Source organism: Jatropha curcas, chromosome 8 (genome assembly GCF_041381405.1).
Source record: "Jatropha curcas cultivar XTBG-Jc1 chromosome 8, XTBG_Jcur_1.0, whole genome shotgun sequence".
NCBI lineage: Eukaryota > Viridiplantae > Streptophyta > Magnoliopsida > Malpighiales > Euphorbiaceae > Jatropha > Jatropha curcas.
Window position 1 is genome coordinate 18438135 of NC_143158.1, and position 65903 is coordinate 18504037.

Sequence of the window (65903 nt, forward strand, 5' to 3'; positions counted from 1 at the left end):
AACTTTAATTTAGCTGGGAGCATGCTCGGAGCCTACTTCTACTACAAGTAAATGCATTTTCATTCCATTTTCTTTTAGCTTTCTTATTCCTTTTCTTTTTTATATGCTCTAACTTTTGCTTAAGCCGCCCTTGCAGGTTTTTGACTTAAAGAGCTTCTCTATTATTATTATTATTATTATTATTATTATTATTATTATTATTATTATTTCATTTATTTATTTTTTTTTAAATGCTCTAACTTTTGAAGCCGCCCTTGTGGGTTTCGACTTAATGAGCTTTTCCATTTTCTTCTCTTTTCTTTTTCCTTTTTTTTTTATATGAATGCATTTGCATTTGCAGTTGTGGGCCTTTGAGAACTTAAATAATGGATCCACCATTGGACCATCTGATATTCGATTATAGACCGTAAGTCTATGTTTGATGCCACCGTCGTTTGACCAGCGAAACTGTTAAAAGACTAGACTGCTATCTTTCAAGATCTCTCTACCGAGGGTGTCAAATGGACTTGCCCCTGGTGGTATATGGAGCGAGCCACAGTTTCTTTCTACATGCTCTGTGTGCCCTTATGTGGACTGACCATGGCAGTGGCTTATTATCTCAGCCGTGTGGCTAGGCAGTACGGTCGTCATTGTGGGTGATACGGATCCATCATCACTCGTCGCTGGATCGCAAGGAGGCATGGTGAACGACGAAGGAGATCCATTGGTGCTTCCTATCGGACCGATTATAAGGAGCCGTGCCAAGCGATATGGGGCAGCCATATCATTATTTGTTCAAGCCCAAATAACACAAGAACTTCATGATGTCGCATTCAACAAGTGTTGTGAAGAACTTGAAGGCATTCCTAGGCTTCTAATGTTGTTGGTGGCATGTGAAGTTGAAGCACTCCAATAAATTAGCTTGACTGCTACAGTGGAGGGAAGCACGCCTGCTACAGTGGAGGAAAGCACGCCTGCTATAGTGCCCGCGCCAACTAGCTTGACTGCTACAGTATAGACCGTACTAGCCCGTACTGGCCTTCACTTGTCTGCTTCTGCATTATGAGTCAGTACTTACTACTCAGTGGTATTAACGGCTATAGTAGCCTTAGGCTGGTACCTATAGTTGAGCAGATAGTTAGGCGCCGCACGCCTTTTCCACTTATTCTGGCTAAAACTTTAATTTAGCTGGGAGCATGCTCGGAGCCTACTTCTACTACAAGTAAATGCATTTTCATTCCATTTTCTTTTAGCTTTCTTATTCCTTTTCTTTTTTATATGCTCTAACTTTTGCTTAAGCCGCCCTTGCAGGTTTTTGACTTAAAGAGCTTCTCTATTATTATTATTATTATTATTATTATTATTATTATTATTATTATTATTTCATTTATTTATTTTTTTTTAAATGCTCTAACTTTTGAAGCCGCCCTTGTGGGTTTCGACTTAATGAGCTTTTCCATTTTCTTCTCTTTTCTTTTTCCTTTTTTTTTTATATGAATGCATTTGCATTTGCAGTTGTGGGCCTTTGAGAACTTAAATAATGGATCCACCATTGGACCATCTGATATTCGATTATAGACCGTAAGTCTATGTTTGATGCCACCGTCGTTTGACCAGCGAAACTGTTAAAAGACTAGACTGCTATCTTTCAAGATCTCTCTACCGAGGGTGTCAAATGGACTTGCCCCTGGTGGTATATGGAGCGAGCCACAGTTTCTTTCTACATGCTCTGTGTGCCCTTATGTGGACTGACCATGGCAGTGGCTTATTATCTCAGCCGTGTGGCTAGGCAGTACGGTCGTCATTGTGGGTGATACGGATCCATCATCACTCGTCGCTGGATCGCAAGGAGGCATGGTGAACGACGAAGGAGATCCATTGGTGCTTCCTATCGGACCGATTATAAGGAGCCGTGCCAAGCGATATGGGGCAGCCATATCATTATTTGTTCAAGCCCAAATAACACAAGAACTTCATGATGTCGCATTCAACAAGTGTTGTGAAGAACTTGAAGGCATTCCTAGGCTTCTAATGTTGTTGGTGGCATGTGAAGTTGAAGCACTCCAGTAAATTTGTTTGGATTGCTACAGTGGAGGAAAGCACGCCTGCTACAGTGGAGGAAAGCATGCTGCTACAGTGCCGTGCCAATTAGTTTGACTTGCTACAGTAAATTTGAACAGTAACTTTGACTTGCTACAGTGACATCGACTTGAAGGCTTGGAGTGACTTAGGCGTGTTTTGTGTGTTTTATGCTTTGTTAAACCTAGTTTCCTTATTTAGTATAAATAACTTGTCTTCCATGTAAGGACAGAACTTTTGATATATTGATAAACTTCATTTGTTCAAGCTTTGCTTGTTCTCCTTTGCTTAGAGTGATAGTGAGAGATTGCTTCCTCTAATTGCATCAAGAATTAAGGTAAACTTATCAACTCTTTTGTGGCGTTTATCTTGTTCTTTGCTTGATTATTGGTATTACCGTTTCCTTATAAACGTGGGGTGCCATAGAGCGATTAATCTCGATTATTGGTGTTTCCGTTTCATTATAAACGAGGGGTGCCATAGAGGCGAACTTATATCTCATTCTTTGATTCGATCCGTATCAGTGGGTCCCGTATATGTTTGGCACAACCCAAGAGGGGGGGTGAATTGGGTTTTCTAAAAATATAAATTTTAGCTTTAAAAATAAAATACGGAATTCTAAGTGCAGCGGAAAAATTAATGAACTTGTGAAAATAAGTTATGGATTAGAACTTCCTCACAATGTTCTATTCAGGAAAAATAGAAAGACTATGCAAAGTGCAGCTATCAATTAGAACTGCTTCACAATGTCTTATTCAACATCAGAACTGCTTTATGACGGAAAGCTATTGTAATTAGAACTTCCTCATAAAGTTTAGAAAATCATATATAACTATGTGAGAGACAGTTATTGAAATTAGAACTGCTTCACAAAGCTTTAATCAAGTTTAGAAAACTGATTAGAAAACCAAGTCGAGAAATATACTGTAAATAGAAGAACAGTTTAGAACTTGGTGTATTCACTTATCAGAATTCTAGAGTTCTAATATTAAGAGAAGATAAGGCTTATTCCAGTTTTAGAACATCAGAACCATTAACAACTTTAGCATTTCTAGAGTATAAACAAAGGTGTGAGTAAAATAGTATCAAGCAAAACTTCAAAAATTAAAAAGATCAACACAGTGATTTATAGTGGTTCGGCACTAACTCGCCTACATCCACTCCCCAAGACTCATCTTGAGATCCTCAACTATGCTATCTCTTTTCAAGGGTAAGAGACAAACTAACAATACAAGGCAATAGATCTACCCTTTATCCCACTAGATTTTCCAAAGGTTCTAGTTAACCTCAACCCTTTCTGTTTTTGGCAGAGTACAGAGACTCATTCAAGACATTAGAATCTCTCTCACGGAGAAGGTCGCTTGATAACCTCTTTCACAATAGCTTCTCACCTAAGCTATTACACAATTGTTTATCAAATAAAAACCAGTCTATTAAAGATTACAGAATCTATATAGACAGACAGAAATGCAAATATAAGCACAGGAAAAACAGTTTTTCAGATTAGAAAATCGTTTAGAAAACAGAACTGTTTTTCAAAAGAAGTTGTTATAAAAATTCTTTTCTCTTTTAAAGATAAAAACGTCAAGTATAAAGATGAAAAGAAATAAGGGGGTAGAGAGTAAGTTTTCAGAGATAAAAGATATGATCAATAGGTGAATACTCTTAAAATGAAAACTCTTTCTTCCACCCTTTTCAAAGACTGAAAACATCTTTTTATAGAGAGGTCTGTTACTCTCATTTTTAGAAAGTGGATATTTCTTTTTCAAATCAGAATATTTTCTTTCCTTATTTAGAAGATACGGAAATCTTAGTTACCAAAAAATCGTTTTATCCTTTTGGTAAGAAAATAGGAGACGATCTTTCTTTCCTTAAAACATAAAGATTTTCGAAAGCAATTATTTGAAAAATATTTTTCGAAAAGATTCTACTTACTAAAACGAAAAAATAAGATCTTCCTTCGTTTTAGGTAAGAAGATAAATTAAAATTCTTAGATCTTCAAAGAGGATTTTGTTTCCGAAAAAGAAGTACATAAGATTTATTATTATTTTTATTACCAAAATCGTTAGAGACATAGTCTCTTTAATTTTAGGTAATTTGAACATTTCGATTTCTTTTAAAGGAATTTCGAAAACAACTTTTTTGACGAAAAGATTTGTTTTGAAGAATCTATTTTTCGAAAAATTTTGATGAGAGAAGAATTAGTTTTTTTTCTTATAATTGAATTTCATCTCTATCCTACAATGAATCCTAAAGATCTAACTGCTAGGGTCTTCGGATGTCTTCATACACTTTGGATTTGTAGGACTTGCCTTGTTCGTTTATTACTTTCCATATGTATTTTGCATAAAATATTATTAGCACAAATAATATAATTTAAATTTATTTGTTTTGTTTTAATCATAAAAATTCTGAGATTAGAATTTGACCCTTGAGCCAACAATCTCCCCCTTTTTGATGATGACAAACTAATAAATTTAGCAAACATAAAACATGTGCTCCCCCTAAATTTTATGCATAAAAGAATATAAGTTCTAAGTATGCCAAATGATCTTAATATGAAGCGAATTTAGAACACATATTATGCTCCCCCTAAATAGATGCAATAAAACTATTTATGAAATTTAGAGCTAGGGAAACATTTTAGAAACTGATTTAGAACTAGCAAAGATAGACAAGATATTCTAAGTTCTAATAATCAGAGCATATGGTCAGAGCAAAAGAATAGAATAGAAACTGATATTAGGAATAGAACAGAAGATCTTAAGTCTAACCTGTAGAGCAGACGTTAGAATAAGGATCTAAGTCTAAAACACTCAGTTCATCATGTAAAATATATAGCTCGCCAAAATAGAACATATAGATAGATAACACAGATTAGAAAATAGTAAGCACTCAGATATAAGTACTACGGTTACCACACATCAGCAAAGCACGTACCAAAATATCACCAAAATATCCTGTGTTCTCCCCCTTTTTGTCATCATACAAAAGGATTAAAAGAGATCAGAGCATAATAAAAAGAAATATAAACAGAATTGAAACGATATAACCTACAAAAAAAAAAAAAAAAAATTGTTCACAACACAAAAATCAGAGAGGCTTGGGATCAGTTCTAAGTCTCTTAGAACTTCTTAGATTCTAAGCAAGAGCAGTTTCAGAACAGCTTTCTGGTCGTTTAGAAGAAGGGTGCAATGGAGGCTTTCTTCCATGAGTCTTATGTTTACCCGCAGTGTGCTTGACTTTCTTTGGTTGCTCTGAGGCAGGAGTGTAGGGTGTTCACTTAACTTTCAGAGTAGCTAGCTTCCTTTCATTAACATCTTTCATTCTTTCCAAGGTCTCAATGAGAGACTGATTATGGTCAATCACAGTCTTGCATTTATTGCCTCATCAAGCTCCTTATTATGTTCTTCTATAAGCTCTTTTTCCATTCTTCCTAGCATAACTTCTCTACTCCTTTGAGCTGATAAAAACTCAGATTCCTTTTCAGTTTTGAAATCAGTTGACTTGTCTTCATCACTTAATTCCAATTTTTCTATCTCAGCATCACTGATTTCTTCTATTTTCTTTCCTTTTTCAACCTTTTCAGACTCCTTTTTCTCTTCTGTTTCTTCCCCTTTTTCTGATTCTGCTTCCTTCTCAGCTATTTTCTCTTTTTCTGTCTCTTCCTTCTTTTCCTCTTCTAATTTCTTTTCTTCTTCTTTCATTTTCTCTTTCTTTTCTTCCTTCTCTGTTTCTCCCAATTTAGCTTTTCCTTTCTCTTCTTTCTTCTTCTTTTTCTCAGCCTCTTCTTTTCCTTTGTTTTCTTTCTCAGCTTCTTCTTTTTCTTTCTTTTCTTTCTCAGCCTTTTCTTTTTCTTTCTTTTCTTTCTCAGCTTCTTCTTTTTCTTCCTCACCTTCTTCATCTTTCATTTTTAACGACCCACTGTCTAGCTTTGAAACATTATAGCCATCACTTTCATTTAAATCAACATCCAGAAATTCAAACACTGGTGTAAGTACCATTCCATAGGGCAGTTTCTTAGGGTTATTCTGCATTTTGTCAAAGATGGTATGACATACGTTGAAAGGTTTCTGCTTAACTATGTGCCACATAATGCACAATTCAACCTAATTCACATATGTAAGTGAAGCACTTTTGGGAAAAATATAATGCACAATCAGTGTATAGGCATTTCATGCTATCCGTCAAATTTGAGCATTCAATAGTTCCCTATTTGTCTGCAGAACCCCTTTTAACAATTTTCTTCACAAACTCTTCCTTTTTGTACTCACTAACCCTAGAAATATCCTTAATCTTCATTACCCTAGACCCAGTATTTGGCAAATTAAAAATCTTGCTCAAGTCAGCGTAAGAAAACGCTTTGATTTCACCCTTAAGCTTTACAGAAATCGACTCTGTTCCACTAACCTTAAGAGAACCGTAAAACTCTTTGACTAAACTCTCAAAACACAGTCTATTTAATGACAGAAAATCCATCCATCCTTGAAACTCAAAGAGTTCCTTGAAATTAAACTTATCACTACCAAAAAATTTCCAGTCCATGACATATGAACGCATGAGAGGATATGGTGAAAGGACAGATTTACCTTTGTCGAGAGCCCTAGCTACTTGTTTCTTTGAAGTAGCAGTTTTCGCTTTTTCTTCCTTTGGTTCCTCATCTGGCTTTTTCTGTTTTGACTCCTTTTGCTCATATTTCTTTGATAGTCTTTTTAGGAGTTGGAGTTCTTGTTCAGTTAAAGAGTCAGATGAGGAGGAGAAACTTGATTCGGCCATTGTTGAGGTTTTTGATGCAAAGAACAAACTTAGGGTTTTGTTAGCAAGAGAGCAAGAGAGAAATATAGAGTAGTTAATAGAGAGACAAGAGCGTTTAAGTAGCGAAAAGATTTTAGAAAAAAAAAATAAAATGAAAATAAAAGATAGTTTTTAGAGAAATTCAAATTGACAAATAAAATAAAAATAAAACCGCCAAAACTAAGGATACAAAACATAATAAAACAAACACACACAATAAATTAACTGTTTTTGGATTTGGTCTAAAGCAAGATTCTGATAGTGACATTAGAAAATCATATCAGAGCAATATGCATTTCTTTTTAGACAAAAACATTTTTCACACATGTATAAAATAATATTAGAACATAGCAGGTCTTTCATTTTCGAATATAGAAAGTAGTTTAGAACATACTTACAGAGTTCTAAAGTTAAGAGTTTAGAACTAACATACCGAGTTCTCTTCTAATTAAGCATAATTGACTTTCATTCAAAGGTTTAGTAAAGATATCTGCCAATTGCTTTTCTGTAGGAATGAATTCAATTACTATGTCACCTTTTTGTACATGATCACGTATGAAGTGATGTCTGAGTTCTATGTGCTTGGTTCTAAAATGCTGAACTGGATTTTTAGATAAATTGATGGCGCTTATGTTGTCACACTTAATTGGCACTGTTTCTAATTTCAGTCTATAGTCTGCCAACTGTTGTTTGATCCATAGAACTTGTGCAACACAGCTTCCAGCAGCAACATATTCTGCTTCTGCAGTAGAAAGAGCAACAGATGTCTGTTTCTTGCTAAACCATGATACAAGGGCGCTACTTAGAAATTGGCAAGTTCCAGACATGCTTTTTCTATCTATTCTACTTCCTGCAAAATCAGAATCACTATACCCAACAAGATCAAATGTATCACCTTTAGAATACCACAGACCCAGATTAGAAGTTCCACAAAGATATCTTAAAATTCTTTTTACAGCAATTAAATGAGATTCTTTGGGACACGATTGAAATCTAGCACATAGACAAACACTAAAGTGTATCTCTGGTCTGCTTGTCGTTAGATATAGTAAAGAACCAATCATACTTCTAAACAATTTAATATCCACATCCTTACCTTTTTCATCTTTTTCTAATTTTGAGGATGGACTCATTAGTGTACTACATACCTTGGCATTTTCCATTTTGAATCGTTTCAACAATTCTCTAGTATATTTTTCTTGACTTATGAAAATTCCATTTTCACATTGTTTGATTTGAAGTCCAAGGAAGAAGTTTAATTCTCCAATCATACTCATTTCGAACTCACCCTGCATAATCTTAGAAAATTCCTTACAAAGAAGATTATTAGTAGATCCAAAGATTATGTCATCAACACAAATTTGTACAACTAGAATGTCATGTGCTTTATTTTTGATAAATAGTGTTGTATCAACTTTTCCTCTTGAAAAACCATTTTCTAATAGAAACTTACTTAATCTTTCATACCAAGCTCTAGGAGCTTGCTTCAAACCATAAAGAGCTTTAGTAAGTTTGTAAACAGGATTAGGTTTATCAAAAATTTTAAAACCAGGAGGTTGTTCTACATACACTTCTTCATTTAGAAAACCATGTAGAAAAGCACTCTTCACATCCATTTGATACAACATGAAGTTTTTAAAACATGCAAACGCACAAAGCATTCTAATGGCCTCAAGTCTAGCAACCGGGGCAAAGGTCTCATCAAAATCGATGCCTTCCTCTTGGTTGTACCCTTGAGCCACTAATCTTGCTTTATTTCTCACAACATTACCTTATTCATCAAGCTTATTTCTAAACACCCATTTTGTTCCAATAACAGAATGATTTTTAGGTCTAGAAACAAGTTTCCAAACTTAGTTTATCTCAAATTGATTTAGCTCTTCTTGCATAGAAAGAATCCAACTTTCATCATTTTCAGCATCTTCTAAATTTTTAGGTTCTAATTGAGAAACGAAAGCAACATTACCAAAATATCTTTTATATTGAGCTCTAGTCATCATCCTTTCTAAGGGATTATCCATAATGTCTTCTTGGGGATGATACTTATGAAATCGCCATTCTTTTGGTAATTGAGAATCTTCATTTTCTATTTCTGGCATTTGACTTTCAACTATATTCTGATCTTCATGTTCAACTTCTGGTTCAGCCTGATTATCAGTGTTCTGCTCACTTTCTGGCTGTTCTAGTTGTCCTGATTGTTCATTCTGCTTTTTATGATTAGAATCTACAACATCATCACTTTCTAATGTTCTAGATGTAGAGTCAGATTCATCAAACACAACATGAATAGATTCTTCTACAATTAGAGTCTTTTTATTAAATACTCTATATGCTTTACTATTACTAGAATATCCCAGAAAAATACCTTCATAAGATTTAGCATCAAATTTAGCAAGATGATTTTTCTTGTTATCTAGAATAAAGCATTTGCACCCAAAAATGTGAAAATAACCAATATTTGGTTTTCTACCTTTGTATAGCTCATATGGAGTCTTTTTGAGTTTAGATCTTACCAAAGCCCTGTTTAGAATGTAACAGGCAGTGTTAACTGCTTCTGCCCAGAAATACTTTGGTAGTTTAGAATCACTTAGCATGGTTCTGGCCATTTCTTGAAGTGTTCTATTCTTGCATTCCACTACTCCATTTTGTTGAGGTGTTCTAGGTGGTGAGAAGTTATGGAAGATTCCTGACTCATTGCAAAAAGCATCGAATTTTTGATTTTCAAATTCTCCTCCATGATCACTTCTAATTGCCGAGATGTTGTATCCTTTCTCAATTTTTATTCTCTTGCAAAGGTGAACAAACATGTCATATGATTCATCCTTATTTCTAAGGAAGAGTGTCTAGGTGAATCTAGAGTAATCATCTACAATAACAAATGCATAGAATTTTCCTTCAAGACTAGAAGGAGTAATTGGACCGAATAGATCAAGGTGTAGCAATTCTAAAGGTCCAGAAGTAGAAACCATGCCCTTGGATTTAAAAGATGTTCTGGTTTGTTTGCCCATTTGACAAGCATCACAAATATGATCTTTTTCGAATTTCAACTTTGACAAACCTCGAACCAAATCTTTCTTAGACAGTTTAGAAATAAGGTGTATGCTTGCATGTCCAAGTCTTCTATGCCATAACTAACTAGAATTATTAACAGAAACTAAACATATATCCTGGTTATGCATATCAGAGAGATCTACCAGGTATATATTTCCAAACCTTTTTCCAACAAATAAGGTTTTATTATCATGCATGTTCTGAACTTCACAATAAGAAGGTTCAAAGATCACTCTTCTATTTTTATCATAAATCTGACTAACACTTAATAAGTTATAATGTAATCCTTCTACTAAGCATACATCTTCTATTGAAGGATTAGAACCTACCACACCAATATCAACAATTTTACCTTTTGCTTTGTCTCCAAAGCTTACTGTACCTCCCTTTTTCTTTTCTAATCTGGTGAACTTCTTTCTATCACCAGTCATATGCCTAGAGCCAGCGCTGTCCATGTACCACATTTCTGTTTTCAGATCACTCCTTAGGCACGCCTGAAAAGATCAAGTAGATTTAGGTGCCCAACTCATATTGGGTCCTGGAGGGTTAGTGGTAACAGGTGCATTTAGCTTACTATGATTTTTCTTTCTGTTGAAACTTTGATATTCTAAAGTCACAACATTAGAAACTGCATTTTTCTTATTAGAAACATGATTCAGTTTAGAAATGCTATCATAGCTAGAACTTGTCTTTTCTTTAGAAAACGAATCTGAAATTTATTTTAGAATTCTAATCTCAGTTTTTAAAGATTCATTTTCAGAATTCAGATTTTCACATTTTTCTTCAAGATTTGTCAGATTTTCAGAAAATCTATTATTACAATATTTCAGATCTTTGATTTCTATGATAAGATCTTTGCATGTAACTTCTTGATAAAAAGCATCTTTTAAATTATTACTTTCAGATTTTAATTTTCTAAAATCTTTCTTTAGAACTTTATGCTTTCTAACAAGCTTTTCAAACTCATTGCACAGATTATTTTAAGTATCTAGAAGATCATTTTTTGATTCAGGTTCAGAAATACTTACAGTGCTTTCTTCATGCTTCTAGACCATTGCATTTGTTTCATTGATTTCAGCTTTCTGTGTTGAAGTCAGAGTGCTGATTTCTTTGGAGTCAGAATCAATAGTAGCCATTAAACAAATATTAGCTATTTCTTCTTGATCATTGTGGCTTTCAGAATTAGAATTATCTGAATCACTCCAAGCAGCTACGAATGCCTGCTTCAGCTTCTCTTTCGTTGACTTCTTTTTCAATTTAGGACAATTAGGCTTGATATGTCCGGGTCTGTTGCATTCATAACAAACCACTTCAGAAGGTTCTTTCTTAGGTAAGTTACCATTTTTGAGTGGAAAGTTCTTTTTGATAAACTTTTTCTATGGCCTTCCACTCTTTCTATAGAACTTCTTGAAGCTTTTAGCAACAAGTGCTAAATCATCACTATGAAGATCGGAAGAACTTTCTTCACTAGAAACTACTTTCAAAGCCAGTCCTTTCTTTTTCTTATCTTCTACAGTCAAAGAAGATTTCATTTCTTCTGAAACAAGAGCTCCTATAAGATAATCATAAGTGACGGGAGTCTCTTTGTAATTCATGACAGTTCCTATAGAATCCCATTTTTTAGGTAGAATTTTAAGGATTTTCTTAACAAGCTCATCTTCTGAAATTTCCTTACCAAGAGTTCTCAAAGGATTAACTATATTAGTAAATCTAGAATTTAACTCTGCAATAGCTTCTCCCTCCTCCATATTAAACATTTCATATGCTCTCCAAAGGATATTTATTATGGATTCCTTTACTCTATCTGTACCCTCATAGGTAACTTTAACTTTTTCCCAAACTTCTATCGCAGATTTACATCTAAACACTTTGTTGTATTCTGTTGCGTCTAAAGCACAATGAAGAATATTGATAGCTTTTGCATTTATAGCAATATCATTCCAATCAGCATCTGTATATTCTTCTTCTGTTTTTCTAATACTCTCATTTTCTACAATTTTCATGGGAATATGAGGATCAGTAATAACATTCCTCCAGCAGTTTATATCAACTGATTTCATGAAATTTTCCATTCTAGTTTTCCAATAAGAGTAATTAGAACCATTGAACAAAGGAGGTCTAGAAACAGATTGACCTTCTAACGAAGTAAGAGGAAGTGAGGTTGCCATGGGATCTTATCTCTTAAGCAGTTAAGCTTCGGTAAGTCAAGAGCCAAAGCTCTGATACCAGATTGTGGGTCCCGTATATGTATGGCACAACCCAAGAGGGGAGTGAATTGAGTTTTCTAAAAATATATTTTAGCTTTAAAAATAAAATACAGAATTCTAAGTGCAGCGGAAAAATTAATGAACTTGTGAAAATAAGTTATGGATTAGAACTTCCTCACAATGTTCTATTCAAGAAAAATAGAAAGACTATGCAAAGTGCAGCTATTAATTAGAACTACTTCACAATGTCTTATTCAATATCAAAACTGCTTTATGACGGAAAGCTATTGTAATTAGAACTTCCTCATAAAGTTTAGAAAATCATATAAGACTATGTGAGAGACAGTTATTGAAATTAGAACTGCTTCACAAAGCTTTAATCAAGTTTAGAAAACTGATTAGAAACCCAAGTAGAGAAATATACTGTAAATAGAAGAATGGTTTAGAACTTGGTATATTCACTTATCAGAATTCCAGAGTTCTAATATTCAGAGAAGATAAGACTTATTCCAGTTTTTGAACTTCAGAACCATTAACAATTTTAGCATTTCTAGAGTATAAACAGAGGTATGAGTAAAATAGTATCAAGCAAAACTTCAGAAATTAAAAAGATCAACACAGTGATTTATAACTTTAGCATTTCTAGAGTATTAACAGAGGTATGAGTAAAATAGTATCAAGCAAAACTTTAGAAATTAAAAAGATCAACACAATGATTTATAGTGGTTCGGCACTAACTCGCCTACATCCACTCCCCAAGACTCATCTTGAGATCCTCAACTATGTTATCTCTTTTCAAGGGTAAGAGACAAACCAACAGTACAAGGTAATAGATCTACCCTTTATCCCACTAGATTTTCCAAAGGTTCTAGTTAACCTCACCTTTCTGTTTTTGGCAGAGTACAGAGACTCATTCAAGACATTAGAATCTCTCTCACAGAGAAGGTCGCTTGATAACCTCTTTCACAATAGCTTCTCACCTAAGCTATTACACAATTGTTTATCAAATAAAAACCTATCTGTTAAAGATTATAGAATCTAAATAGACAGACAGAAATGCAAATATAAGCACAGGAAAAACAATTTTTCAGATTAGAAAATCGTTTAGAAAACAGAATTGTTTTTCAAAAGAAGTTGTTCTAAAAATTCTTTTCTCTTTTAAAGATAAAAACGTAAAGTATAAAGATGAAAAGAAATAAGGGGGTAGAGAGTAAGTTTTGAGAGATAAAAGATATGATCAATAGGTGAATACTCTTAAAACGAAAACTCTTTCTTCCACCCTTTTCAAAGACTGAAAACATCTTTGTATAGAGAGGTCTGTGACTCTCGTTTTTAGAAAGTAGATTTTTTTTTTCAAATCAGAATATTTGCTTTCCTTATTTAGAAGATACGGAAATCTTAGTTACCAAAAAATCATTATATCCTTTTGGTAAGAAAATAGGAGACGTCTTTCTTTCCTTAAAACATAAAGATTTTCAAAAGCAATTATTTGAAAAATATTTTTCGAAAAGATTCTACTTACTAAAACGAAAAAATAAGATCTTCCTTCATTTTAGGTAAGAAGATAAATTAAAATTCTTAGATCTTCAAAGAGGATTTTGTTTCCAAAAAAGAAGTACATAAGATTTATTATTATTTTTATTACCAAAATCGTTAGAGACATAATCTCTTTAATTTTAGGTAATTTGAACATTTCAATTTCTTTTAAAGGAATTTCGAAAACAACTTTTTTGACGAAAAGATTTATTTTGAAGAATCTATTTTTTGAAAAATTTTGATGAGAGAAGAATTAGTTTTTGTGCTTATAATTGAATTTCCTCTCTATCCTACAATGAATTCTAAAGATCTAACCGCTAGGGTCTTCGGATGTCTTCATACACTTTGGATTTGTAGGACTTGCCTTGTTCGTTTATTACTTTCCATATGTATTCTGCATAAAATATTATTAGCACAAATAATATAATTTAAATTTATTTGTTTTGTTTTAATCATCAAAATTTCGAGATTAGAATTTGACCCTTGAGCCAACGGTCATCAGGCTGTCCCTGATTACACTCGGTCTGAGGCTGGCCTTATTACACATCAATTTCTCTCTCGCTTTATTTCCACCTGGCATAGTCGCATGATAGGACCCATTTCTAATGTGGCTAATACCTCTTCTTCAGATTTGTACCGCTCGTGGCTGCAGGCTTATTCTTGAGTCGGTGCTGATTCAGAGTAGGTTGATCTGTTAACTGCTAGATTTCTGTTAGGACCTAACATGTAGATGCTCTTATCCTGCTTTCTAATGAAATGTACTAGACAATTATTGATAATGCAATTATATGAATATATGCACTTATTATGAATGAAACTTCCTTTTGCTTAAAAATGCTTGATATGTTTCCTGCTATTCTATGTCATCATTGTAAATTCTCATCATTTGTATGTCAACATAAACTTATCATAGCAAGCTATAAAGTTAATAAGAACACAAAAGGTGAATTTATTAATTGGGCTTTACCATAAACGTTTCAAGTCATATACAAAATTTCTTCAATCTTTCTACATTGACTGGTTTAGTAAATTCATTGCCTTCCATATCTAATAGCTTCACTGCACCCTTGGCAAACATTTTCTTAATGTGAAAAGCACCTCCCAATTAGGCTTGAACTTTCCCCTCGGGCCATAAATTTTTGGCCACATCTATTTTAGAACCAAACCGCCTACTCTAAGTAGCTTTTGATGAACTCTCTTATTGAAGTGCTTAGCTATCGTCCTTTTATATAATTGATCCATGAATCGGGCATTAAGCCTCTTTCCATCTAAGATTGCTAATTCTTGATATTGATTCTCTACCCATTGACATACTGGAATCTTGGATTCCATCATTATATGCAAGGACTGCACTTCTATTTTCTTTGGTAACACAACTTTCATTTCGTAGACTAGAGAATAAGGAGTTGCCCTATTCACAGATTTGGCGGTGGTCCTGTAGCCCCACAAAGCATGTTGTAGCTTGCTTGCCCAATCATGATGATTTTCTGCCATTTTCGTCAGTATCTTCTTGATGTTTTTGTTTGCAGCTTCCACTAACCCATTAGCTTGCGGTCAATACAGTGAAGTTTTATAATGCTCAATTCCATATTTTTCTAACACTGTCTTTACTTCTGCTTGGAACTGAACTCCAGCATCTGTCACTATATAATGAGGGATCCCATATCTGCTGGTCAGGTTCTTTTCAATGAATTTGGCCATTAGCTTGGTGCCAATGTTTTTAAAAGATTCTCCTTCAACCCATCTTAAGAAATAGTCCACTGCCACCACTATGAATTTGTGTCCATAGGAAGCAGGTGTTGAAATTTTGCCAGTGATATCTTTTCCCCAAGCTGCAAATGGCCATGGCGAAATAGAATGATGTAATTTCAAAGGTGCAATGTCCACAGGTCTCCATAAATCTGGCATTCGAAGCACCTTTTCACAAAAGAAATACAATCCTTTTCTATTGTTGTCCAAATGAATCCTTGTCTAAGAATCTTCTTGGCTAATGCTTGTTGGTTCATGTGGGTACTGCAAACCCCTGCGTGAATCTGTTCCATAATCTCTTCAACTTCTTTCCTTGATATGCATCTTAACAATACCCCGTCTAACATTCTTTTATACAACTGACCGTCTAAGACTGCAAATTGTAACGCTAATCGTTGTATAGCTCTTTTGTCATCTCTAGTAGCTGAATCAGAATAAACCCTTTTAGTCATCCATTGCAGGACATAATGAAACCACGACTGATCTTCTTCCTCTATATTCATTATCCTTTCTCCATCATAACACGAGATGCTACTCGAAGACATCATAAATGGTTTCTTAGGCATAACTAAAATCTCTTCCCAGGCTGATGCTAAATTAGCCAAAGCATTTGGTACTAGGTTGTTCACTTTTCTTATGTGTATGAAGGTCACTCTTTTGAAGTTTTGAATAACAATCTGCAGATAGTCAATATAGGGTTCCAACCTGTCTTCCTTGACTTCCCAATTTCCGTTAGCGTGCTCGATCACCAATTTTGAATCACCAATAACCTCGACTTATTTAGCTTTAACAGTAATCAAATCTTCTAACCCAAATAAGCAGGCTTCATATTCTATCATGTTATTCGTAATCGCAAACCGTAATCTCTTTAGCATCGGGATAACACATCCTTATGGAGATTCTAATAAGACGCCTACTCTGGCTCTTTACTATGAGCTGAACCATCAAAGTAGAGCTTCCATCCTTTTTTTTTCTAACAAGTTTAGATGTTCGTTGAGAAAATCAATCTCCTATTGCTCATTGTCTTCAACTGGAAGTGCTGCTAGAAAGTCTGCAACTGCTTGTCCTTTGACGGTTTTCTTTGTGGTATACTCAATATCAAATTCTGATAATAGGATTAACCATCTTGCTAGCTTCCTCACAAGTGCTGGTGTTCCATACAAATATCTAACCGGATCCATCCTTGAGACTGCTATTACCTTATAAAACTGAAAGTAGTGTCGAAGTTTTCTAGTCGCCCATACCATTACTAAGCAAGTTCTTTCAATCAAGTTATATTTCTATTCATTTGGAATAAGCTTTTTGCTCAGGTAGTACACTGCCTTCTCAACACCTACTTCATCAGCTTATGCTAACATGGCTCCAATCCCAGTATCTTCCACTGTCAAGTACAGAATTAAGGGTTTCCTTGGTTTTGGTGGGCATAAAACTGGTGGATTTGACAAATATTCCTTAATTTTATCAAAAGCTACCTGGCAGTGATCGTTCCACTTTATTAGTTAATCTTTCCTTAACAGCTTGAAGATTGGATCACATACTATAGACACCTTTGAAATAAACCTACTGATATACTGAATCTTTCTCAAAAAGCTTCTCACTTGCTTTTTTGTCTTGGGCGTCTCCATCTCTTGGATCGCCTTGATCTTGTCTGGATTGATCTCTATTCCTTTCGGTCCTACTATGAATCTTAGCACTTTTTCAAAGGTTACCCCGAATACACACTTCTTTGGGTTTAGACGTAGCTTGTATTTGATTACTCTATCCATGAACCGCTCGAGGGCTGCTAGATGCTCTTCTGGTGTCTTAGTCATGACAATCATGTCATCAATATAAACTTCTAACTCCTTGTGGTAATGTCATGAAATAATGTAGTAGCCATCAACCAGTAGCAGAAAGTTCTGAACTCTGTCACAAATGTTGTCTTAACCTTATCTAACAATGCCATGAGAATCTGATTATACCCTACAAATCCATCCATAATGGAGTAGCATCCCATCATTGCCGCACTGTCTATCAGGATAACAATATAAGGGAGAGGAAAATCATCCTTTGGTGATGCTTCATTCAAATCCCTATAATTCACACACATTCTAAACCGTCCATCCTTCTTGGGAACTAGGACTATATTTGCTAACCATTATGGACAGTGAACCACTTCTAAAAATCTGGCATCTATCTGCTTGGTCAATTCTTCTTTAATTTTCTCAGTCCATTCTAGTCTTAACCTTCTTCTCTTCTGTTTCACTGGCTTGGCTCCATGATACAAAGGAATTGTGTGCTTGACTATAGACCTGTCTATCCTCGGCATGTCTTCATAGCTCCATGCGAAGGCTTCCTTTTTGTCCATGAGTAGACTTTGAAATTTTGTGTTTAACTCTGGCGTTAGGTTTGGCCCAATCAATAAAATTCGTGGATTATCTTTTGTGCCAATATTAAATTCAAGCATGCATGATGAGTTAATGTCAAATATGCACATGTGCTTATCTACTTGATGAATGCAACCATTAGGAAAGACATCAAAACAATTAAGCAATAATTAAAGTTCATTTCATCGAAAAGCATTGATAGTTCGTTACAGTCAGACTCATCCTTAACAGAAATTAACACATTGAAAGGGGTCTCAGTTTCTTCAAAGCTTTCACCAATACAGGCCCAGATCGCCTTAAGCATTTTATTTGCAGGATCCTCTTCTTCTTTCTCGGCACTTGCCTTCTTATTACCCTCTTCTTCTTTCTCTAGTTGGGCAACTTGTCCCTTTTTCTTCTCCTCTTCCTCAGTCGCTCTTGGCCCCTCAACCCCCTCTCCTTCTGGTTCTTTCTCTTCTTTCTTCTCTTCTTCAAACTCTAGTCCTCTGAGCTCAATCGCCAAAACCTCAATAACATCCGCAAAGATCTCTAGAGCTGGGTATGTTCTCCCACTATGCTCAAATAGCTTTATCAACAGCCATGAAGAGGAATGCTAACTCGAACAGACGAAACATCCATCCATGTCCAACTAGCCGAATCTCTTCTTTGGTATGCTTCCAAGTTTATAACTCAAGCCTAGGTGGTTCTCTACATGTGAATTTCAAGTAGTTCTATAATGCCTTGTTAGTTCTTTCCAAGTCCTTTCCAGGTTAGTGCTTAGGACTGCAATCTGAAAACTAGTCCATGGGAGGATGACCTGCTTATTAACATTTAGTGTGGCTACACTCCTTTCACTAGCAGCAGGAATGGTGATGAGTTCACCATTGAATAGAAACTTAATCATTTGGTGTAGCTTTGACGGTACACCTCCCAATGAATGGTACCATGGGTGCTCAAGCAGTAAGGTAAATGTAAGGGCAATTTCTATAACAATAAATTTTGTCTCCTTCTCAGTTGACCCCACTTTAACCACTGTTTTGACTATATCTTCCACTTGTCTCTTGGAGTCATCATAAGCTCGAATAACAACATCTGAAGGTTCTAAATCAAACACTTCCATCTTGAACTTTGAAAGAAGTTTCAACAGACAAACATTCAAAGCTAATCCGTCATCAATCATGACATTTCCTGTGATCCTACCTCCTACTTCAGCCTTTATAAATAAAACCTTGGTGTGATTCCTTCCTTCGGGAGGAAGCTCATCATCATGAAAAGTCGCAATTTGAAAAGGGAGAAGCGAAAAAACAATTTTAAATGAGCCTTAAAATCATTAAAGACCTACTTAATAATTTTAATATAAAATTTTTCTACAAATTTTTCTTAGTTTTTTTCTCTCAAATTATTCTCATTTAAGATAACTGCAAATGCTTCAATATTGTAGACTCTCACTTCTTGCAGGAAGCACCACCTCAGCACCTAAGAAAAAGCTATGATTCTCCTTTATATAAATACACTGATTTCCATAAATTGGCTAATTTCATTAATAAATTGCAAATTCATTTCACAAATAGCTTTCATATAATTTACTTAATTTTTAATCAAGCTAATTTAATCAAAACTACTTAATTTTCAATTTGGAATTTACAATGAAATTTAACGAACTGAATCTTAAAGTATATCGATCAAAAATCGGACTTCAAATTCGTGTTCGGTGCACGAAATCCACATTTCCGCCTCTCGAGGTCCTGTCGAACACTCACTGGTGGGCGCTGCCGTGCATAGTGGCTAAAAAATTACCTTTTTGCCAGAAATTCACGAGATCTATACCAAAGTGCTCAGAATTTTCTGGAGAGCTCAAATCCTTCGTTCGTTTGCTGAGCCAGCAACTCGATTGGCCGTAATCAATTTGACAGTCACCCTCTTGCTGCCGCTCATGGTGGTTACTTTATTTCCCACTGATTTCATCGATTAGCTTAGGGGAAGTACTCAACCAACTATTGGGAGTTGATTCGACCCTTCTTGTTACCTCAACTCCATGAGATGGCGAGAATCGTCAGAAAACTTCACCGCACGACATCACTCGAATTCCAATCACAATTTCTCCCGTTATAAACTTCTACCTCGCAAATCAAGACCACCGATGAGCTCCTCTCATCGAGCTTGTACGATTGATGTGTCTGATCATCGATGGAAGTGGTCGAAATCGGTGGCAACGAAAATCGCAATCTACGATTATGGGGAAAGAGAGAATCTTTTGCTTCTTTTCTATTTCTTCTTTATTTCTTTTTATTCTTTTACTACTATTTCTCTTATTTTCCTTTAATCACTTTTATATATATATATTCATTTTAAACTTAAAATAAATACTAATATTTATTAAAAGTTACTCTTTTTTAATTACTTTCATGTATATTTATTTTAGTTACCATATAAATATTATTAATTACTATAATTTATATTCTTGACCGATAATTATTAATTTATTGGTATAATCACTAGAAATCATCAATAAATTCTTATTTATCTTTTACTTTCAAATTGCTTTCATATATTTATATCAAAACAAAATAAATAGTAACAATCATTACAAACTTTCTTATTTTGATAAACACTTGCTAAATATATCACAAATTCACATTTTAGTATATAATGCTAATAAATTTTAATAAACACCAATAATAATTGATAAAACTATAATTATGAAATTTGTTATTCAATAAACCTGAAAATAAAATCCAAGGAATTCAAATTAAAATCATTTTTATGAAATCTTCGGATTTTCAAAAATCCAGGTATTATAATTCTACCCCACTTAAAATAATTTCATCCTTGAAATTCACTTGCACCAAAAACCTCTAATATCAATGTCTCATAAACCTTCTTGTCTCAATTTATATCTTACTTAGTAGACTAGCACTCAATCTTCTTACATTCTATTCCTTATTCTCTATATACTCATTCATAAAGATCAAATTAACTAATCAATATCTAATAATTGGAAATCTCAAAATTTTCATCATATACACAAACCAGTTAGAGCTTATAATTCCTCCTTAAATCCTTTATGCGAAATATCTATAAATACTTCTTTTAGAACTGATTGTTCTATCTTAACAATAATCACCTAGATTCTCTTAATCATTTTGACTTAGGAATCATTCTCCTATCAATGTAGCATAATTCAACTCATAACAAATTCTTGCAAATTCATAAAAAACAAATTTTCTAACCTTTAAACCATATTCCGAAACTTATCACTTCTATTCCCCTTGATTCTTAGAAATCAAAATTCTAATTGATCTCAAATCATCAAGCGATGATAATCATCTCTTTAAATTCATTCAAATCATAATAATGTGAATACCTAAATTTTGAAGCTCAAAGAGCCAATTTTTCCAGACTGCAAACAGTCCGGCCGGACCGGAGGTCATTCAGAAAGTTCACCGGAAGTGTGCCAATATGGTACTTGAAACGTCCGAAAAATTACGAGGGTCACGGAACTGGTCCCGGAATATTTTTTGGAGGTCCGAAACTCCCGAAAAAGCCTCCGGAACGGAGAAAGGCACACATGTCCGCCCGCGGGGGCGGGCATGCCCGCCCTAAGGGACGGGCGCGCCCGCCCAGCAAGGCGGGCACGCCCGCCCAGCATGGGCGGGCACGCCCGCTCTCTTAGCCGGGCACGCCCGCCCTCGAGGGCGGGCAGGCGCGCCCGGGGTGCGTTTTTTTCCTATAAAAAGAGGCCCCGGGGCTCCATTTTAGACACACAGTCTGTGTTGACGGACCTCTCTTCTCCCTTTACGCTCTTTGCGATTCTTTTATCGCTTTCTGCATTCTTTATATTATTTTATTTTATTTAGCTTTCATTTTTTCTTGCTTTATTAAGTGGCCATTAAAATTAAATTAATTGATTTCCCTTAACGTGGAGCTTAACCTGGAGTTAAGAAGTGGCCGTCGACTAAATCAGGTACACAAACTAAACTCTGCCCATTTAATTTTAGCATTTCATGCATGCTTCTTTTCTACTCCTCCTAAATTCTATAACAGCATAAATGCATTCATATCATCCACCAGGCAAATAAAATTGTCTTAAATAAATAAAATTAAGCTTGAGTGCCCGGTTAATTAATAATCGTGGTATTAAAGCTTAAATTCGACAATATTGGCTAAAAGCCTAGTTAATCAATAACTATGGTGAAAGTGCCTTATTTCGAACAGTTTTTTTGGCCTAAGTCTAATTAATCAATAATTGTGACTAAAAGGCCCTGATTAAACACTTTTTCTTTTTATGGCAATTAATTGCCTATATTTCAATTTAATTAATCACTTTAGGCAAACAAATTGCCTATAAGTGAGAATTGATTCTTTTTTATAGCGACAAATCGCTTAAAGCAATATTTTGGCTAAAAGCCTTTAATTAATCACTCTAGGCAAACAAATTGCCTATAAGTGAGAATTGATTTCTTTTTTTCATAGCGACAAATCGCTTAAATTAAATTATTTTGGCTAAAAGCCTTAAAATTAATTCATTTTGGCACAATTGCCTTAATCAATCAATCTTGGCGACAATCGCCCAATTAACCTTTTTTGGCAAATTAATTGCCTAAATCAATGTTTTTGGCTTTAAAAGCTTTGAAACAATTCATCTTTGGCACAAATGCCTTAAAAATCAATCTTTTGGCAAGGATAAGCCCAAATTAATTCTTTTGGCTAAAAGCCTCAAAATCAACATTTTGGCACCAAGTGCCTAAATCAATCAACACTTTTTTGGCAAAATGCCTAAAAAATCAACTCTTTGGCAAAAAGCCTAAACAAAATGCACGAAGCATACACACACTCATGCATAAAGCATCCCAATTCAAAGCCCTCTAAAGGAGGCGCATCGAACTACGTTGACTTTGATCTTCCATTCAAACGGAAGTACGTAGGCACGTTCGGGATTTCACCCCGAATGACAAGTCGAATTCATTCAAACATTTCACTTGGTCCAATTACTTCATCTTCCTTGCAAAGCAAACATTCATTCATTTTGGTTAGTTTAGCAGCATGACATAGTCTCGGGATCCATCTCGGGTTTGCATATCATGCCTTAAACATTGGGTAATTAATCTAGTAACTAGGTTAATTAAAATTGGAGTCACTTAGGGTTTTTTCCTAGTTTACCCTAAAATAATTAAACAAGGTGGCGACTCACACATCACGTGCATTTCTTCTCATTCATCATATGCATTACATGCCTATGTGTTTTTGGGGGAGGGGTTCACAGTTTGGCGACTCTGCTGGGGACTTATGTAATCATTTTGCATAAAGTGGACTACAATTGCTGTGTAAACTAACCTGCCCTTCTTTAGGGTATTATTTTACAATGCTTTGTTTTGCAGGGTACCCTAGCAAGGAATTAAGTGTTCTTTCTTTAAGAATGCTTAATGAGGAAAAATTTGGACTTAATTGAATTTTACTTTAAAGCATTTAAATTCGTTTATTTATTTGCACGATTGAGAATCTTTTTCTCCATTGCATAAAAAAACAAATTTCAAATGAATTTCTTCCCTCTTCTGTTCAAACTTCTGAGTCTGGATAGCAAGTAGCGCTGATCGGCAGGTCTCCTTGATTATGTCGACGGACAGCCAAAGCGTCCTCCCTGTTGCCGCAAACCATCCCTAATCTTTTTGGGGGTGGCCCATGGGTATGCGTACTGTTGGACCCACGTGAAACTCTTTGTTTCACATGTGGTTAGGTATATCCATACTCAAGGCTCAAGGGTCTCTTTATAAGCCGATTCTCTATTTGTGTCATAGCCTATAGAACCTATCCCTTGGGACTGTATGCACCCAATGATGAGAATCATACCATTAAACGAATTATGACGTGTTGTTATGCGCATTCACGACATATCATGAACATGGGGTAAACATAAAAAAGAGGAGCGGGAAAACTCCCTTTTACTTTCAGTCATGCACAGTTGGACAAAGAGTCAATCCACCTCACATCAGTTACTTGGTACACCAAACATTATACCTAATCCAACTACCCTTATACTTTCAGGTGCCCCCTGTTCAAGTGCTAGCCACACCTACAGTGCTATCACCAACTTCACCAGCTTCACCAGCTACACCGGTTACACCTACGATTCCTGCAACTTTACCTTCACCAATGGCATCACTGTCTGACATCCAAAACCTCATTGAACAACTGGAGGCTAGAATAGAGGCCAGAATGAATGAGGCATTGGCCGCTCAAAGGGCTGCCCTGATAGCTGAATTGGGGAATGGTAATGGTAACGGAAATGGGGCCTCGGCCGGAGGAAGTGGGCCTGCCGCTTCCAATCAGGGTCCTGCTGCTGCTGAACCTACAAACCCTGCCTTGAACTTGGATGACGTACCCTCTAAAACTGCTTCTGAGCTGGAAGCTCAGAGAATGAGAGAGAAGCTAGAGCTTTTAGAAAGGTCAATCACTGCCCTCAAGACCCATAAGGAAGTGGTGGACATTGACTCCTTGTCTTTGTTCCCTGAAGCCAGATTACCAACTAAGTTCAAAATGCCCAACATGGACAAGTTTGATGGAACCACTTGTCCTAAAACTCACCTGAAGATGTATGTGGGTGCCCTTAACCCATTTGGATTGAGCAGTGAGCTCCTTGCTCAGTTGTTCCAACAATCTCTCACCGGTGCTGCATTGAGATGGTTTGTCAGCTTAGATCGGTCTAAGATGAAGACCTGGGAGGATATCTGTAATGCATTTAATTCCCAGTATCACTACAACATGGAGGTGGATGTTACCCGAAGGGAATTAGAGACTACTAAGCAGAAAAATAATGAACCTTTTTCCTCGTTCCTTACGAGGTGGAGGGCCAAGGCCGCCCAAATGATTAACCGGCCTTCAGAACAAGAACAGGTAGACATAATAATAAAGAATCTGCAGCCTGTCTACCAACAGCGGTTACAAACCCAGTACTTGCCAACGTTTCAGTCACTCATTGCTACTGCCACGAAGGTAGAAGACCTGATCCAAATGGGGCAACTGAAAGACGACGCAGGAACCTCTAAGTACAAGAAACCCGGCCAAGCTGGCAAAGTCCATGAAGTGGTGAGCATTACCCCCACTAACCCGTTACGTGTGGGGAACATGAGAAATGGCAGCCAGTCGAGAAGAACATACACTGATCTCGGGATGCCAATCCTTTTGGTTTTCCGAGAAGCTATCAAAGCAAATTACATCAAGCCTTTGGAAGCAAGGCCCCCACCAAATCCTTTACCAAGGAATTACAAAGCAGATGAATACTGTGAATACCATCAGGGGTACGGGCATAAGACTGAAGCGTGTTGGACGCTTAGGAACCGCATACAAGATCTGGTGGACAATGGCTCAATCATCCCGAGAAGTAAACCAAACATTAGTACTAACCCCTTACCAAATCATGGGGTAAATGCTATTATAGATGACCAGGAACTGATCGATCCTTTCGAACTGTTCCTAGAGATGAATAACATATGTGTCCTGGATCTGAACGACCTAAGTGAAGAGGTCGATGCTATTACCAGGAGCGGGAGACAGTATGAGCCACTGGTTTTGGATAAAATCCACAACAAGCCCTACCAGAGGGCAGAGGAGCCAAAAGAGGACCCGGTACTCTTGCAATTGAAAAAGACACAAGCTAGGGTATCAATCTGGGAACTGTTGGCAGCATCCTTTCCTCATCGCCAAGCTCTTTGCAAGGCTTTGAGCCAATTACAGACGTCAGTGGAGGTTAGCCCTGAAGTACTAGTCTCCACCCTCACCCAGTCATCCAAAGTACAAAGCATCGGGTTTTCTGATGAGGACCTGCCTAAAGAGGGGGGCAGTCATAATAATGCCCTGTATGTCACGGTTCAGACCAGAGACAAGACGGTGCCCATGGTTCTCATTGACAATGGGTCAGCTCTGAATGTCTGTCCACTAAGGGTAGCCAGCTGCTTAGGATTGGAGGAAACAGACTTCACTCCATCAGATCAAATAGTGAAAGCATACGACAGTACCCGGAGGGAAGTATTGGGGGTTGCCACACTGAAATTAACAGTTGGGCCAACTGTGATGGAAGTTCCGTTTCAGGTAATTGATGTACCAACCAGCTTTAATCTGCTTCTAGGTAGACCATGGATACACCACACCAAGGCAATACCCTCGTCCTTGCACCAAAAGGTCAAGTTTCCCTATGAAGACAAGGTTATCACCATCCAAGGGGATGACTACAATCAGCTGAAAAAGCCAAAGGGCCAGCCTCTCTTTGAGGTCAGTCCTGAAACTGCCAACCTACCTCTCTCAGGATTTCAGTATGACACCGTGCAATGCATAGAAGGAAAGCCTGCCAATTCTCGAGTTCTCTTTGATTTCGGGACAGTACAGATAAACTGCATAGTGCCTCTGATGCTGAAGATGTCCTACCTGCCAGGAATGATTATGGCAAGGTCAGGAAAAACATACCCCGCACTGCAGGCCTGGGAGTGTCCGGTAAATGAAGGAACTTATGGACTGGGTTATGAGCCTACCGAGGAAGACCGCGCTGAAAGGATAAGGCGAAGGAAGAAGGGAGGCATACAAATGCGGCCATATCATCTGACTTTGAATGGCTATTTCTGTAAACCGGGAGAGACAATTCCTTATTGTGGCTTCCCGGAGCCATTCCCCTGCCCGACTGCTAAGAAGATGCTGCCGGGGTTAGAAGTATTTGCCGATGTCTGGGGCAACGGGCCTGAAACCATCACTAAACTGGAAATCGAAGACTTCATGCAGCCTAGTCTCTTTGATGAGGTTGCAGTCATCACAGGAAATGATGGGAATCAAGACCTGCTCAACCTGATCGAGCCAAGCGAAGGACCTCTTGACAATTGGTACGCCGAGGAAGAGCGCACTGCTGACAAACCCCCTCCCGAGTCAAACCTAGTACCTCATTCTGTAAACAAGTTTTGTATTGAGTCCGAATCTGAAACCGAGTCAGAGTCTAGTTCTGAGTCGTCTGTGTCGGATCTAGAGGATCCAGATTTCAAACTTGATGTAACTTTTGAAGACGATTCCTTCATAATCAATAAAGGCTTGCAAATTCTTGATTACCCTGCGTGTCTATCTTTCCAAGCATTTCCAAGCAAAAGTAACAATCAAATAAATGAAATAAAAGATGAAAAGGAAAAAATAATGATTGGCAAAGAAGAAAACAAATACACATACATTGCATCTGATTGCATGAACAGGGAATATATCAGTGAATGTTTGAAGAAATTTGCTGATTGCTTCATGTGGAAGGCGAGTGACATCACGGGAATTGACCCAGCTATAGTGGTGCACAAGATTCCAGTGTATCCGGAAGCCAAGCCGGTGAAACAAAAACTCAGAAGACTGAAGACGGAATGGTCCTTAAAAATCAAGGAGGAGGTTGCCAAGCAGCTAGAGAATAAGTTCATAGAACCCATCGCCTACCCAACATGGTTAGCAAATATTGTGCCGGTGCCGAAGAAAGATGGCAAAGTCAGAATGTGTGTGGACTATCGGGATTTGAATAGAGCATGTCCGAAGGACGACTTCCCCCTGCCGCATATTGACTTGTTGGTAGACCGAATGGCGGGACACGAGATGGTCTCCTTGACCGATCTTGCTGTCGGGTACAACCAGATAATGATGCATTTGCCAGACAAAGAAAAGACGGCATTCATCACGGAATGGGGAACCTACTGCTATAGGGTCATGCCCTTCGGGCTCAAAAATGCCGGGGCAACCTATCAAAGAATGGCAACGACCATCTTTCACGACATGATTCACAAGGAGGTGGAAGTGTATGTGGATGATATGGTGGTTAAGTCAAAAACAACCGAAGAACATACAACAGCACTTGAGAAGTTCTTCCTTAGACTTCGAAAGTATAATTTGAAGCTCAACCCGGCAAAATGTCTGTTTGGAGCCACATCCGGAGTATTTCTGGGGCATATGGTTAGTCGGAAGGGCATAGAGATTGACCCTTCGAAGGCCAAAGCTATTCTGGAAATGCCAGCACCAAAGACCGAAAAAGAAGTCCGAGGTTTCTTGGGAAGGCTACAGTACATCAGCCGTTTCATCAATCAGTTGGCCGATACCTGTGGCCCAATTTTTAAGCTACTTAGGAAAGGAGTGGCAGTCAAATGGAATGAGGATTGTCAGGCAGCTTTCGACCAAGTCAAGCAATACCTGTTATCCCCGCCAGTCTTACAACCACCAAGGCTAGGAAAGCCTTTGCTACTGTACCTGTCTGTAACAGAAGAAGCAATGGGGGCCATATTAGCTCAACAAGCAGAACATACAAGGTTAGAAAATGCCGTATATTACCTCAGTAAGAGGATGCTGGAATATGAGCTGAAATACAACAAGATAGAGAAGTTGTGCCTGGCTCTAGTCTGGGCCTGTACCAAGTTGCAACACTACCTCTCGTCTTACACTACCCACGTAATCTCTGACGCAAACCCCTTGAAATTCCTTATGGAAAGGCCGGTTCTTGACTGTAAGATGGCAAAGTGGGTATCGGTGCTTGCAGCTTATGACCTAAAATTTGTACAACGGAAGGCAGTAAAAGGCGGAGCCTTGGCTGACCAATTAGCAGAACTGCCGGTCAAAGACCAAATGCCGGAGGTGGAATTTCCTGATGAAGACTTGTTGAATTTGGAAAGAGAAGTCTGGGAGATGTACTTTGATGGAGCTTCAAACTACCATGGAAATGGGGTTGGTGTCGTATTCAAAACTCCTGGTGGAGAGTACGTCCCAATTGCAGTTAAACTAGACTTCGACTGTACCAATAATGAGGCCGAATACGAAGCCTGTATCAAGGGGTTAGAAGCCGCCCTAGAAAAAGAAATAAAAATCCTTAGGGTTTTCGGAGATTCCAACCTGATAGTCTCCCAGGCTCTAAGGAAGTGGAAAATCAAGGAAGAGCGTTTGGTTCCTTACCTACAACGCTTAGACGAATTGGCTCAACAATTCGAGGAATTATCTTTTCACTACTTACCGCGAGCTAAAAATCAGTTTGCCGATGCACTGGCTACTTTAGCCTCCATGGTTAATGTAGGGGGAGATCAAGTCATTCGACCTCTGACGGTTCGGCTACAGAAACAGCCAGCACATGTCATGAATCTAGTCGATGACAAGCCGTGGTTTTGGGATATACAGAATTATCTTCAGAATGAATTCTACCCACAGAAGTCCACCAAAACTGATCAACGGACATTGAGACAGTTAGCATCTGGATATTTCCTTACTGAGGGAATTCTATATAAAAGAAGTTGGAATGGAATGCACCTAAGGTGCGTTGATGAGGGAGAAGCTCAAGCCATCATGGATTCCTTACATAATGGAGAGTCCGGTCCACACATGCACGGGATAGCCTTGGCTCGAAAAATTATGAACCTGGGTTATTACTGGTCGACAATGAATGCAGATTGTGTGAGGCACACGCAGAAGTGCCATGAGTGTCAAATTTTTGCTAAGCTGCAAAGACGGCCTCCGGTCAATTTGAATCCCATCGCTTCACCATGGCCTTTCGCAACTTGGGGCATAGACGTGATCGGAAAGATCCATCCAAAGGCTTCCAATGGCCATCAATTCATCCTGGTTGCTGTTGATTATTTCACTAAGTGGATTGAGGCAGCCTCCTATTCAGTCTTGAACGCCAAGAAAGTAGCACAATTCGTTCGTACCAACATCCTTTGTCGGTATGGAACACCATTCGAGATCATCACTGACAACGGATCTCACTTTCAAAGTGAATTTTTGGAGCTACTGAAGCAAAAGAAGATTCAGCACCACAAGTCTTCGCCCTATCGTCCACAAACAAATGGGGCTGTGGAGGCTGCAAACAAGGCTATAAAAGTCATTTTACAGAAGACAGTTCAAAAGCATAGATCTTGGCACGAACAGTTACCAAATGCCTTATGGGGATATAGGACTTCAATCAGAACGCCTACTGGGGCAACCCCATATTCCTTAGTATATGGCATGGAAGCAGTATTACCTATTGAGCTGGAAGTTCAGTCGGCGAGGATCATCCGGGAAAGCCAGATCAGCGAAGCAGATTGGGTTGAGAATTATCATTTGCAACTCTTGGGCATGGATGAAAAGCGACTACGAGCAATCCACCAAACTCAAGTGTATCAAAGAAGAATGGCCCGGCATTTCAATAAAAAGGTCAAAGACCGGAAACTGGAAGAGGGTTGTTTGGTCCTAAAGGAAATTAGACAGCCAATCATAGACCCACGTGGGAAGTTTCGTCCTCATTGGGCTGGACCCTATGTGTTGAAGAAGATACTATCTGGCGGAGCCGTCATCTTGACTGATTTGGATGGTTTGAAATTCACAAATCCATGTAATTTAGATCAGTTGAAAAGGTATTTCGTGTAATTGTAATCATTTGCATAATGTAAAAGGAACTACATTAGACCTGATTCTCTTCGGAAAAAAGAAATTATATATCGGAGATATGTAGGCAGCCTTCATTGGGCGCGGTCTAAACATTAATAAAAAAAAGTCATTTCATAATTCTTTCTTCTTTGCCAATAACAAAAACAGAAAAAAGAAAGAAAAACCCGCTAAGCCGAAAAACCGAAAGGGCGGCTTAGGCAAAAGTCGGGGCCCGCTAAGTTGAAAACCCGAAAAGGGCAACTTAGGCAAAAATGGGTAGCTCGCTAAGTTGAAAACCCAAAAGGGCGGCTTAGGCAAAAAAATTAGAGCTTTAAATAAATAAATAAAGTTGGGAAATGCTTGGAAAGCTTGAAAGACAAATGACATTCATAATTCAAGCAAGCAGTTCAAATCAAGCAGAAAGCAAAAAAGTCCAAAAAAAAAAAGTCTAAACCAAAGTCTCAAGTAAAAAGCCAAAAAAGGCAAAGCATACATCCAGAAATAAACCCAAAGTCCAAGCAAGAAAAAATCATAAGTCTACAGAAGTCTAGGTATCCCGCCGCCTCCGTGGAGCGGCATCCTCTGAGTCTTCTACCGAACCAGCCTTGCCGGTCCGAGGAGCCAGCACGATCTCCTCACCAGTCCCAACCTCATCCTCAGCATCAGCTTGAACCCAACCTTCGAGTACGCTCAGCAGTGCAGTCCTCCTTGGTCTCTCAATTGGCCAGACAGTAGTAATGAACCAGGCCCGGTACTCGAGAGAAGTCTGAACGCTGGTAGGATCAGGTAAAGGTCTAACCATACGGTGATCTCTAACCCAAGCTTTAAGAACAGCTCGGGTAACACCAGCAGTAATCGCAGAATCAGCTGAAATGTCATCCATAATAGGGACAGTCTGATCTATCCCCATCTGCCTCAGAACGCGCGAAGCGCAGTACCAAGTACAGTGTGTGAGGCCTAGGAGGTAAACCCGAGAATGGCGGAAGCTGACCTGAATAAAGCAGTTGATATTGTACCAAGGGACGAACCACAGTATCTCATTTGGACCCAATTCAACCAGCCATGAAGTCCATGTTTCAGTAGAAGGGTGGGAGAGCAAGATTTTCCGCATGCGATATTGAGAAGGATTGTAAGGAAGGGAGGTTGGAGCAGCCACTACTTGAAGGTGATCCCTCAACCAAACCTGAATAATGGATCTTTTCCATTATAAGAAAAAAAGAAGAGGAAGAAGAAGAATGAGGTAGGATAATAGAAAAATACCTGGAGAATGATGGGAGAAACAGTCCAATCGTCGAACCCTAAAGCAGCTCTGTCAAGACTTCTAATGGTCTCAGCCAGCACAATACCGCCAATGCAACCCATATCCTCCATTTGCCAAACCATAGGGCAAAGCCGCAAGTCTCCAAAACCCGGGTCACGGTTGAATAAGAAACCAGCCAACAAGCAAAAAACCAGGGCCCGCATCCTCAGCCTCATCCGGTCAGGATCGTCCAAGCAAGTCTCTGAAAATTCATCAATCAGGGGCAGCAGAATCGCCTTCTGGTCATCCACAATCATAGCCCTAGCCTGTGGCCGGCTAAACCGAAACAAGTTCTCAAATGACTTAACATACCCAACTTTCACCTCGTGCCTAACCAAGGGAGCATTGGGATCACACCCTATAATCGCACAAAATTCCTCAAAAAGAGGGCACATTTCCTCCATCATAGCCCCAAACCGAAAAACGTGAGCCTCAGGATCCCAAAATCTAACACAGGCTCGCACAAAGTCCCAGTCAACTACTACGCCCCTAAGAGTGATAACAGGAGAAATTCCGTACCTCCCCAAATTGATCTTTTCAACTTTGGAGAGACTCCTGGTCCAGCTATGCATGCTATGATTGTAAAAGGGATTCATGTTTCTTATTTATTTATCCTTCCTGTTTTTATTAAAATAAATAAATAAATATAATAATAAATAAAATAAATAATAATAAGTAAAAAAAAAAAAAAAAAAAAAAGGGAGGGAAGAGAGAGAACTGACCTAAATAGTTGTTTAAGCACAGTGTTCGAGAGTCAGAATGAAAGAAAAAGGGGCTGAAAGCAGCCTTTTTATTAAGAAAGTCGCGCCTAAGGGCGGCTGCCCGCGCCCTCTAAGGCGGGTATGCCCGCCCAGGAAGGGCGGGCACGCCCGCTCAGCGTGGGCGGACATGCCCGCCCAGCTAGGGCGGGCACGCCCGCCCAGCGTGGGCGCACATGCCCGCCCAGCGTGGGCGCACATGCCCGCCCAGGCAGGGCGGGCACGCCCGCCCTGCCTGGGCGCACACGCCCGCCCAGCCAAGGCAGGCATAATAAAAATAAAAAAAAATAAAAAAAAAAAAAAGAAAAAATAAAAGTAAAAATAGAAAATAACTTTTTCCTTTTCTCTTTCGAAAAAAAAAACAAAAAAAAGAGAAACAAAGTTTGTACCTTTTTTTCCTTTTCTGCTCAAATCTCATGCATACATATTGTCAAGTACTAATCAAGTGCAGGTACAAATAAGTTGAGTACAGAAATACAGGTCAAGATTCAATACAGGAAAATAAAGAGGGAAAGAAAGTAAAGGAAAGCAAAGAAATCTAGCAACCATCAGCGGCGAGACCTCCTCCGCCTCTGGTCGTCAAAAGCCTGCAGTGTCCAAGCTGAAGTTAGTTCCTCCTGCATTCCAAGGATTAGCTCCATCATCTGACGGATCAAGCCGTCAGGAACCTGGAAATCGCACAAAAATACAAAGTCAATGTACAAATCTCTTATGAATCCTTTTTATGAGAGATTTACCAGTCATTACCTCATTAATGTCATCAGGAGGAAGAGCCAGGTGATTCACACGGTCCAGGGATACCTCCCTAAGAGACGAAGTACCCTCAGGAGTGTAATAGGAAATGCTGTATGGAAGGTGCAAGTTGGCCAAGCCCGGATGGACAGGCCTGGTAGCCTCTGAAATAGCCTGGGGAATCCTGAAGGCCCCAACCAAATGACTAGGGCCAGCTCGAGACGGACCCTCCACCGGAGTAGAAGAAGAAGGCTGGGTCACAGGCCTCCTCCTTGGAGTCCTGGCCGAAGAACCAGAAGCCCGAGAGGAACGGGTGCCAAGCGGCTGGGAAGGAGCCGACCTCGGGAGACTGTCGAACCTGGAGCCGATGGGCCGCATCAGAAACACCTGGCAGAATTCGTCATAATCTCCACCCTGGATCAATTCCATGCACGGGATACCCTCAGTATGGACATCTGTAAGAACCATCTGTTTGCCCGCTCGCATGTCCTCAGGGGGAGGAAGAGGAACGGAGCGGCAGCCCCTAACCTGGAAGTTCACTCGCTCACCCAGGTAATAACGTCTCAGAACAGGATGTGATAAGACAAACCGTCGCCGAGACAGAGCCTCTGATCGCCTGAAGTGGGGATCCGCCTCAATCCAATGTTGGAGTCGGGTGCCCATCGCCCCTACTTCAACCTATGTAAGAGAAGCAAATGTGTTAATAAATCTTTTTTTTATTTTTCACACAACCAAGAAAATTAAGAATGCACTCGCCTGCCCTATGGTACAAGTATCGAAGAAGCTCCGCAGATCCCCCAAAGACTGCCGGCGTAGAACAGACTGTTGGTTAGCTCGGTACCATCTCCAAGCTAAAGGTACCAACCCTAGCCCAAGATCAGTACGGGCCAGCTCAGGGCGGATAGAGGGGAAATACTCAAAGGCCCAAGTCTGCACAAGGAAAGAAAGGATTAATAATAAAAAAAGGGGCACAGAATGAGGATATGTTCTTTACATTACCTCCCAGAAATAGTAGGTCCCACTGAGCCTGCAGTGGCCTCGACTCATATCGCACATATCATCATACATGCGGCTCAGAATAGCACCAGCCCAGTCATACTCAGTGAGGTGGGCCAAGTCCTCCAAACTCCTCAGTATAGAGGGATTAAACTTCTCTTTTCTGTTAGACCAGAAAGACGAAGCAAACAGCAGCAGCAGAGTGAATCTAGCTACCTGAGTCGCCGTTAGCTCTCCCTGTCTATGTCGAGCATAAATGCTAGGAGCTTGGGAGGATAACCAGTGCCTCGAAACACTCAGATCGGGGGAGGAATTGCTGGGTCTAACAATCCGGGGAAGGTCAATCCCTATCAGCTCCGTCATTCGGTCGGGGGTAACCGCAGTCCTCCAATCGTCATACAGCTCGATCGGCTGAGTACCAAAAGGAATCCCAGAAATCAATGAAAAGTCAGTTGGGGTCATCGTCATCTCGCCCCAAGAGAAGTGGAAAGTGTTGGTAGTATCCCACCATCTCTCAGCCAACGCGCCCAGTAAACTCTTGTAATTCTGCCTACCCAGCTCGAGATTTCTTAAGAAGCCCAGGTGAGAGGGGTCAATGATGGCTCCGACCGGGTTATTAGGATCAAGTATGTCAAATGGGATCTCAGCAATAGAGGACTCGCCCACGTCCAGCCTAATGTATGCGTCCTAGAAGGTAAAACAGTTTAAGGTTATCCTTTGGTTCCTAACTAAAAGATATCCTAATCCTCCCCCAGTACCATACTAATAAAAGTGGTAAGATTCAATCACAATTTGGCCTAAGGCCCAAAAAATCACGATTTGGCCTAAGGCCCAAAAAATCATAATTTGGCCTAAGGCCCAAAAAAAAACCACGATTTGGCCTAAGGCCCGAAAAATCATAATTTGGCTTAAGGCCCAAAAAAATTCACACTTGGCCTAAGGCCCAAAAGTACAGAAGCGAAGGGAGTTTACCTGGGCAAAGATGCCGGTCATGGAAGCATGATTGTCAGCGTCCGCCGTAAGATTGGCATCGTCCACAGAAATTCCCAGAGACTCCAGGAGATCCTCACCGCTGCTATAGCTTGGGGAAACCATGATGAGAAAGTTGAGAGAATTTGAGAGAGCTCTTTTGATTTGGAGAGTGGAGAATGAATGAAGTAATGAGTTTTTGAGCTATTTATAAGCAAAATAGCCAAGAGGCGGGTCCTTTTGACGCGTCTAACATTCGCCTACAAAATTTAGTTTTCAGACAACCACCAGCGCCCATAAAAACATCTTTTATGGTTGCCGGTGGGGGGCAACTGTGAATACCTAAATTTTGAAGCTCAAAGAGCCAATTTTTCCAGACTGCAAACAGTCCGGCCGGACCGGAGGTCATTCAGAAAGTTCACCGGAAGTGTGCCAATATGGTACTTGAAACGTCCAAAAAATTACGAGGGTCACGGAACTGGTCCCGGAATATTTTTTGGAGGTCCGAAACTCCCGGAAAAGCCTCCGGAATGGAGAAAGGCACACATGTCCGCCCGCGGGGGCGGGCATGCCCGCCCTAAGGGACGGGCGCGCCCGCCCAGCAAGGCGGGCACGCCCGCCCAGCATGGGCGGGCACGCCCGCTCTCTTAGCCGGGCACGCCCGCCCTCGAGGGCGGGCAGGCGCGCCCGGGGTGCGTTTTTTTCCTATAAAAAGAGGCCCCGGGGCTCCATTTTAGACACACAGTCTGTGTTGACGGACCTCTCTTCTCCCTTTACGCTCTTTGCGATTCTTTTATCGCTTTCTGCATTCTTTATATTATTTTATTTTATTTAGCTTTCATTTTTTCTTGCTTTATTAAGTGGCCATTAAAATTAAATTAATTGATTTCCCTTAACGTGGAGCTTAACCTGGAGTTAAGAAGTGGCCGTCGACTAAATCAGGTACACAAACTAAACTCTGCCCATTTAATTTTAGCATTTCATGCATGCTTCTTTTCTACTCCTCCTAAATTCTATAACAGCATAAATGCATTCATATCATCCACCAGGCAAATAAAATTGTCTTAAATAAATAAAATTAAGCTTGAGTGCCCGGTTAATTAATAATCGTGGTATTAAAGCTTAAATTCGACAATATTGGCTAAAAGCCTAGTTAATCAATAACTATGGTGAAAGTGCCTTATTTCGAACAGTTTTTTTGGCCTAAGTCTAATTAATCAATAATTGTGACTAAAAGGCCCTGATTAAACACTTTTTCTTTTTATGGCAATTAATTGCCTATATTTCAATTTAATTAATCACTTTAGGCAAACAAATTGCCTATAAGTGAGAATTGATTCTTTTTTATAGCGACAAATCGCTTAAAGCAATATTTTGGCTAAAAGCCTTTAATTAATCACTCTAGGCAAACAAATTGCCTATAAGTGAGAATTGATTTCTTTTTTTCATAGCGACAAATCGCTTAAATTAAATTATTTTGGCTAAAAGCCTTAAAATTAATTCATTTTGGCACAATTGCCTTAATCAATCAATCTTGGCGACAATCGCCCAATTAACCTTTTTTGGCAAATTAATTGCCTAAATCAATGTTTTTGGCTTTAAAAGCTTTGAAACAATTCATCTTTGGCACAAATGCCTTAAAAATCAATCTTTTGGCAAGGATAAGCCCAAATTAATTCTTTTGGCTAAAAGCCTCAAAATCAACATTTTGGCACCAAGTGCCTAAATCAATCAACACTTTTTTGGCAAAATGCCTAAAAAATCAACTCTTTGGCAAAAAGCCTAAACAAAATGCACGAAGCATACACACACTCATGCATAAAGCATCCCAATTCAAAGCCCTCTAAAGGAGGCGCATCGAACTACGTTGACTTTGATCTTCCATTCAAACGGAAGTACGTAGGCACGTTCGGGATTTCACCCCGAATGACAAGTCGAATTCATTCAAACATTTCACTTGGTCCAATTACTTCATCTTCCTTGCAAAGCAAACATTCATTCATTTTGGTTAGTTTAGCAGCATGACATAGTCTCGGGATCCATCTCGGGTTTGCATATCATGCCTTAAACATTGGGTAATTAATCTAGTAACTAGGTTAATTAAAATTGGAGTCACTTAGGGTTTTTTCCTAGTTTACCCTAAAATAATTAAACAAGGTGGCGACTCACACATCACGTGCATTTCTTCTCATTCATCATATGCATTACATGCCTATGTGTTTTTGGGGGAGGGGTTCACAAATAAGTCCCATTCCTTCAATTCTTTTTTTTTTTAAATTAATCTTCTCCTTATACCGATATATCAATTTAGCCATATTTCTTCTTATCTATCCAAATTGCTTACATAATACATAATCATAGATTAAACAACTAATCAATGCATTGTTGCATGCTCCATATCATTCATCAATTCGCTTACTCATCATAACATAACATTCTTATAGTAAGATTACTTTAACTGTCTCAAAGAAAATGATCCATTTCTCTAAACTTATACAATTACATATACTTATGATCATTATACTTAATCTTATTTAACATTTGAGGATTCAATAAACCTTTCAAATATCAAAAACACTATAATTTTAGGGAAATTAATTTTCCTACTTCTTCCATAATTAACCATAGGGTGCAAATTTTTTTTATACATACTCCAATAATTGGCATATAAGTATTAATGTGACATCCCGACCCGACAAAGCGATCCTAAGAGGGCTGGTAGAGCAAAGCTCCTGGCTAGCTTTTAAGATGGCAGGCTAGCTATAGGTAGTGGAATGTAACACACAGGAACGAATCAGATCATATATCGAAAAGGGAAAAACTAATCATGAGAGGCACCTTTTGGTGGAATGGCTTAGAGAGTTGGAAGAACTCCAGGTTAAGCGTGCTCGCTTAACAGAAATTCTGAAATGGTTGACCTCCTGAGAAGCTTTCCATTTCACCTATGGGACAAACCCATGCAGGTCTTGCCAATCCAGTATGAGATGAAATTGACTTGAACTAAAGCGGATAATTCCTTTGGTGGTTGGAGTCAAGCATGACATGCTCTTATAAAACACAAGTGGATTTGGTGTTAGGAAGTTGTATTCTTCATAATCTTATAATGGGAGTTGATGCTGAGTTGATCCTGATGAATTTATAATGGAGGAATCAATTGCTCAACAGGGTCATAAATCCATGAGATAAAGGGTTAATCTTAGTCAAAGAGAGGAACAAGAAGAGAGTAAGGAATGGGTAGTAAAATAAGATATGATAGCAACTACTATGTGAAATAATTATATTAATAAATAAATATTCACTTGTATCTAACTTTATGAATATTTATGATGTTTCACTGGCTTTTTATTTGTTTTGGATCTTCAATTGCTTTATAAATTATGGTTATTTAATTGTTTTTATGGTTGAATTTATTATTTACTTGATTATTATATGTAGAAATGGTCAAAATAAAGTAATTTAGATGGTCTAAACTCATGTCTCAGACACTTCTGAAGATACAAGCCGAGGAGGCTTTAAAAGGGAATAAATCATCTTTAACATTTCAATCAAAATCATTGGCATGAGTGGCTAAAGAAATCACCTAAAATATGAAGTGAATGTTACACTAAATATGTTGAGAACTGTTGACGCGTGATTTTATGCCTCCACCTGACCCGATGATGATATGAGGACAAGGGATAAGGTATCACGATAAACCAGAAGTGTTTGAACCAAAAATTGAATCAAACCGCCCAAAGGAGCCTGACCTGCGTTAGGGTTGCGTCACGCAGCTAGTACCTGCGTGACGGCACCCTTAGCTGCGCCACGCAGCTCTAACAGGGCTGACACCTCTGGCGCGCGCCCGTGCAATGGCCTGCACTGTTTGTATGGATACGCGGTAACTTTACGAAAAGTAAGTCGCGTCACGCGGGCTTACGGGTGCGTCACGCAGCTGCTACCCGCGTGACGCAACTGCTCTGTTGCCCTAGCCATATAAATGCAACATTTTACAGCAAAAACGGGACTTTTGACACTTTGCTCTCATTTTCTTCTAAAAAAAAAATCGTATTCTGAGTTCTAAGTTTCTAGGTTAATGACTAGGGTTCTTCCTTAAGAATTCAACTGAGTAAACTTGAGGAAGATCGAGTCATAGATATTTTAGATTCAAAATCAAATCAAAAAAAAATACAAAAAGATAAGAGGAGGAAAAGAGAGCAAAGAAAGAAAAAGAAAACTATCTATTCTGTGAAAGAACTTGGTGAATACACTTCTGGAATCGTGAAACAATGCCTCTGAGCTAATCTCAGTGCATGCAATCCTCAAATCTGAGGGCTAGGTAACGATTCTAACTTTTCCTTTTCATTTCTAGCATTTTATCTCCTAAAAATCTCATTTTCATAGTGTTTAGTTGACCTATTATTGATAAAACGTAAGTTTGTCCATTGTTGAAATCTTCTGGGTTGATTTTAATCACTTATAATAAAAAGAACACGTAGAAAAGAGTAGTTTGAAAGGTAGTTGCGGACCAGAGCAGCCGCGTCACGCAGGTAGTAGCTGCGTGACGCGACTATTCCTGTCCAAAAGCTCTTAGTCTGGATTGGACCACCTGCGTGACGCAGCTGTTCGCGTACTCAATTATATTTTGTTTTATATTTGTATTTAATGTTTCGCTGAAAATGAATAATCAATAAGTCTGAGTGTTTTAAATAAGTCACGAACGGTTCCGTCACGCAGCTAGGAGTTCCGTCACGCGACTGTTCTTCATAGAACAGCTGTGTGACGCAACTGTTCTAGTCCACAGGACCATAACTAGAGTTTCGTCACGCGGCTGTTCTTCATAGAACAGCTACGTGATGCAACTATTACAAATCCCAAAATAAAAAAGTAAGAGCTGCGCCACGCGACTGTTCTTCCATAGAACAGCTGCGTGACGCGGCTAGCTTCCAGTCCCAGATCACTCTTATTATCTTGTCTTAATTTCATTTCATTAAATAGATTCTTAATCTTAATCCAGAAAAATGATCAATAATGGGCAAATTAAGTTTTAATCAAACCAGGTTAATTAATCCGTTGTGGTCATGGCATTTTGAGAATTAATATTTGTTGTTTCCTTTTAATTATATTATTAAACTCGGTTTGTGGCCCGCCTTTAATCATAAGGCAAGAGCGGGTCTTTTAGTTATTTTTGTTATATATATTGTGGATGAATGATGGGTGTGATGATTAATTTTTGAATGAATGCAATGAATGTATTTACTTGGGACGGTTAATTAATTTTCCACATAGGAACTCGGTTCGATTTGTTCGGGTTGGGTTTAAATAATCGGCTTTTCTAAAAATGAAATCAATTAGAAATCGTAGGTTAAAAGAGGCCGGTTTTCCGGGCGTCGGCTTCCAACGGGCCGACGTACCTAACTCCCTTACCTAGAATCGTACTTGGTACGCCTGACCAGTTTTTCTTTCAAATAATTCGACCTTAAATAAAATTGGGTTTAAAATGGAGTCATGTAATAAAATGAAAACGGTCCCATTGCCGAAATAATGGGTGGCGACTAAAATAATTTGTAAGACCGATTTATCGGCATCGCGTATCCAAAAAGATTTTATCACCTTTCTTCCAAAACAAATAATCCGATAAAATAAAAAAAAGAGATGTTTTTCGAGATCCTTCCGGGGTTCGGGATTTCGGCGAAAATAGTTTGGCGACTTCACTGGGTATTTTTGCACCCATTAATCCCTGGTTGCTTTTAATAATTAATGGTTGCAATGAGGAGTTGACTCTAAAAAAGCCTACCTTTTTAAATAAAATTGGTTAGAAAAGCCGATGGAAAATTATTAATCGTCCGTATGTGTTTAACTGCTTTCCTTTTTCTTTCTAGGATTTTTGCATTCATTCGCATTTCTCTCTTCTCACCTCATTCTACCCGTACTACCCTTCGGTACTAGTGTTAAGTTTGAGGGTGGATTTAGCCTAAACCTCACGTTTTAGGTGCATCCATCCGAGAATTAACATTACTACCAACCACAAGCCTAGTACCTCAAAGGTGCGTCAAAAGGAGTAGGCCCAACAAAGCCCGAATCCTGTTTGCGGAACCCAGACTTTGTTAAGCTGAATAAGACCAAAGCCAATGCATATAGTTAAAAGCCTTAGTTACTTCCTCTACGGTGTACCCGATTTTGTTTGCTGTTGATATGCCGCATTCATTTCCGAGAGTTAATATCGTCAATCTCAAAACCCCTTGTTGGTTGTCGAGATTAGACCAATTCTTGGGAAACAGATGTCGGAATTTTATACCAACGGAATCCGTGTGTGGGAGAAATAAGGTTGGAAGGCATGCATTTCCCAACTCCCGTTCCCCTGTTTGATATAAACTGTACATATGTTGTGACATTCATGCACCATGTAACGTTTTTCTTTTTCAGCCATGCATTAATAAGAGCTAATGTTCGGCATGGATGTTTGACCTTGGTATTGAGACTGGATTTCAAATTCGTTTTGAATAATACTATGCAATCACTTATTGCGAATCAATACCCGAAAGAAAAGGGAGATATAAGGGGGTTGTGATTCCTTTGTATTTTTACATTTCTCGCATTATCTGAAAATAAATGAGAGATTAGAAAATTTGTAACAGAATAAAATGAAAATCCTGCTTGGGGCCATATGTTCCAAGGCAAAAAGTAAGGATGCAAAAATAAAATACGCAATAACAAAATAATAAAATCCCGCTCGAAAATTCTTTCATTCCGAGGCAAAAGTTAGGGATTTGAGAGAAAATAGTCGATCGAAAATCCAAAAAGAGCGGTCGACGACAGATAATGCCCAAAATGTTTAAACACAAAATAAGTTATTGTCATATTATTCACACCGAATTTTTGGTCCAGTCGTTGAAATCGAGATTTTATTTCCATGCTGGCTTTAGCACATTAGAAATGCATTTCTCATCCTATGTGTTTTCATTTTCGCATGCATACATGCAGGACCCTCTTTAACTCAGAAATTTTTTGCCAGAATTGATCCTTCCCGGGAAGCTACTTCGAGAGCTTGGCACCGACATCCTGGTCAGCGTCTACTCAGAATATCCCCAATCCCTGAATTTGTCCCGGTCAGTTCAGTAAACTATTCAAGTTCATCAGATTCAGAGCCCGACTCAGATTCAGTAGAAATGGCAGATGATATAGGAGAAGAGCTCGGATTTTCACAAGCTCAGATGAGGACCATAGCTCAGATTGTGGCTGCAGCTCTCGCCCAAGACAGGGCCCAAAACCAAAATACTCCCCCTTCTAGCAGCCAGCCTGTGGTTGAAGAGAGGCAAATGCCAGACCCCGTGTCAGATAATCAGACTTCTGTGGGAAATGCCATACCTGTTGAGAATGATGTGCTCAAGCAACTAGCTGAGCTGAAGGAAAGATTTGATAAAATGGCTGCAATGAAGGAAAAAGACCCAGCCACCAACTTTCACATAACTGAATATGTTTTACACCCGAGCAGTTCTGCCTCATTCAAGACTTTCAAGCATACCATATTTGAAGGAGATAATGATCCCTGTTCTCACCTGTTTGAATTTCTCCGAGTGTCACAGATGAACCGGTACAACGAGGAAGATGTTTTGCGAGCATTCTCGCAAACATTGCACAAAGACTACCGGAGATGGTATGATGGTCTAGATGAAGAGGTGCAGAAGAATTGGATCAAGTTGCAGACCGCTTTCCTTAAACACTTCAAGACCGACGAGAGTGACGAGTTTGGCTTGCGCGACTTGGAAAGCTTAAGATAGGGGAAGGATGAAAGCTTTTCTGATTACTATAGGAGGTGGAGAACGAAGCTGTATAGAGTTCAGACAAGACCGAAGGATAAAGAATTGATCCGTATCTTCAGTAGGAGCCTGTTGCCCTTCTTCAAGGAAAGGATGTTGACCCAACCTCTCACCAATTTTGCTCTAGTTCAAAGCGCTGGCCTGAACATAGAAGAGCTGTATAAGGAAGAAAAGAAAAAGAACAGAGGGTTTGGCAACTATCGGACTTCCTATGGTGACAGAAATGCCGGAAGCAGCAATCAGAACCAGTTGGGGAACAGTAATGCCGTAGTGGGGGCAGTTAATGACAGAACTAGAAGAGAATTCACTGATTTAGGGAGACCTTTGAGCACAGTGTTAAGATCATGCATCAAGAATGGAGTGCTGTCGAAGCTGCCAGTCGATCCGACTAAGCCCGTGCGAGGGAGGTACATGGACAGAAATTGTGATTATCATCAGTGCAAAGGGCATTCAACTGATGAATGTTTCAAATTGAGGCACGATATTCAAGATTTGATTGATAGTGGGAAGATTACGAAGCCTTCAGACAAGAGCAAGCCAAGCACCAAGAACAACCCGCTTCCCCAATATCAGTATAATTATCCCTCCCGTAAGACTCAGTCAGGTGGATCGGTCAATGCAATCGGGAGTGGATTACCAAAGAAGTGGTATTGGCGGAAGCAGAATGGGAAGAGCGGATGTGCGCAATGTTGAACATATGGGATGACTGCAGTAGTGATGAGGAAGAGAAGGTACTAGTAAAGATCGAGATCGAGAAAAGCATCACGGTGAAAGTGGGTGATGTACCTGAAGATGAAGATGAGCAACTACAGCTTGCCATTCAAAAGAGCTTAGCTGATCAAGAAGAACAGTGGTACTATAGCAGTGAGGAGGAAGTGAACGAGGTAGGTGTTCAGAGTTTGACCCGGAGTGGGCGAGTATACAATCCCGAGAGCAGCATGCAGGCTAAAGGGAAAGAGGTTGCTGTTGGCGGAATGAAGAAGAGAATGACAGAGAAAGGCGAAGAGGAGCCAAAAGAAAAGAAGAAAGAGGAAGAGGTAGTAAAAGGACAGAAGAAGGCTGTTGAGGTTGGAGAAAGCAGTCAGAGTAAGGCGCCTAATGGGGTGACCGCCAGCTCAGTGCTGAATCAGTTGCAAAGAACAAGAGTTGATATTTCGATATCGAATTTGCTGATAGCATCTAAGGAGCATAGGGAAGCTTTACTTGAAGCCATGACTTTTGTCAGAGTGCCAGCTCGAATTCAAAGTGTTGATATGATCAATGTGCTACAGCGAAGAATAGGCGAAGTCACTTTCTTTGACTCAGACCTTCCACCAGAAGGAAGAAACCACTGTAAGCCGTTGTACATTCAATCATCGTCAATGGACGAGATACCCGGAATGTGATGGTGGATAATGGATCAGCATTGTGTGTATGTCCACTGAAGATGCTGTCTAAGTTTAAAATCGAGGAATCAGAGCTTGAGCCATCAAACATGGTGGTCAAGGCTTATGATAACACTATGCGGAATGCAAAAGGGACCTTCAAAGCGAAAATATCCACAGGGGCAGTGGAAAGCTGGGTAGACGTGGTTGTGCTTGACATTTTAGCCAACTATGCTCTTTTATTGGGAAGACCCTAGCTTCATCCTTTGGGTGCAGTTCCATCCACCTTGCATAGAAAAGTAAAAATTCCGTGGGGTACAGATGTGGTGACAGTCAACGCGCAAGAGGATCTGAGTGTGGCAACAGTGGAAGGTTTAGAGCTGGCATTACCATTATCGGGTTTTCAGGTGGCAGTAATGGATGCGTCCCCCACCAAGAGCAAAAGTGCAGTGAATAGAATGAGTCCTTTCTCTAGGAAGATGATGAAGAAGATGAATTGGCAATACGGCAAGGGTTTAGGCCGGGAGCTACAAGGAAGGTTTGAGCCTCTCTCATCGGCGTTGGGGCAACAAGACAAGCACGGGTTGGGCTACTCTGAAAATAGAAAGAAAGAAAAATATGAGGTTCGGTCTCCAATCAGATCATCGAATGTGAATCAGATCTTCTTTGTTCCACAAGCTGAAGGGGAATTTCAGAGTAGGGGAAAAACCTACCCCGGCTTGGAGATATTCATGACCGATTATGAGGAGAAGCTGGTTAAGTCGCCTGACCTTCCTTGGAATAGCTGGTGGATGGGACTGAATTCATGGTATGTATGACAGAAACGAGCACTGAATCTGTGTGGTTGAAGAAGATATCCAAGTTTGAAGACTTTCTGGGGATTAAGGATGAAGCTTCGAAGCTGGTGCACGAGCAAGAGGCCAAGGCGCGCATTCTCCAATCGGTTCTAGCTGCCGAAAAAACCGAAGAAGCGGAGAGGAAGGCATTGAAGGTGAAGCCGGTAGAAGAGAAGATAGAAGCTACCCCGGCGGAAGAAGAAGGAGTTGCAGATGTCGACGAAGTGATCCAGGCAATAAAAGACACTTGTAATGAATGTATTGAACAGGCAGTTAATCCTGTATTTTATTTTTCTGATGCTTGTTTTGAGAACACTATGGATGGTTTTCCTCTTTTATTTCAATCAATGGAAGTGAACTTTGACTATTTGTTTTCTTGTTTTCCTAATTGTCACGTTCATGGCATTGACTACACCACACGCATATTTGACATAAATGCATTGCATCATTTTGCATTTAACTTAAGCACCACCGAAGATCCTAAAATTATCGAAATCGGATCAAACTTTAAACTTGAGCTCAGACAAGATCTTCAAGAATGTATCAAGAAAAATTCAGAGGTATTTGCCTGGAGCTATGCGGACATGCCAGGGATCGACAGATCAATTGCAGAGCACTTCATTCCTACTGATCCGAGTGTTAAGCCGGTAAAATAGAAAAGGAGAAGGGTCAGACCAGAATGGCAAGACAAGATCAAAGCTGAAGTCCAGAAGCAGTTGGATGCAGGATTCTTAGAAGTAGTTCACTATCCGGAATGGTTGGCGAATATAGTCCCGGTATTGAAGAAAGATGGGAGGATAAGGGTCTGTGTCGATTACAGAGACTTGAATAAAGCCTCATCTAAAGATGACTTTCCACTTCCGCACATAGATGTGTTAATCGACAGTGTTGCCGAAATGGGATGTTATTCTATCATGGACGGATTCTCCGGATACAACCAAATACTGATGGCTTTAGTGGACAAACACAAGACGGCCTTCACCACGGATTTCGGAACATTTTTCTATAGGGTAATGCCATTCGGATTGAAGAACGTCGGGGCAACATACCAGAGAATGGCTACAACATTATTTCATGACATGATCCATAAAGGGTTGGAGGTATATGTAGATGATATGGTGATCATGACAAAGACACAGGAAGAACATGCAGAGATGTTGGAAAAGTTCTTCGCACGGGTCAAGCAGTACAACTTGAGGCTCAATCCCAAGAAGTGCGTATTTGGAGTAACGAAGGGGAAGTTGTTAAGTTTTGTTGTGGGACCTAATGGGATTAAGGTTGACCTCGATAAAATAAAAGCCATTCAGGACATGGAACCGCCAAGAATAGAACGTCAGGTGAGAAGCTTCCTGGGTAAGATCCAGTATATCAGCAGGTTTATTTTGAGGTTATCCATCACCTGTGCCCCAATTTTTAAGCTACTGAAGAAGAATCAGCCAGTCAAGTGGAATGAGGACTGCCAGAAGGCCTTTGACCACATAAAGAAATACTGATGAATCCACCGGTTCTCAGTTCACCAAGATCGAGAGAACCTCTAATCTTGTATCTATCTGTAGAAGATGCAGGAGTTGGAGCAATGTTGGTACAGCCGGACGCAGCTGGAGTAGAAAAGGCTATCTATTACATTAGCAAGAAACTACTGCCTACTGTTGACGCGTGATTTTATGCCTCTACCTGACCCGATGATGATACGAGGACAAAGGATAAGGTTTCAAAATAAACCGGAAGTGTTTGAACCGAAAATTGAATAAAACCGCCCAAAGGAGCCTGACCCGTGTTAGGGCTGCGTCACGCAGCTAGTACCTGCATGACGGCACTCTTAGATGCGTCACGCAGCTCTAACAGGGCTGACACCTCTGGCGCGCGCCCGTGCAACGGCCTGCACTGTTTGTATGGATACGCGGCAACTGTACGAAAAGTAAGTCGCGTCATGCAGGTTTACGGGTGCGTCACGTAGCTTCTACCCGCGTGACGCGACTGCTCTGTTGGCCTAGCCATATAAATACAACATTTTACAGCAAAAACGGGACTTTTTGCACTTTTGACACTTTGCTCTCATTTTCCTCTAAGAGATACAACTTCCTAAGTTTAGGTATCTAAAAAACGACTGAAGCTCTTCCTCAAGAACTCCACTGAGTAAACTTGAGGTAGATCAAGTCATAGATATTTAGATTTAAAATCAAAGAAAAATAATACAAAAAGATAAAAAGGAGGAAAAGAGAGGAAAACAATTTTATTTTCGTGAAAGAACTTGGTAATTGCGCTCCTGGGATTGTGAAACATTATCTCTAAATCAATATCAGCGTATGCAATCCTCAAATCTGAGGGCTAGGTAACGATTCTAACTTTTCTTTTTCGTTTTTAGTATTCTATCTCTTAAAATCTCATTTTTACATAGTTTGGTTGAATTGTTGTTGGTAAAACGTAAGTTTGTCCGTTGTTGAACATTCCTGGGTTAGTCTTAATCATTTTAAACAAAAAGAAAACGTAAAAAAGGGAAGGTTTGAAAGGTAGTTGCAGACCAGAGCAGCCGCGTCACGCAGCTACTACCTGCGTGACGCGACTGTTCGTGTCCAAAATCCTTTATTTTAGGTTAGACCACCTGCGTGACGCAGCTGTTCGCTTACTCAGTTTTTTTTATTTTGCTTTTATGCTCTGTTTAGCTTTTCATTGTAAATAAATAATCAATATGTCTGAGTGTTTTAAATAAACTATGAACAGCTCCGCCACGTAGCTAGAAGTTTCGTCACGCGACTGTTCTTCATAGAACAGCTGCGTGGCGCGACTGTTCTAGTCTACAGGATCATAACTAGAGTTCCGTCACGCGACTGTTCTTTATAGAACAGCTGTGTGATGCAACTGTTATAAGTCCCAGAATAAGAGACAAGAGTTGCGTCACGCGCCTATTCTTCGTAGGACAGTTGCGTGACGCAACTGTCTCCCAATTTTAATTTACTTTTGTTATTTTATTTTAACTCCACTTCATTAAGTAGATTTTAACCCTAATCCAGGAAATGATCAATTATGGGCAAATTAAGTTTTAATCAAGCAAAGTCAATTAATTATTGATGATTATGAGATTTTTAAGATTTTATTTCTTATCGTTTATTATTAATTACATTACTAAACTCGGTTTGTGGCCCGCCTTTAACCATAAGGCAAGAGCGGGTCTTTTACTTTATTTGATATGTATTATGGATGGATGATGGATGATATGATTTATCTGTGATGAATGCAATGAATCTAATTGGGACGGTTAAATAATTTTCCATACAGGAACTCGGTTCGATTTGTTCGGGTTGGGTTTAAATAATTGGTTTTTCTAAAATAAAATCAATTAGAAATCATAGGTTAAGAGAGGCTGATTTTCCGGGCGTCGGCTTCCAACGGGCCGACGTATCTAATTCCCTTACCTAGAATCGTACCTGGTACGTTTGACCAGTTTTCTTTCTAAATAATTCGGCCTTAAATAAAAATGGGTTAAATGGAGTAACTTTTGTAAAATAAAATTGGAGAACGGTCCCATTGCCGAAAAAATGGGTGGCGACTCAAAAGATTTTGTAAGTCCGATTTCTCGGCATCGCGTATCCCAAAAGATTTTTTATCACCTTTTTCCTAAAATAAATAATAAACAAATAAAAAAGATGTTTTTCAAGATCCATCCGGGGTTCGGGATTTCGGCGAAAACAGTTTGGCGACTCCGCTGGGGATTTTGCACCCACTAATCCCCGGTTATTTTTTTAATTTAGTGGTTGCAATTAGGAATTGACTCTAAAAAAGCCTACTTTTCTAAATAAAATTGGTTAGAAAAGCCGATGGAAAATTATTAATCGTCCGTACGTGTTTAATTGCTTTCTTTTTTTTCTTCATAAGATTTTTGCATTCATTCGCATTTCTTCCTTCTCACCTCATTCTACCCGTATCACCCTTCGGTGCTAATGTTAAGTTTGGCGGTGGATCTAGCCTAAAACCATGCGATTTAGGTGCATCCATCCGAGAATTAACATTACTACCAACCGCAAGCCTAGTACCTTAAAGGTGCGTCAAAAGGAGTAGGCCCAACAAAGCCCAAATCCTGTTTACGGAACCCAGACTTTGTTAAGCCCAATAAGACCGAAGCCCATGCACATAGTTGAAAGCCTTAGTTACTTCCCCTAAGGTGCACCGCATTCTATTTGCTGTTGTAATGCTGCATTCATTTCCGAGAGATTATTTCGTCAATCTCAAAACCCCCTGTTGGTTGTCGAGATTAGGCCAATTCCTAGGAAGCAGATGTCGGAATTTATACCAACGGAATTCGTGTGTGGGAGAAATAAGATTGGAAGGCATGCATTTCCCAACTCCCGTTCCCCTGTCTGATATAACTGTACATATGTTGTGACATTCATGCACCATGTATGTTTTTTCTTTTTCAGCCATGCATTAATAAGAGCTAACGTCCGGTATGGACATTTGACCTGAATTTCGAGACTGGACCTCAAATTCATTTTGAATATATAATGCAATCGCTTATTGTGAATTAATGCCCGAAAGAAAAGGGAGTTATAAGGGGGTTGCAATTCCTTTGTATTTTAACATTTCGCGCATTATCTGAAAATAAGTGAGAGATTACGAAAGTTGTAATAAAATAAAAATGAAATCCTGCTTGGGATCATATGTTCCAAGGCAAAAAGTAAGGACACAAAAGAATATGCAATAACAAAAATAATAAAATCCCGCTCGGAAATTCTTTCATTCCGAGGCAAAAGTTAGGGATTTGAGAGAAAATAGTCGATCGTAAATCCAAAAGGAATCGACGACAGATAATGCTGAAATGTTTAATACAAAATAAGTTGTTGTATATTATTCACACCGAATTTTGGTCCAGCCATTGAAATCGAGATCTTATTTCCATATTGATTTAGCACATTAGAAATGCATTCTCATCCTATGTTTCATTTTCGCATGCATACATGGGACCCTCTTTAACTCAGAATTTTTTGTCAGAATTGATCCTTCCCGAGAAATTGCTTCGAGAGCTTGGAACCGACATCCTGGTCAGCGTCTCGTCAGAACCTCCCCAATCCCGAGTTTACTCCAGTTAGTTCAGTGAATCATTCAAGTTCATCAGATTCAGAGCCTGACTCAGATCATAGAAATGGCGGATAACACGGAAAATGAGACCGGATTTTCTGAGCTCAGATAAGAACCATTGCTCAGATTGTGGCTGCTGCTCTGCCAGATAGGGCCCAAAACCAAATACCCCCTTCTAGCAGTCAGCCTGTGGTGAAGAGAGACAAGTGCCCGACCCTGTGTCAGATAATCAGCTTCTGTGGGAAACACTATCCTATCGAGAATGATGTGCTCAAACAACTTGCCGATCTGAAAGAAAGATTCGACAAAATGGCGCAGTAAAAGAGAAAGATCAGTCACTAATTTTCACATCACTGAGTACGTTTTGCACCCGACCAGTTCGGCTTCATTTAAAACATTCAAGCATACCATATTTGAAGGAGACAATGATCCTCGCTCCACTTGTCTGAATTCCTCGAGTATCACAGATGAACCGGTATAACGAGGAAGATGTCTTGCTTGCATTTCCGCAAACACTGCATAAAGACTATCGAGGTGGTACGATGGTCTAGATGAGGAGGTTCAGAAGAATTGGATCAAGCTGCAGACCGCTTTTCTTAAGCACTTCAAGACTGACGAGAGTGATGAATTCAGCTTGCGCGATCTGGAGAGTTTAAGACAGGGGAAGGATGAAGCTTTTCTGATTACTACAGGAGATGGAGAACTAAGTTGTATAGAGTTCAGAAGGCCAAAGATAAAGAATTGATCCACATCTTCAGTAGGAGCCTGTTGCCCTTTTTCAAGGAAAGATGTTGACCCAACCTCTCACAGACTTTTCTTAGTTCAAAGTGCTGGATTGAACATTGAGGAGCTGTATAAGGAAGAAAAGAAGAAGAATAGAGGGTTTGGCAACTACCGGACTTCTTATGGTGACAGAGGTGCCGGAAGCAGTAATCAGAATCAGTCGGGGAATAACAATGCTATAGTGGGATCAGTTAATGAAAGGCGTAGGAGAGAGTTCACTGATTTGGGGAGACCCTTGAGCACAGTACTGAGATCTTGTATCAAGAATGGGGTGTTGTCGAAGCTGCCAGTTGACCCGACTAAACCAGTTCGAGGGAGTACATGGACAGAAATTGCGATTATCATCAGTGCAAGGGACATTCAACTGATGAATGTTTCAAATTAAGGCACGATATTCAAGACTTGATCGATAGTGGGAAGATTACTAAGCCTTGGACAAGAGCAAACCAAGCACCAAGAACAACCCGCTTCCTCAATATCAGTATAATTATCCAGCCCGTAAGTCTCATCGGTGGATCGGTCAACGCAATCGAGAGTGGATTACCGGAAGAGGTAGTATTGCTGAAGCGGAATGGGAAGAGCAGATGTGCGCCATGTTGAACATATGGGACGATTGTAGTAGTGATGAAGAAAAGGTGCCAGTGAAGATTGAAATCGAGAAAAGCATCACGGTAAAGGTGGGTGATGTGCCGGAAGATGAGGATGAGCAACTCCAGCTAGCCATTCAAAAGAGCTTAGCCGACCAAGAGGAACAATGGTACTACAGCAGTGAGGAAGAAGTGAATGAAGTAGGTGTTCAGAGCTTGACCCGAGTGGGCGAGTACAATCCCGAGAGCAGTATGCAGGCTAAGGGAAAAGAGATTGCGATGGAACAAGAAGAGAATGAGAGAAAGGCGGAGAGGAGCCGAAGAGAAAAGAAGAAGAGGAGATAGTGAAAGGCACAAAAAGAATTGAGTGGAGGAGCAGTCAGAAAAGACCTAGGGGTGACCGCCAGTTCGGTGCTGAGTCAATTACAAAGAACAGAGCAGACATTTCAATATGGGATTTGCTGATAGCATCTAAGAACATAGAGAGCCTTGCTTGAAGCCATGACTTTCGTCAGAGTGCCGGCTCGGATTCAGAGTTGATATGATCAACGTGCTACAGCGTAGAATCGGTGAATCACTTTCTTTGACTCAGACCTCCCACCGGAAGGAAGGAACCACTGTAAGCCGTTGTACATTCAGATCACCGTCAATGGAAGAGATACCCAGAATGTAATGTTGATAACGGATCGGCACTGTGTGTATGTCCGCTAAAGATGCTGTCCAAGTTTAAAATCGAGGAATCAGAGCTTGAGCCATCAAACATGGTGGTTAAAGCTTATGATAACACCATGCGGAATGCAAAAGGGACTTTAAAGCAAAGATATCCACTGGAGCATGGAAAGCTGGGTAGACGTAGTTGTGCTCGATATCTTAGCCAACTATGCTCTTTTGTTGGGGAGACCTTGGCTCCATCCATTGGGTGCAATTCGTCCACTCTGCATAGAAAGTGAAAATCCCGTGGGGTACAGATGTGGTCACAGTCAACGCACAAGAGATCTGAGTGTAGCAACAGTAGAGGGCTTAGAGCTGGCGGTGCCCTTATCAGGATTTCAGGTGGCAGTAATTGATGCGCCCACCACCGAGAGCAAGAGTGCAGTGAATCGGATGAGTCCTTTCTCGAGAGATGATGAGAAAGAATGCAATGGCAGTATGGTCGAGGTTTGGGTCGGACGCAAGGAAGTTTGAGCCTCTCTCATCGGCATCTGGGCAGCAAGACAAGCGCGGATTGGGATATTCTGAGAAGAAAAAGGAGAAGTATGAGATTGGTCTCCAGTTAGAGGTCAAATTTGAATCATATCTTCTTTGTTCCACAAGCCGAGGGAGAATTTCGAAGTAGGGGGAAGACCTATCCCGGTTTGGAGATATTTATGACTGATTATGAGGAGAAGCTATCAAGTCGCCCGAACCTTCCTTGGAACACTGATGGATGGAACTGAGTTTATGGTGGGTATGACAGAAGCAAACACTGAATCTGATTGGTTAAAGAAGATATCCGAGTTTGAAGACTTTTTGGGGATTGGGGATGAAGCTTCCAAGTCAGTGCAAGAGCAAAGGCCAAGGCAGGATCTCCATCTGTTCTAGCTGCTGAAGATGCCGAGAGGCAGAGAAGATGATAGAGCATGGAGAGGCTGAGAAAGAAGCTACCCCCGAAGAAGAAGGAGTGCAGATCCAGATGAAGGATCAGGCATAAAAGATACTTGTAATGAATGTATTGAACAGGCAATTAATCCTGTGTTTTGTTTTTCTGATGCTTGTTTTGAGAACAATATGGATGGTTTTCCTCTTTTATTTCAATCAATGGAAGTGAACTTTGACTATTTGTTTTCTTTTTCCTGATTGTCATGTTCATGGCATTGATTATACCACGCGCATATTTGACATAAATGCATTGCATCATTTTGCATTTAATTTAAGCACCACTGAAGATCCTAAAATAATTGAAATCGGATCAGACTTCAAACCTGAGCTCAGACAGATCTTCAAGAATGCATTAAAAGAAAGAGGTATTTGCCTGGAGCTATGCGGACATGCCAGGGATCGACAGATCAATAGCAGAGCACTTCATCCTACTGATCCGTTAAGCCAGTAAAACAGAAAAGGAGAAGGGTCAGACCAGAATGGCAGGACAAGATCAAAGCTGAAGTCCAGAAGCAGTTGGATGCAGGATTCTTAGAAGTAGTACATTATCCGGAATGGTTGGCAAATATAGTCCCGGTGCTCAAAAAGGATGGAGGATAAGGGTCTGTGTCGACTACAGGGACCTGAACAAAGCCTCGCCTAAGGACGACTTTCCACTTCCACACATAGATGTTTTGATAGACAGTGCTGCTGGAATGGGATGTTATTCTATCATGGACGGATTCTCAGGGTATAATCAGATATTGATGGCCTTAGTGGATAAGCATAAGACCGCCTTCACCACAGACTTCGGAACATTTTGCTATAGAGTGATGCCGTTCGGACTGAAGAATGCCGGAGCAACATATCAGAGGATGGCTACTACGTTATTTCATGATATGATCAATAAAGGATTGGAAGTGTATGTAGATGATATGGTGATCATGACACAAAAACGCAGGAAGAACACGCAGAGATGCTGGAGAAGTTCTTCGCACGGGTCAAACAGTACAATTTGAGACTCAATCCCAAGAAGTGTGTATTCGGAGTGACGAAGGGAAAATTGTTAGGTTTTGTGTAGGACCTAACGGGATTGAGGTTGACCCAGACAAAATAAAAGCCATTCAAGATATGGAACCGCCGAGAACAGAACGTCAGGTGAGAAGCTTCCTGGGTAAAATTCAGTACATCAGCAGATTTATTTCAAGGTTATCCATCATGTGCTCCAATTTTCAAGCTACTGAAAAGAATCAGCCAGTTAAGTGGAATGAGGACTGCCAGAAGGCCTTTGACCACATAAAGAATATCTGATGAATCCACCGGTGCTCAGTTCACCAAGACCAGGAGAACCTCTAATCTTGTACCTATCTATAGAAGATGCAGGAGTTGGAGCAATGTTGGTACAGCCGGACTCCGCTGGAGTAGAAAAGCTATTACTACATCAGCAAGAAACTATTGCCCATCGAAGAGAAATACAATCTGATAGAGAAAACATGCATGGCGGTAGTATGGTCGATAAAGAAGTTGAGGCCGTATTTTGATTCCTTCAGGTCACTTTCGTCTCCAAAATTGATCCGTTGAAGTATTTGCAGAAAACACCTACTTTAGAGGGACGACTGTCTAAGTGGTTGATTCAGATGTCTAGTGTGGATGCGGAGTTCGTAACGAAGAAGACGGTCAAAGGCCGAGCCGTGGCAGTAATTCCTAGAGAAAACCCTGTGAGACGATGAATCATGGGAATTGGAGTTTCCTGATGAATACTTACTGTGCGTTGAAACAAGAGCTTGGAAGTTGTACTTTGATGGATCAGCTAACAGAAAGGAGCTGGGGCTGGTATTGTATAGAAGCACCTAACGGCGAAGTCACAACCATGTGCAAGAGACTTGTTCCGGTCACTAACAACATGGCAGAATATGAAGCGTGCATCATGGGAATGGAAGCCCTTCTTGCATCCGGTGCTAAGGAAGTTGAGGTGATAGGAGATTCTTTATTGGTTATTGAGCACGCCAACGAGAGATGGAAAGTCGAAGAAGAGAGATTAAACCCTATGTCGAGTACTTGTTGAAAAAGGCAGCATGTTTGACAAGATCACTTTCACTCACATAGGAAGAACCTATAACAGAATTCCAGACGCCTTGGCAAACTTAGCGTCGGCTTGGCAGGATTTGACTAAAGTTCCGAAGAAGCCATTCATCATTACCGCAGCCAATATCCCGTGCTATCAAAACATTATGTGAATGGTGAAGTCGGAGGAAGAACCATGGTTTACGGATATTCTGAGGTATATGAAAGATGGTACTTTTTCTGATGATGCGACGAAAGAAGACCGTGCAGTCCTCAGGAAAATGGCTCTGAAATGTTATAGTCGATGGTGAACTCTACAGAAGAGCTTGGGATGGGATGTTGTTGAGATGTGTGAGCAAGAAAGAAGGAGAGGACATAATGAGAAAAGTTCATGAAGGAGTTTGTGGTACTCATTTAAGTGGCATGAGCTTAGCAAGAAAAATCATGAGGCAAGGTTATTTTTGGATGCAGATGGAAGGCGACTGTGTTCAACATGTGCGTCGTTGCAAAGCTTGCCAATACCACGACAATAAAAGCCACTGCCTGCTGTTGAACTCCATCCAACAACTCCTTCTTGGCCTTTTTCTGCATGGGGTATAGACGTCATCGGTAAAATCTCGCCAGCAGCATCAAACGGCATCAGTATATATTGGTTGCAGTCGACTACTTCTCTAGATTGATCGAAGCTCAATCTTATAAAAATCCTAACCGCCAAGCATGTGGCAAGATTCATTGAACAGAACATTTTCTGTCGCTATGGTGTTCCCCATCACATAGTCACAGATAATGGTTCTCATTTTCAAGTAGAGGTTGGCCAATTGCTTTATAAATATAGGTTGAGCATCACCATTCCTCTCCTTATCGCCCTCAGGCTAATGGTGTAGTAGAAGCAGTGAACAAGGAGGTCAAAAGAATCCTGTCAAAGATGTGCGAAAGGTACAGAAGCGTGGGCTGAGAAACTTCCTTTCGCGCTCTGGGGGCATCGCACTACTTTTAAGTCAGTGAATGGAGCTTCTCCCTTTGAATTGGTATACGGAATGGAGGCAATGTTACCGGTAGAGCTTGAAAAGAAGTCTCTCAGAGTGTTAGTAGAAGCTGGTCTGACCGAAGAAGAATGGACCAAGAAGAGGTATGAAGACCTGGCACTCTTAGACGGAAGAAGACTGAATGCTCGATTCCAGGATCAGATAAGAAAAAGGAGAATTGCTCGTTTCCTACAACAAGCGGGTACATCTAAGGGCTTTAAAGAACGGAGATTTGGTGTCGATTAGGTTATTAGATCATGAAGCCCAACATCATCCTGGTGGGAAATTCAAGCCCAATTGGCATGGACCGTTTAGAATTCAGAAGCTGTTATCTAAAGGCGCCGCTGAATTAGTCACTATAGAAGGAGAGCCTGTCAACCGAATTGTCAATCAAGATCAAATGAAAAGGTTCTACGTCTGAAATGATGATTTCAAAAAAAAAAATCAGCTAAGTTGAAAACCCAAAAGGGCGGCTTAGACAAGAGATGAGCTCGCTAGGTTGAAAACCCGAAAGGGCGGCCTAGGCAAAAGTTAGAGCATAAAAAAAATGCAAAATGATAAAATCTCAGGATTAACGCGTGGTGCTTAGTTTAAATGCAGAATTCATGCCATGCGTTTGTGATAAATGTGTGATTGGTTACTCAATACCATCAACTTGACTCAAAGGAGAATAGGAAATCAAGTAGTTAGAGTGAATGACCATTGTACTAGAATAAACTTTCTTTACTTTTGTATAATGTTGAAAAGAAGTAAGATTAATAAAAGATTTGAATTTCAAAATTTGGTTTCTTGTTTTGGGGTTGTGGTCGAAGAATGCAAAACCTTCCTCTCTGCTTATTTAAACAAAGATCGACTCACTTGGTTTGAAACGTCCTGGCTGTTGGCCCTGCCTAAACAATGAACACTTTTAAGACGTCGATCAGAGGGACAAATACCATTTTCTCAGTGATTTCCCTGGAAGGATCAATAAAACCATGAATAAACCTCGACACTTGCATAAGTTCATGCATACATAAAAGGAGTTACATTTGTTATTTTTATTTGATTTGTATAGGTGATAGAGTAGTCACTCCATTCTTTGTTGTTTCTAAGCGTAAGCTTTTGTTTTTATAGAATAATCTTTTCTTTATGAGCTTTCATTTATTAACCCAAGGGCAGGAGGCCCAAAGGATTGACACAACAAATAATTTCGAAAGAAAAGTTTGTTGTCTGTTATTGATTTACATATGCAGAAAGTAGGAATTAATAAGGATAGAATCGTCAAGACCATTGATTAAAAAGAGAGCAGAATACATTCAGATAAAAGCTCATGGCTTAAGTACAACAAAAAAAACAAACAACAAATAACAATTTATTCTAATGAGGCCTATCAGCGAAGGCCAATTTTCACAGGGCATGGTATCATCATGGGGCAAAGAACCAGTTGGCATATGCGGGGTGTCACGGTGTCCTGCATCTTTCCTTCATCTAGATATACAGTGTTTCGATTTCGCCAATGATCAGCCAGATTGGTTAGCAGATGCTGCGTAACAAGACCGCTCTCGAAGTTATGGACCCTGGGAACGCGTGTATCATCCCATGCTGACGGTTGATCCTATCAGGGAAATAGGCCATGGAACGGTCTAGACTGGCATACAACACATAATTGAGATTCATACTCCCAGTTGTGACCAGTCTAATCCTCCACCAAGGACAAGTCCACCGAATGGTAGGATTTACCACCAAAATCGAAGCGTCTCCGAGACCGAGATTGAAAAAATGGCAACCCCGTAGGTCGGAATCAAGCGAGCTGGAACAGGAAGAATCAGGCTTAATTTGTCCAGAGCCAGGCTTGAATCGCAATGGACAACCGCGGTGACGGACATTGAAGCTAGTACTAATAAAGGGCAATGTCTTTAGCCAACACATTGTCTCTCCCATGATCATCATATAGACAGTACGATGGTACAATTGCATGTCATGAACAACGGTCAGAAGTCGGAAAATCTCCAACTCCGGGTTGACGGTTCTTCCTGGCATACACATTCAGTAGTAAGAAGCAGCAAGCTCAGATCCAGGAAGATCTAGATTAGTGGACGCTACCTTGTTCAAGAAAGTTCCAAGGGAAGACCTTGATCCACGTTTATGCATCAGGAAGATAAACCGGACACAGGGCCATGATCTCAGTTTAGATTATTACCTAGGCCTGGGGGCAAGGCAGGAGTTCATCTTGTTCAGGATGATGGTCCGTTACCGCACACATTTCCATCATAAGTCGGGGTTACTTCAGCGTCTTCAAACCGGAAAACCATGGTGTTAGGATTAAAATGAGTAACGAGCCAAGAAAGGAAACCATAATCAGGTTTCAAATCTTTGAAGTATTTCAACCAGGCGAGTTGATTCATAGGGAGAAACTCCCCATAGATCATCAGGAATGGACTGGACGGAAGTTGAGACTTGGTGTCGGAAAGCCATGAAAAAGGTTATTTAAGAAACGAGTCTGCTTTGAATCCTGGAGGTGAAAGAAAGGTGGAAAGAAAACCCCATTTATAGAAGGATGAAGCGACCAGTGAACGAACCATTGTCAATGTCCGACATAATAACCACTGTCAGAGGTAGTTGGAAGAAACAGTTAAGTATGGACCGCTCGGTTTGGTAAACATTTAAGCTCGCATTTATAAATAAGGACGGTTTGTACAATAAAGAAGTCGATCTTTATGACCGCATTAACGCCCTATCAGGTAAGTACTACGATCCACTCCTGTTTATGAATTGATTTTGCCATTTTGGATTCATTATTTTATTCTGTATCTATCTATTTATTCCATTTTATTTTATTTATTCATTTACAATAAATTAGTCGGTTGGCTGCTAACAAGGTGAACCGTTTTGAGAATAAATGGGACACCATTATTTTGTGTTGTTTTGTTTTTTTGTAGGAAATAAGACTTCCAGTTGTAAAACATAAACACTTGTGATAAAGTAATAAAAATAAAAGTTGTGAAATATAAATAATATCAAAAAATAATGGATATAACTGTACAACTATTCAAAATAAAATAAATAATAAAACACCGCTAATGTTCAAAAAATGTTCAAAAATGGAGGAGACGTGCAGCAAGACTACGCCGTCTACGACTAGGACTAGCAACAGTCGGAGGGGGTGGAGATGGTGGTTGCGCATCCGAAGAAGAGCCATCTCATCCTCATCAGAAGAGTCGAGCGGGATGCCCTTAACTCCAGCTTTTGTCGAAGCCGCTCTACTTTCGCCTGTAGCCGGCTCCACAGCGCTAGACTGGAGAGACTGATGCCTCCGCAGCCTATCGATCTCCAGGTCCTGTAAAACAACCAAAATGTGTAAGGAAAGGTAAAGAAATAATAAGGAAGAGGAGATGAGACACAGGAAGACTGTACTCACCCGCTCATGTACATCAGAGTAGAGCCGACCGATGTAGGATCGGGCAAACCCGAACCGCTGGCAGATCTCCTGATACCTCTGGGTCGGCACCTGCAAACAGAAACATCCAATAAAAAGCTATTTAGGTAAAGTACTTCTAACTTTGTAAATTCCGTTTATAACTTACATGTGTAGTGTGCTCAGGGTCCAACTGCAACCGGAGGAGGAGCCTGCCGAAGATCAGCAGGAATAACGATGCCAGATCCAAGCCAAGGCCAGGGTCCAACACCACCTCCATACCCGGCGGGAACGGGACGTCGCCTAGCACTACCAACCGGCCGGTCCAACCGGAGCCGCCGCACCACCTGCCTCAGCTCGGTAGTGAGCCGCAGTCTTGTGTGTCTTCCGCTCCTACATTAAGTTACAGAGAGTAATGGCATGAGTGGTTTGAAACAGCGAGAATAATAATAACAGTAAATAAGGGCAGAAGATCAGATGAGTTACCTGGGTGTACTCGAGAACGTCAGGAAAGCCGCGCCTGCATCCGAGAGGCAAAGTAAGAGGGGAAGTCGCCGGTGGACAGGAAGTCGTTCGCCGAGAAGCCTCTATACTCTACCTCCAGGTCCTCCCGGGTCAAGCTCTCCAGCAGATACATATGCCGAGGAGGGGCATGAGGTACCCTCCGCTGTGATGGAGCTATCGGAGTGTCAAAAACTCTCTCTCCAAGAAAATAGTGGTCAGCCCAGTATCCTCGCATCATCAGCCTCGACCGGGTATGCAACTCAGCCAACTTTCGGCCCGGGATCGTCCTCCAAGCCTCACAGTCCCATGGAGATAAGGACCGCTACAAAATAAGAAATTAGTATTTGTTGTGCACTGAAATAAGAGAAGTGAAAAAGAAGATAAGCTAAAAGTTCAGAGTATCTGTGTGTACTTACATCGGACAGCTCCCGGTCGTTAAGGAAGCTCCGCTAGTACTCGGGATCCTCGCCACTGGCATAAGTGTGATGGCGGCGGGCCAGATAGCGAGGAATCCTCCTGGACTCGACACGAGAGTCGCCACTTCGGGACCTCTGGGGTAGATGCAGTACTCGTAGGACCATACCTGCAACAGAAGAAGTAACGGCATCAGTAAGCTGAACAGTTCAGAGTGAGAAGTAAAAAGTAAAGAGTGAAAGAACGTTACCTCCAAAGGCCGGATGAACAGCCAGTTCGACTCGCCGCTACCACGAGTCCAGACATCCAGAACCGTGATAGAGATAGAGCCAAACCAATTGTGGCCCAGTCGAAGGACCCGACCTGGCTCAGATCCCGAAGAAAAGCTAGCACCGCCGAATCTCCCTTATTCTGGGAGGTGCATAGCACTGGGACGAAATAATGTAGAACAAGAAGGACCGAGCAGCCTGGTCCCTCTCCTCCCGAGTGTAAGCAGGAGCAACAGGTCGGGCCTCCTCCGGTAACTCCCTCCAAGCCTCTAACCGAGTCCTGATCCTCTCGGCCCAGAACCGGAAGATCATCTCATAAGACATACACCCCTGGACAGTGTACCGGGTCTGTGTAGTGACGCCGAGCAAGGAACGGACTAACTGGGCCCCGAGAGCGGCCCGTCTGATACCGACCATCCAGTGGGGGAACTGGGCCAGCGAAGCGCAGGCCAGTAATCGCAGCATAGTCCACGTGTGTAAGAGTCATCTCGCCGAAGCCGACACGAAGGTGTGGCGTACAGTCGTTCCACCGCTCCATCAATGCATATCGCATAGCGGATGGGAAACGAGGCTGCGTGCGGCGTAATCCCCCGAAGCCTGCAGCGACTACCCGGGCTCGCATAGGAGGGTCCAGCAAGTCCCAGAAGACAGAAGCATCAGTGGCTGATCCACCCGAACGGGCCTTGCATTCACCTGTAAGAAAATTTCAAATTTCAATAAATATAAGACTACAACTGTTTATTTCTTTTATTGCAGGAAAAATAAAGACCAAATTTCGGTTTGGACCATAGCTGGCGTCACGCAGCTACAAAGTCCGTGTCAAGCATCTACACAGCTGCGTCACGCGGCCCTGCCCAAGTTGCGCACCTAGAAGCATAGCTGCGTAGCGCATCTCTGCACTCGCGCCACGCAACTGTTTGAGATACATTGCCCTAAGAACAGATGCGCCATGCAGCCGCGAAGTCACGCCATGCATCTTGCTAGCAGCGTCACGCAACTGTTCAAGATTCCTATTCGATTGACGAACAGTCGCATCACGCAACTGTTCTTCCTAAGAACACCTGCACGATGCAACTGTCGAAGGTACGCAGTAGTTCAATTTCGATCTAATTCCACTACGTTTGAGTTGTTTTCATGCAATTTTCAGGGCAAAATCAGGTCGCCTACGAGTACTAACAAGAAAGTATCATCAAATCAAGGCCTAACACAGTTAAAAGGGGTCAATTCTAAGGTTCAAGGCAAGCTAGGGTTCTAGCGCCTCGAACAGTTGCGCCACGCAACTGTTCATACAAGAACAGTCGCGTCACGCAACTGTTCACGGAAGAACAGCCGCGCCGCGCAACTCCTACCTGCGTGACGCGACTGTTGACGCAGGCGCAAACACAAAAAAAGCAGTTTATCTACTACAGCTACAGATCTAAGCAGTAAAAACAACAAAAATTAAGGAAATTTTACTTACCTCGGGTTGAAAGCCGCACAGTCCGACTCGTCTCGTACCGGACTGGAAACTCCGTACCCCGCAACGGAAGAAGCTGCAAACGGCCGCGTCCCGGGGGTCAGTGGATTCCGGCCCACTGGCACCGGCTCTGTGTAGTGACGTCGGGATATCGGGTAGGGTCTCGAAAGTCTCCATCTCTCGAGTGTAGGCGGAAGCAGGGATTTCAGGAAGCTGAGACATCTTTTTCAGTTGAAAGTTCAGAGAATTTTCAATTGCTTAGGGTTTGTGAATAAGTGAAACTGAATCGGTTATGAAGAAATTACTTATAGTAAATAGCTGGGCCCAGCCCATTTCTTCGAAGCAAAGGGTCCAAGCCCATTCTTCCGAGCCTAAAAGGACTGACGGGCCCATCACCTTCTTTCAACGCCCAACATAAAGCCCGTGCGGCCCGTTCAAAAGCCCACAACGGCCCATTTCGGCAATTTGACGTCGATGTGTGGCTTGTACACCTCAGCAATTCTTGTTTACTCACCGCACAGGGGCAGGAGCATCACATTACCCAGATTACCCTCAGGTAAGTTTTCCTTTAAACGCTATATTATAAAGGGTACACTTAAAAATGCTTAAGTTTTCCTTTTATACCGAAATTTTTGGTAAAATTTTTGCAAAATGATTAAAATATGCTCACAAAAGTGGAGATTTTTGGTCCTAGGCCGGAACTCCGAACTGGGGGCAAAAGTATAACCTTTTGCCTTAATGTGAATCCTCTTTCATAATTAACGCATGTGAAACATGTGATATTCCAATATTTTTCTAACAAGAGGCAAGGTTCGTTTGCACATGAATATTGCTCTTCTTCTAGTGAACAATTTTGTCAGGCCAACCGTGATGGTTTTTCAAAGCCGATAGGTCTTACTGATTAGTGATGGTGCATTGCGAAGCTAGTCAGAACAATTTCAAAACAGTGATGATGTATTGCGAAGCTGTTTGAAATTTCTTCCCCAGTCAATGATGTCGAGTTGCGAAGTTGACCAGGGTAAAATCCACATCTTTCGGGCCAATCAAACTGAGCCTCGAGGATGCCTTTTCAAAACCGACTGGAGCCGACAAAGCCGACCAAACCGAGCTGAGGGGTGGCCAGATCAATGCCTTTTGAGCCGACCAAATCGAGCTTCGAAGGCTTTGTTACCAAATCAACATTTTCGAGCCGATCAAACCGAGTATCAAGATGTTTCTTCAGATTCTGTGGAAACCGACTGGAGCCGACAAAGCCGACCAAACCGAGTTAAGGAGGTGGCCAGATCAACGCCTTTCGAGCTGACCAAACCGAGCTTCGAAGGCTTTGTTACCAAATCAACATTTTCGAGCCGATCAAACCGAGTATCGAAGATGTTTCTTCAGTTCTGACTGGAAATCGACTGGAGCCGACAAAGTCGACCAAACCGAGCTGAGGAGGTGGCCAGATCAACGCCTTTCGAGCCGATCAAACTGAGCTTCGAAGGCTTTGTTACCAAATCAACATTTTCGAGCCGATCAAACTGAGTATCGAAGATGTTTCTTCAGATTCTGTGGAAACCGACTAAGCCGATCAAACCGAGCCCCGAAGCTGTCTTCCAAGCCGATCAACCGAGCTTTGAAGTCATTCACATGTTGGATGGAAACCGACGAAGCCGATCAAACCGAGCTTAGGAGGTGACCAGTTGATTGATTCAGCATCTTTCCAAGCCGATCAAACCGAGCTTTGAGAGGATTGCCTGATAGAAGGTGCGTCAATGGACCATTTTAACATTAATCGTTTATACAATTAATGATAAAATGGGGGGGCAAACATTGACGCGTGATTTTATGCCTCCACCTGACCCGATGATGATACGAGGACAAAGGATAAGGTTTCACAATAAACCGGAAGTGTTTGAACCAAAAATTGAATCAAACCCCCAAAGGAGCCTGACCCGTGTTAGGGCTGCGTCATAGAGCTAGTACCTGCGTGACGGCACTCTTAGATGCGTCACGCAGCTCTAACAGGGCTGACACCTCTGGCGCGCGCCCGTGCAACGGCCTGCACTGTTTTTATGGATACGCGGCAACTGTACGAAAAGTAAGTCGCGTCATGCAGGTTTACGAGTGCGTCACGCAGCTTCTACCCGCGTGACGCGACTGCTTTGTTGCCCTAGCCATATAAATACAACATTTTACAGCAAAAACGAGACTTTTTGCACTTTTGACACTTTGCTCTCATTTTCCTCTAAGAGATACAACTTCCTAAGTTTAGGTATCTAAAAAATGACTGAAGCTCTTCCTTAAGAACTCCACTGAGTAAACTTGAGGTAGATCAAGTCATAGATATTTAAATTTAAAATCAAAGAAAAATAATACAAAAGATAAAAAGGAGGAAAGAGAGGAAAACAATTTTTCTTTTAATGAATGAACTTGGTAATTGCGCTCCTGGGATTGTGAAACATTATCTCTAAATCAATATCAACGTATGCAATCCTCAAATCTGAGGGCTAGGTAACGATTCTAACTTTTCTTTTTCATTTTTAGTATTCTATCTCTTAAAATCTCATTTTTACATAGTTTGGTTGAATTGTTGTTAGTAAAACGTAAGTTTGTCCGTTGTTGAACATTCCTGGGTTAGTCTTAATCATTTTAAACAAAAAGAACACGTAAAAAAGGGAAGGTTTGAAAGGTAGTTGCAGACCAGCAACTGCGTCACGCAGCTACTACCTGCGTGACGTGACTGTTCGTGTCCAAAATCCTTTATTTTGGGTTAGACCACCTGCATGACGCAGCTGTTCGCGTACTCAATTTTTTTTTATTTTGCTTTTATACTCTGTTTAGCGTTTCATTGTAAATAAATAATCAATATGTCTGAGTGTTTTAAATAAACTATGAACAGCTCCGCCACGTAGCTAGAAGTTCCGTCACGTGACTGTTCTTCATAGAACAGCTGCGTGGCGCGACTGTTCTAGTCTACAGGATCATAACTAGAGTTCCGTCATGCGACTGTTCTTCATAGAACAGCTGCGTGATGCAACTGTTATAAGTCCCAGAATAAGAGACAAGAGTTGCGCACGCGCCTATTCTTCGTAGGACAGTTGCGTGACGCAATGTCTCCCAGTTTTAATTTACTTTTGTTATTTTATTTTAACTCCACGTCATTAAGTAGATTTTAACCCTAATCCAGGAAATGATCAATTATGGGCAAATTAAGTTTTAATCAAGCAAAGTCAATTAATTATTGATGATTATGAGATTTTTAAGATTTTATTTCTTATCGTTATTATTAATTACATTACTAAACTCGGTTTGTGGCCCGCCTTTAACCATAAGGCAAGAACGGGTCTTTTTTATTTGATATGTATTATGGATGGATGATGGATGATGTGATTATTTGTGATGAATGCAATGAATCTAATTGGGACGATTAAATATTTTCCATATAGGAACTCGGTTCGATTTGTTTGGGTTGGGTTTAAATAATTGGCTTTCTAAAATAAAATCAATTAGAAATCGTAGGTTAAGAGAGGCCGATTTTCCGGGCGTCGGCTTCCAACGGCCGACGTATAATGACCTAGAATCGTACTTGGTACGTTTGACCAGTTTTCTTTCTAAATAATTCGGCCCTAAAAAAAATGGGTTAAATGGAGTCACTTTTGCAAAAAAAATTAGAAACGGTCCCATTGCCGAAAAAATGGGTGGCGACTCAAAAGATTTTGTAAGACCGATTTATCGGCATCACGTATCCAAAAAGTTTATCACCTTTTTCCTAAAATAAATAATAAACAAATAAAAAGATGTTTTTCGAGATCCATCCGGGGTTGGATTCGGCGAAAACGTCAGAAGAGGAGTATAA

The 65903-nt window shown here is 40.3% G+C and overlaps 3 protein-coding genes across 3 annotated transcripts; all 3 read right to left on the minus strand.

Moving 5' to 3' along the window:
• Nucleotides 1-14796: 14796 nt before the first annotated feature.
• Nucleotides 14797-15141, minus strand: LOC149494282 (uncharacterized). The gene has a single exon (XM_089725447.1). The coding sequence runs from the start codon at nucleotides 15139-15141 to the stop codon at nucleotides 14797-14799; it is 345 nt and encodes a 114-aa protein (XP_089581573.1).
• A 60-nt stretch (nucleotides 15142-15201) lies between these two features.
• On the minus strand, nucleotides 15202-15899 carry LOC149494283 (uncharacterized). Its single transcript, XM_089725448.1, has 2 exons — nucleotides 15584-15899; nucleotides 15202-15479 (listed from the first exon to the last, which is right to left on the minus strand). The coding sequence occupies exons 1-2, from the start codon at nucleotides 15897-15899 to the stop codon at nucleotides 15202-15204; spliced, it is 594 nt and encodes a 197-aa protein (XP_089581574.1).
• An 843-nt stretch (nucleotides 15900-16742) lies between these two features.
• LOC149494284 (uncharacterized) lies at nucleotides 16743-18921 on the minus strand. Its single transcript, XM_089725449.1, has 5 exons — nucleotides 18559-18921; nucleotides 17973-18354; nucleotides 17324-17526; nucleotides 16995-17240; nucleotides 16743-16868 (listed from the first exon to the last, which is right to left on the minus strand). Exons 1-5 carry the CDS (start codon nucleotides 18919-18921, stop codon nucleotides 16743-16745), a joined length of 1320 nt encoding a protein of 439 aa, XP_089581575.1.
• Nucleotides 18922-65903: the final 46982 nt, after the last annotated feature.

Excerpts from the sequence above, each read along its gene's own strand:
- LOC149494282 (XM_089725447.1), bottom strand. The coding sequence starts at position 15,141 with ATGGCAGAAAATCATCATGATTGGGCAAGCAAGCTACAACATGCTTTG.
- LOC149494283 (XM_089725448.1), bottom strand. The coding sequence starts at position 15,899 with ATGAATATAGAGGAAGAAGATCAGTCGTGGTTTCATTATGTCCTGCAA. Across the intron at positions 15,480-15,583 it reads GACAACAATAGAAAAGGATT|CTTGGGGAAAAGATATCACT; the intron begins GTATTTCTTTTG and ends GGCCATTTGCAG.
- LOC149494284 (XM_089725449.1), bottom strand. The coding sequence starts at position 18,921 with ATGATTGATGACGGATTAGCTTTGAATGTTTGTCTGTTGAAACTTCTT. Across the intron at positions 17,527-17,972 it reads TGTTAAGGATGAGTCTGACT|CAAATATAGTCCTAGTTCCC; the intron begins GTAACGAACTAT and ends CATAATGGTTAG. Across the intron at positions 16,869-16,994 it reads CGCCCAAGACAAAAAAGCAA|GTAGCTTTTGATAAAATTAA; the intron begins GTGAGAAGCTTT and ends GATCACTGCCAG.